Source organism: Notamacropus eugenii, chromosome 1, assembly GCF_028372415.1.
Source record: "Notamacropus eugenii isolate mMacEug1 chromosome 1, mMacEug1.pri_v2, whole genome shotgun sequence".
NCBI classification, from domain to species: Eukaryota; Metazoa; Chordata; class Mammalia; order Diprotodontia; family Macropodidae; genus Notamacropus; species Notamacropus eugenii.
In genome coordinates, this window is record NC_092872.1 from 71703815 (window position 1) to 71775903 (window position 72089).

Below are 72089 nucleotides of genomic sequence, written 5' to 3' on the forward strand. Positions count from 1 at the left end.
TGTCCAATGAGATCCTCTTTCTTCCCTCTTCTTACTAAGCAAGAGAGGGGATGTGAACCTAGGTATTCTTTGATTCCATTTCCACTGAGATTCTATTCCTTCACTTCTCCAGAAGGTTTTTGTTTTTTTATTCCACTGTTGATAACATGGTTTGGTGTTCTACCAGACTCCATGAAGACCTGGAGATGTTTATCTTCTCTAAATATTGTGTCTATGTGATTGCCTAACATGGTGTTCTGCCCACATGGGGGCAGCTAGGTGGTGCAGTAGATAGAGCACCAGTGCAGAAGTCAGGAGGACCTGAGTTCAAATCTCACCTCAGACACTTGACATTCACTAGCTGTGTGACCTTGGGCAAGTCACTTAACCCCAATTACCTCATCCTGGGCCATCTCCAGTCATCCTGATGAATATCTGGTCACTGGATTCAGATGGCTTGGGAGGAAAAGTGAGGCTGGTGACCTTGCACAGCTCTCCCTCACTCAAAACAAAGTCAAGTGCAAGTCATGTCATCATTTCTCTGATGGCATGGTCTTCTTCAGCAAAGAAGGACGAACACACACACATACTTAACAGATTGATTAATAATTCAAACTTATGGAATTAATGTTCCACAAAATCTTTGAATGGAGCTTTGCACCAGTAGGGCAGCTTAGAGTTTACTCAGAATTCAGAAGAGTAGAGCATAGAAAAGAGCCGATTTCAGTGGAAACTTCAAAACTTGAATTACTACTACCTGATGCTTAGAAGAACTGACTAAAAGAAGAAAGATTTTTACCTGTCATCATACCTGCTGCCTAAGAGAAAGAAACCATAGCTTTTCCAATAAGGTCAGGGTGAAGCAAGGATGTCCATTACCATTAAAATTACTGAATATTGTAGTGTAAATGCCAGTTATAGCAATAAGACAAGAAAAAGAAATTGAAGGAATAAAAATAGGCAACGAGGAAATCAAACCATCACTCTTTGTAGATGATATAAGAACCCTAGGGAATCTGCTAAAAAAATTGCTGAAATAATTAACAACTTCTGCAAAGTTGTAGGATATAAAATAAACTCACATAAATTACAAGAATTTCTATATGCTCCCAACAAAGCCCAGCAGCAAGTGATAGAAAGGGCAATTTCATTTCAAATAATTACAGACCATATAAAATACTTGGGAGTCTATCTGCCAAGACAAACCTCAGACTATATAAACACAATTACAAAAACACTTTTCACACAAAGACAGAGCTAAACAATTGGGGAAATATTAATTGCTCTTGTGTAAGCTGAGCTAACATAATAAAAATGACAGTTCTACCTAAGTTAATTTACTTATTTAGTGCCATACCAATCAAACTACAAAGAATTATTTTATAGAGTTATCAAAATAATAATAAAATTCATCTGAGAACAAAAGTTCCAGAATATCAAGAGAATCAATGAGAAAAATATATGAAGGAAGGTGGCCTAGAAGCTTCAGATTTCAAACTTTATTACAAAGCAGTAATCATCCAAAAATCTAGTACTGACTAAGAAACAAAGGGCTGGATCAATGGACTAGATTAGGTATACAATACATAGAAGTTCAAGACCATAGTACTCTAGTGTATGATAAACCTAAAGATTTAAGCTTTGGGGATAAGAACTCACCATTTGGCAAAAATTGCTGGGAAAACTGGAAAGCAGTTTTGTATGGATTTAGACTTAAAGGGGGGTTACTAGAAGTAAATTAGGTGAGTGTAGAAAAATGTACCTGTCAAATCTATAGATAAGGGAAAAATTTATGACCAAACAAGAGACAGAGGGGAGCATGGGAAGTAAAATGGATAATCCTGATTACATGAAATTAAGAACTTTTCACACAAACAAAACTAATGCAGCCAAAATTAGAAGGAAAATAGTAAACTCAGGAAAGATTACAGCAAGTTTCTCTGATAAAGGCCTCATTTTTTTCAGATATATAAGAAACTAAGCTAAATTTATAAAAATAAGAGCCATTCCTCAGTTGATTGATAGTGTCTCATTTTCCTTTTCTGTCACGTTGGCCAATGATTGCTGTACTTGTCCTTTGTTTTCAAAGAGGACCAAAATGACACCATCATGTTGGAGTCAAGGTTTATGATATGGATATGAACAGGCAATTTTCAGAAGAAATCCATGCTAGCAATAGTCACATGAAAAAGTGTTCTAAACCACTGCTGACTGGAGAAATGCAAATGAAAACAACTCTGAGATACCACATCACATCTCTCGTATTGGCTGACTAACTATTTTATGGGGAACTCATACAAGGCAGGTACTCACCGTGGTGGTCAGAAGAAGCAATACAAGGCCACTTTCAAGGTTTCTGAAGAACTTTGGAATCAATTACATTATATGGGAGACTCTGGCAAAGGACTTCCCAGCATGGCATATCCACATCAAAGAAAGCTCTATGTTCTAGGAGCAAAGCAGAATTGCAGTAGTTCAAAAGAAACGTGACATTTAGAGACATTTCTATTCCAAATGTTTGTGTGGATTATTTGTGCCTAAGCTGTGGGAGAACCTTCCAGGTTCATATTGGTCTGATCAGTCACAGTTGGACACACAGTACCTTGACTCCAACATGATGTGCCCACTTTCTTCCCCCACAAATGCTATGTACATTTGTGGAAAAATGTTTCCCTAGTTCCCTGGTAGAACTTTTATAATTATTATTGCTTTGTCTTATATTTAGTAAATGTTTCTAATTAAGAGGTAGTGTTCATTTTGGCTGACTTGTTAAATGAGAAGAACATTAACAAGGCACAGGAGCTAAAACATACAGTGGTAAGAACTGCACAGTAGATAGAGGTTCTAGAGGCAGGAAGACTCATCTTCATGAGTTAAAATTTGGCCTCAAACACTTACTAGCTGTGTGACCCTGGGCAAGTCATTTAACCCTGTTTGCCTCATTTGCCTCATCTGTAAAATGAGCTGGAGAAGGAAATGGCAATCCACTCCAGTATCTTTGCCAAGAAAACCCTAAATGAAGTCATGAAGAGTCAGACACAGCTGAAATAACTGAAATAACAAAATCACCATGGTTACCCCTAGAAATCCGAAAGAAAGAGTTATATCAGTGGTTGTGCCCCATTTGGGAGCCTGCCGCCTATCAGAATTTGAGTGCAGGTAGGAATAATGAACTAGCTCAGGGAGACTAAAAGGGATTAGGTCCATATCCTTACTACAAAAGGAATTAATTTCTAAGGTTTCTTCCATCTTTAACTGTCAGAGAGTAACAATATCAATGTGACTAGCGCCTTCCTAAAAAAATTACTTCATATTTACTTTGTGTATAATACATATATGTACATATTTTCTTTCAGAGAGAATTTAACTCCTTATAGGGAGGCACGGATTCATTTCTGTCTTGGAACTTAGTATCTTACATGTAGTATCTTACATGTAGTAGGTATCTCACAAACACTTGTCAATTAATTTATTGATCTCAATTCAATTCAGAAAGTATTTTTAAATTGTTTACTATGTATAATGCAGGGTAGTTAGGTGACATAGTGATTAGAGCGCTGGACTTGAAGTCAGGAAGATTTATCTTCCTTAGTTCAAATATGACCTCAAACATTTACTAGCTGTGTGATCCTAGGCAAGTTACTTAATCATGTTTGCCTCAGTTTTCTCATCTGTAAAATGAAGTGGAGAAAAAAATGGCAAACCATTTCAATATCTTTATCAAGAAAGTCTCAAAAGGGGTCATGAAGAGTCATACACAATTGAAACAACTCAACAGCATGTATAATGTATTGTGCTATGTGCTAGAGATACAAATTCAAAAATGAAATAATCTCTACCCCTATGCCTTAACATTCTAATAGAGAGATTCAGTATATACCAAATACACACACACACACACACACATATATATATATGCCATTATCATCATTATAGATATTTCTTCCTATCAGGCAGATCAGGTCCTTGTGTATATCAGGCCCACCCAACATACAGTCACTTGCTGTCCACCCAAGGATTTCAGGTAACCTGAGAAAAATGTAGAGGATGCAAAAGAAAGTAAAGATGGAATGAGTGCTTTTTCCATGCCCCACTTAACCCACCTTCCACTAGTCACTATCGTGCCTGTCATGTAACTTGGCAGGTGGATTGCTACTGTGAACTCTCTCCTGTTTGCCACATGACCTATGACAAGCAAACATCTGAAGTCTGTCTTTAATTTGAGAGGAATGAGAGTCACAGCTTTCCACTGTAGTTTCAGTTATTAATGATATTGAACAGGAGCAAAGAGAGAGCAGCAGCCACACACCAAAGCAGTTGAAGCCCACTATGTGAAGGACAGCAACAACGCAAGGGCTTCTTCTCCTCCCTCACTGCATGACTGTCTTCCAAGTTACATGAGTGTCTGGTGATCTCTCCAATGTCAGATACTCAGAGTCCAGTATTTCTTTATATGTGAGCAATTGCTGTGAGATTTTTTTGGTTCTAACATTAAAATTTTGAGGGTGACTTGGTAAAATGGGTGATAAAAAGGAAGAGAAAATCAAATCAGAATACAGAGTACTTAATCCAGAGTGGACAAATAGGTATTTGTTTACTTACACAAGAGACAAAATAATGTACCTTGTGTGTCAAGAAGTGATAGCTGTTCTGAAGGAATACAATCTTCGTCGCCATTTCAAATCATCCTAACTAAAGCAAATTAGACACCAATAAAAAAAGTAAAGCGTCCAAGTCATTGAAAAATCTCAGTGGAAAACAACAGTTTTTCAAGAAAATAAACTCAGAAAATAAGATGGCTACTAAGGTGAGTTTTCAGATTTCTAAAGAAATTGTTGCTGCTGGGAAGCCTTCATAAAGAAGTATTTGCTGATTGTACTTTTTAGTTTACATCCTGATTGGGGGGAAAGTGTCTTTGAGAAGTAGTTTAATTATCAATTATATCTTTGCTTGGAATGTGAGCCACTAAAAATCTATCTGCAGTCTGAAGAAGTCAAGCCTATTTTAACTTTGGCCCCTACCTACTGCCAAGCTGTGCAGATCTGACAAATCCCCATCTTGTGCTTCTCCCATCCATAAGTCATCCTTTGGCAGACACAATACTCTCAGCATATCAGAAACAGTCCTTATGCTCTCTTGACTTTGCAAAGATATAAACATAGCACATAGATGATTCATCACTTCTCTTTCATTTTTATCATATGACTGACCCCATCACTAATCTATGACTACCTTATTTGTTTTTTCACTCACAACATTTTTGATGTGGCACTTTATAATACTTTTCCTTTGTAATTATTTGCTTATAACGTGTTGTTACATATTCATACCTACTTTCTAACTCTTCATTCCCTTTTGGGTGATTCTTCATTTCTTCAGAAATTGTAGTGTTCCATGATGGACAGTCATATGGCATCTACAGAAAAATAGTCCAGGCCTGCGATTTTGTTGATGTTTTAAAAAAAAAAAATTGGCTTTTAGTTCAGAAGAAGTTTGGGGGTCATCAAAGAAACTTTAAAACTTCCCAAAGGCTATCTATCCTTGTCTCCTACTCCTATTCAGTTTGAAGACCAGCTCACCCATTGGTAGTACCAGAGATCTACATTGTTGAACACTTCATAAATTATTTGACCAAATGCCTCCATTCATAACTATTCTTCACCTATTTACCTTTTCCTGTGAGAATGGTTAAGCCAAAATCTGGCATTCAATTATAGGTCTCACTTAGGAAGCTGTGTTATTTTCTAGGGCTTCCTACAATCAAGCAAAATGTAATCAAGAAGTAAGAACAATGGGAGGACCTGTATGTCTATCAGGAATCTCTCTTTGCCTTGAGATTGGCACTGGATTTTCTCTAGGTTAGTGGCAAACACCTTTGGAGAGCACGTGTTCACTATTATTATTACAGAGTGCCATTGTCAGTCCTGTGTTTCAATAATATCAGTTTGGCAGTTATGTGGAATATGAGTTAGACAGTAGAGAAACCTGAGGCAAGGAGATCAACTAGAAGTCTTTCACAATAGTCAGGGGTAAAGGTGATGAGTGCTTGAACAAGGACAGTGGTTTTGTGAAAGGAAGGAAGAAGATATACGTGACAGATGTAACAGAAGTAGAATCAAAAAGATTTATTTGACAACTGGTTGGTCATGTTTGGTGCTGGAAAGGGAGGAGCTGGGGATGATTACAAGGTTGCAAACCTAAGTGATGTGAAAGATCATGGTATTTTTAAAAGATATAGAAAAAGTTAGGATAAGGGGCAGCTTAAGAGTAATCAGGCATTTCTTGTCTGTTAAAATACAATAATTTCATTTTTCTTTGTTTGATGCTTATGATATCCACTGCATTCTCATTTTTTCAAGAGAATATTCATAACATCTAGGTACGAGACTTCTGGGTAGTCTACATGTCTTAGACTGCTCTCATTTCTTACTCCTGAGCCCTGCTTTACTGTTTACTGAATTCCTAGAATTTGTCTTCATCTTTGTCTTTTGCCGCATATACTGAGACATAAGTTGCAATAATTTTCAAGGTGATCATTTTTTCCAAATACATATGAGCAATATAATGTAATATAATATAATAATATCATATAATCAAATGTCTCATGAAATGGTATTTCTTCTTCCCTTTGTACTCATGATAAAACAAATTCTGCCACCTCCTTTATTTCCTCCTCCAAGAATAGCCTGTGAGTCATTATGTCATTCAGTTGCAATGGTTCTCTGTTTTCTGGATGGTTTCTGTTTCTGAATCATATCAGTGTCAAGAATTATATGATTCAGCTGTTCTAATAGTATGCCCACTTAACCATTGGACAAAGATGTCACACTTAGGTACCAACAGCTAAATATGTCTCTGTGTATGTATACATATATATATATACATACGTGTGTATATGCATGTATATACATACACACGTGTGTATATGTCTGTATACGTGTGTACACATGCACATAAATATACACATACAAGGATGACCACTGCAGTCTCTTTAAGCTTCCCATCTATGAACCTATAGGGCAATTTCTTGGTCCTTTCCTACCACCACCACCCCTAGCCTAAATCCATCCTACATGTCTACTGCCAGAAATACAAATTCCTCAGACCTTTGGGAGTTCCTATCTCTGTGTCTTTGTTGGTTGGCTCCAACAGAGGGCATGATAGGGAATATTTAAGAATACCCCCAAAAAATAACATACTTTTAAGTTTAATTTTCATAATTAATATTTTCCCCATCCCTTTCTTAAGTTCAGAAAATGAACAAAATAAATCAAGCCCTGATTTATAGCATTTGCCGGTTTCTTAGATGCAAATGTTCACCCTGAAAATTTGCCAGTCAGCTAGCCTAAGCCAGTTAGCATCAAATCCTACATTATCACCAACTTGTTTTTTCAGGGTTGTTATATACATTACTTTCCTTTATATTCTCTGTTGTCCACTCAAACCAACCTCAAGCTGTCTTTCACACATGAAATTCTGCTTTCCATTTCCGTGTTTTTGCCGAGTCCGTTCCACTTTCCTGAAATATACCCTTCTTTACCTTTGCCTCTTAGAATGCCTCGTTTCCCTCAAACCCTCCGCTTCTTCCTGTATAAAGGGGTTCATGATCTCCCAGCTGCCAGTGCCTCCTTAACAAAATTACCTTTTATTTCTTTCATATATATACTTAAATGTGTGTGTGTGATGTCTCCTCTGATAGACTATAAGTTTCTTGGTGGCAGGGATTGTTTCATTTTTGTCTTTGTAGTCCCAGAACCTAGCACAACACCTGGCACATGGTAGGCGCTTAATAAATGCTTGTGGATTGACCAATTTGTAGTTTTGGTTATTTTCATTCCTCCAGCCTGGGATACCTTTTCTCTCTGCCTATCTTAATCTTATCCATCCTTAAAATCCCAGTCTCCACTGTGTAATCCTCTCTGACCACAACAGCTGGAAATGATCTCTCTTTTCTAAATTCCTCTGGCTGTTATTGTCTGCCCTGATCCTTTAGCACCTGTCACTTACTGCCTAGTACTGTTAAGTTATCTTTACATGTGTTTATATTTTCTCTCCTGAACTAACATAAACTCCTAGAGAGCCAGGTCTGTTTCTAAGAGCAAGGCTGTTCCCCAAAGTAAGCTTACCAAGTTAAATACCAGTGCATTGTATGAAATACAATCATCCTGTTAAGAAGCGAACCCTTTGTTAGGCATGTGTGGTAGCCCTGGGAAGTGGATTAGCTCTAACTCTCTGTAGGTTGGTGCACACTTAAAGAAAAATGGCTGCCTATTTTGATACATGTTTCCCGGACAAAATATGTTCTGTGATTTGATTTTTAGACATAAATAAAAATACTTCCATTGCAGAAATGCATTGTTGACTTGCTGAAGACTATGGAGAGAATTTTTCAGTTGCTATCGTATATAAAAGTGATATGATATGTACTAAGGTGTTACCTTAGAAGTGCCGAGGCAAATATGAATCTGGTAAATCATGACCTTCGAGGCTGTCTAATCAAAACTCGTCATTTTACAATTGAGCAAACTGGGACCCAAAACTTTAAGTGGCTTGTCTAAAGTCAGGCAAGTGCTAAGTGGAAGAGCCAAGATTTTAACCCACAGCTAGAAAATTATCACTCTTTCCACTGCCAGTCCCTACGTTTCACTTAGTTGGTTAAGACAAATGTTTGACTCTTTCTTAACAAATGTTTATGTAGAAAAGTAATAAAAAGTTGTTTAAATACCAGCATTAATGACTTTCCTAACTAATAAAAATCATTTCCTTCAGAACACCTTGTAAACTTGCCTTTTGATCACACCTAGGACAGTCCTTCTTTGTAAGCAGCTCAGCTTCCAATATAGAACCTTATACATAGCAGAAGCACCATAAATACTTGATTAATAATTGACATCTGCTTCGTTTTGATTACAGAGACACTGTTTTGACCAACAACAAATCTTCATTTCCTCCTAGTTTATATGTTCAACGTCTCTCCCTCTCTAATACATAAAATCATATCATGAAAATAAGCAATTAAAACATGGGAAAATCCATTTAACCAATGGGCTGTTTCTCTACATGACGCCAAACTGGTTTGGCTGACTTTTTTCATGGACTTGATTGATAGGGCCTAAATGGTTTGTTTTGATACCATGTTAACATAGAGTCTAGCTCTTATTGTGAATGTATCATAAGCCTAAAAGGATTTTCATTTATTCATCTACCCCCTTCTTGTGAATATTCCTAAATATCTAGAAGCATAATGCTGTATATACAGTTCAGCTTATTCTAACTTCCTATAAATACACCAAGTGCTGGTGAATACCAGCATTAATGACTGCTTTGAACCACTAAATGTTATCAAAATACTAAACCAAAGCCCAAACATATCCTTCCTCAAACACAACTACTGAGAATGAGATTTATATATACACTCAATGCTCTCAGAAAGATAAAATTTCCTTCACCATCACAATAGACATCCTTAAAAGTAAATTTTAGAATACACACAAAACACTGATATTGAAAAATCACCAATACCTTGAGGAAGGTAAACAGAAAAGAAAAATTCTCCATACACTGAACTATTTACAGCAGCCCTTTTTGTAGTAGCAAAGAATTGGAAACAGATTAGAAATCCATCTATTGGGGAAAAAATGGCTAAACAAATTGTAAACACTGAAAGAAATGGAACATAATTACAGCGTAAGAAAGAACAGATATATAGAATACATAGAAGCATGGGAAAATTTATATGAACTGATATAAAGTAAAAGAAGCAAAATTAGGAAAATAATATTCCCCCAGCAACTAGAACAACGTAAATGGAAAGGACATAATAGCAACATCAAAACTAAGTGCTATGTAAATATGGCCACAGGTAGCCTCAAAAAATATTGATAAAAGACACTTGCTTCCTTTTTTTTCAGAAGTAGGAGTCTACGGGTATGGGTACAGGACACTCCATTTAATGTCATGTTGGCTGCACTGGTTAGTCTTATTGAACTCTTTTTCTTTTTTATTGTTTCTTATACAGGATGGCCTTAATAGAAGTGGTATAAAAATAAAAGCTGTTATTTAAAAAAGAAAAGAAAAGAAAATCACTGAAGCCATAATATCAGTTTGAGTCGACAGCTGATTACCCTGTGATATATCCTAGACCCATGTCTCACTGGGCAGTGCCCAGTGTGGAGGACTAAATTTGATGATTGGGCTGATATAGTCTTTCCAAAGAGTAGTTTCCTAACAGAAAAGACTGCCTCTAAAATTATAGCCTTCACTTAGCACTTAATTAAAATTTAAATTAATAAACATTTGTTTTCTTTCTCTCTCTCACCCCAACTCCAATGAAAAAAGAAAACCCTGGTAATGAATACTTATAGTCAAACAAAACAAATCCTCACATTAGCCACATTCAAAAACATGTTTTAGTCTGTACACTGAGTGCGTTATCTCTCTGTCGGGAAGCGAATTGTATTCCTCATCATCATTCCTCTGGTGAAGAGGATGGGAATGTTTCTACCACTATTTCTTCTGTTATTTATGATTGTCAATTTGCATTTTAAGCTGCTTTCTTCTCCTTACAGAACATTTTCACACCGACATCATTTCTATCTTCACATCAACTACATGTAGTGGACATATAACCTTAATTCCAGTGTTACCATGGCCATTTTACTGATGGAAAATTCTCCTGACTTCTTGTCTTGTCCTCCTGCGATCCTCTTTTTCATAGGTTTAATTAGCTTTTTAAAATGATTCAAGTATAGGTCTTCTTTTGTAAAATACCATAAATTCATAAGTTATATTCTTTGGTCTTAGAAACAGGCAGATGGAACAATGGATAGGAGCACTGGAATTGGAGTCTGGAAAATCCGGGTTCAAATCTCACCTCAGAGACTTAGCAGTTGTGTGACCCTGGTCAAGACACTTAAATTCTGTCTATCTCAGTTTCCTCATCTGTAAAATTGTGATAAAAATAATACTTCCATTACAGGATTATTTTGAGAACCAAATGGGAAAGCATATAGAAAGTGTTTTGCAAACCTAAAAGTGCCATATAAAATATGAGCCATTTTCGTTAAGAAGAAGGGTAGTGAGTTTGGACAACTATACAAAAAAACACAAAAACAAAGACTTGGAACAAAGTAAGTTAGATGTTAACACGAGGATAAATGCATACTCTGATGTATAGGAATATATCACTGTAAGTTGGTGGTCAGTTACTTCTGACATGAGGAAATCAATTAACCAATGAGGAGGGGCAGGGGAGAAACATGATGAACATGTGAATAAGAATCAATAAAGGGAGACATGAAAGGAGTATATAGGGATTATAGTGTAGAGTATAGGACAGGAGTATAGGAAGATCATACAACCAGAAGGAGAAAATAGACAATCAGCTCAGGAAGCAAGTCACATGTACTTGACAAACAAGCATGATACAGTAGCAACTAAGGACATCAATCATTGAGATGCCTGTTGGAATTGATTTCTCTTAATGATAATTTGATCTTCAAAATATAGAGGGAAAAAAACCCCAGCTTTTCTGTACCTAGTTCTGGAAAATGGGGAGTGATTAGTTGGCAAATTTGGAATAATGAGAAGTGAATAGTTTCCACTTTTATTGTCATATGCAAAGTGATTTGTTGTTTACCACTCATTCTCTTCTCTAAGACCAGTAAAAGATGACATGACTATATCTATATCTATATCTATCTATATCTAGGATATAGATAGATATAGATATAGATATACACAAACAAGAAAAAAGACAAGGAAAAAAGCAAAGGTAGGAGCAGGAATAGGGTAAAGAAATAAGAGGAAGAAGATGCCCTCAAATTTGAGAGGGGAGATTTCAGAGGGTTCAGAAAAAGGGCAAATAAGGGTACCTTGCCCTAACATTCTTCAGTGGAAATCGTCTCTGAAAGGATATTAGTGTATTCTAGAGAAAAAAATTCTGAGTAAAAAAATAAAGTATTACATTGAGAAAAAAAGGGGAAAACTGTCTAGAGATCACTGTGGAGACAGTAAAAATCAGTAAACTTAGATTTAAGTCATTTTTTTATTACCAAAATTTTGTTTGGTATCTACCTGCCTTCCAACTCCTACAGAGTCATCCAATATAACAAATAATGTTTTTTTTTTAAAAAGATGAAGACCCAGAAAAAAATCTAGCAAAATTGATTAATATATGAAAATAACTGAAAATATAATGCAGTGTTTCACATCCATGGGTCTATAACTTCTACAAAGGATTGTCATTGTCTTATCATTATTGCATCTTTGGAACCATATTTGTTCTTGGAAAGTGACAATATTCATTTTTAATATATTTTATTGATTTCATTATATATACTATGTTATGTATGCCTGCATGGATTAGTTGTCTTAATATATTCAATACCAAATCTTTATCTAAGAAATATAAAGATTTTTTCCCATTCAACTACTTCCCTTCTTATCCTAGATACATTAATTTTGTTTGTACAGAAACTTTTCAATTTCATGTGATCAACATTGTCTAATTTATGTTTTATAATTGCCTCTGTCTCTTCTTAAAGAGACATCCTGGGGATGTGGAAAAAAGGCAAGGAGCTGAGGATGAATACAAAAGAGTAGCATGGTCCTCTAAGAAGTGTCATGAGTGATAAAGTCCCAAAGAAGTCAGTGCTGGAGACATGCCAAGAACAACAAAGAGGACTTTCCAGAGCTATATTAGGGGCAAGAAGAAAGCCAAAGAAGGGAATAGAACCACTGCTTAGGGTGGTTGGGATGGTAATTGACAATAGAGGGAAGGTAGAACTACTCAACTTTTATGTTGCTTCAGTTCTCTTAACCAGGGAAAATTATCTCCAGCCTGAGAAATATGGTACAAAAATAGTTAACAGAGAGCTAGAGCTCAAAATAAGGAGACAGATGGCAAAACAGTTCCCTATTATTAGGTCCTGATGAACAACATCTGAGTACCAAAAGAACTTATAGGTGTGATTTACTGAGGCACAATTAACGATCTCTGAAAAATCACAAATAACAGGAAAAGTTCTAGAGTATTGGACAAAAAAAAAATAGTACTTCACATTATGAACCAATGAGCTTAAGACACCAACTCACAAAACTCTGGAATATATTATTAAAGAAATGGTTTGTGAGTATTTAGAAAATGAACCACTCATTACTAAAAAGCCAACATGAACTCAAAAAACGAAAACTGATATTTCATATATTAGAAGGGTTATCGAGCCCTTTGTAAAGAAATGCTACAGATATAATATATTTGTGTTAACAAAAAGTCTTTTGAAAGTTTCTCATGACTTACTTTATAAGCTAAAGAGATTTAAGCTAGATAACAATGCTTACTGACATTTAAGGCAGTTTATAAATTTTAAGATAGTTATGCGCCTTGATAACTTTTTGAATTATCCAAAAACAGAGTATTGATTATTGGATTGATGTCAGCCTGGAGAAGGGTCTCTAGTGGAGTACTCTAGGAATTTGTCCTTACCCCTGTTTTGTTCATTATTTTTAGCAGTTATCTACATGAGTCTTAGGTAGTGTGTTTATCAAATTTGCATATGACACTAGATATAATTAATAGCTAAAGTGTTGCATGTGACAGCTTTGGGATCCATATCTTTCCAGGCTAGATTGAAGTATTCAATATAACTTAATAAAATATAATAAGTCAAAACTACTAAATGAGGATTCAAAAAACTCAACTGCACAAGTATAGACTGGGAGAGAAAAGGTTAAATAAGAGCTTAAACCAAAAAAGGGTTTTAAGTGACCATACATTCAAAGTAAAACAACAGTGTGATATGGTTGCCAAAAAAAGTTAATTCAGTCTGAGACTTCATTAACAGTAAACTAGTGACTAGTAGAAGAAACAAGATAAGGTCACTACACTCAGTCATGATCAGATTATATCTAAAATATTGCATTATGTTCTAAGAATCACATTTTGCAAAAATAATGACAAATTGTAGTGTATTCAAATAGAGAGAACTAAATGACAAGATAAGTAGAAATCATGTCATAGGATGATCATTTTTAAGAAATTGGGGATGTCTAACCCAGAGAAGAAAGAGAGCTCATGGTAGCTCTCTTCAAGTAATTGAAGAACATTCCAGTAGAGGAGGATTAGACTTACTTTGCTTGACTCCAAAGAACGAGCTGGAATCACTGCTGCAAAGAAGCAGATATTGACTGTACATAAGGAAAATACCCTACTTAGAGCTTATCTGAAAGTACAATAGGTTCTTTTGGTAAGTAGAGAGGCTCTGGGTCACCAGAAGCTTTCAAGACTGGATGAACACTTACTAGAGATATTGTACAAGGGATTCCTGTTCAAGTACAAGATGGTCTATATGACCTCTGAAGTTCCTTTCAATTCTAACATTCTGTGATACATAATTTAACAGGTAAGAATCCATACTTTTTGCTCTATGTGATCTCAGAAAGTACAACCTCTTGAATATTTTAATGGTTCTTTTACTATCTTGATTCCTCTCTTTTGGGAAAAGACTAAATTTAAAAAACCAAACAAACACTGTTTCAAAAATCAATTGAGTTAAGTAGACAGGTTTGTTTTTTTCTTGACAGGGTATTTGTCAGATTTCAAAACATTCCCATAACTACAGTAAAGACTGAAAAGAGATGTGTTTGCTAGAATATATGATCTATCTTTTAGATTTAAACTATATCTAAATAAAAGGCCACAGTTATCCTGTGAAGTACATGTACTACAGAACTTTAGTATGCTCAGACCCATTTTTTAGGAAAACAAGGAATAATTTCCAGCTACACAAATGTTTTACATATAGTTCCAGCTCTGCTATTGTCTTCCTTCAAGATACCAACCCAAGGAATTATTCTCTGGGGTTTCCCATCTGTACTCATCTGTATAATGGTAATGAAAAGAATGCAGGGAGTCCTAAAAATCTTAGTGCACTTTATTAAAACTTAAAACTGCACCAAGATTTTAGGATACCTGGTACTATGTTTATAAAGAGAATTATAAATTCGAGCTAGTGAAATGCCATACTCTTAGACTAGAGTAAGTATCACCTGGAAACAGACCCCTGTTCAGTGATATAATCAATTACCACTTATATATACAAGTGACTCCCAAAACTATCTTTCCTCCATCAACATTTGCCCCAAAACTACAATCCACATTCCTAACTGAGCCACAGACTATTAAAGCTCAAATGGAGTTTCAGAATAATTTAACCCAAACTCTTCATTTTATAGATGAGGAAACTAAGGTCCACAGAAAAGTGATTTTCATAAGGTCACTCAGCTAGTCTAGTAGCAGAACTAGTTTAGAAATAATCAAATCTCCCGGTTTTAAAATTAGTGATCTTTCCACCATATAACACATACTCATAACAACTTCCAGGTGGACATCTCCACTTCAATATCTCCAATTCACATTCTAATTAATTCCCACCAAATTCTTCTATGCACCAAAATTTCTATTTCTGATGATGACAGTACAATTATCCCAGCCACCCAGTCTTGGAGTCATTGAAAACCTCAAAGTTATTTTTCCCCCTCCTTCACCTTACATGTCCAAGCACTTGTCAATACTTCCAGTTCTTTTCCACTATCTCTCCCATCTGAATTCTCCTTTCTACTTCCCTATTTCAGATTATCATTATCTCCTCCTACGTGGTATGATAGATAGAGTGCTGGCCTTGGAGTCAGGAAGACCTGAGTTCAAATTCACCCTCAGGAACTTGTGTGACTCTGTCACTTAACCTCTATTAATAACAATTCATTGTCTATGATGACTTTTAACAAAATTTAATTTTCCTGATTATCTCTTTTAATTAGATCTATTTTTGCTTTGCTCTGTCTGAGATCATGTTTGCTATACAGGTCTTTTTTACTTTGACTGAAGCAAAATAGATTCTGCTCCAGTCCCTTATTTTATCTCTTTCTTATAACTTTGTTTCAAATGTGTTTCCTATAAGCAATACAATGTTGAATTCTGGTTTCTAATCCAGTCTGCTTTCCTCTTCCATTTTATGGGCAAGTTCATTCCATTAACATTCACAGTTATGATTACTAACTGCATATTTCCCACTATGCTATTCTCTTATACTTCTCCATCTCTTTTTTTACCCTGTCCCCTCCTCAAGAGTCTACTTTGCTTCTGACTACTACCTCCTTTAAGTTACACTCCTGCCTCTCATCCTCTTTCCCTCTCTCTTGACTCCTTTTCTCTCCTAATTCTTTGTTGGATAAGTTGAGTTTTTGTACTCAACTATGTGTGTATGTATAATTTTCCCTTCTTGATAAAATTTAGTTGAGAAAGAGGTTCAAGTACTACCTGTTCTTCCCCTCATTACTTCTCCATTGTATAAACTCTTCCTTACTTGCCCCATTTATATAAGATAATTTTCCCTTCTCCCTTCTTCCAGAACATTTTTCTTCCTCACCCTTCTGTTCTTCTTTTGAGATAATCCCTACATAATAGAATCACACTTTTGTTGTTTTTTAACTGTGTCTAATATTTTGTGATTCTATTTAGGGTTTTCTTGGCAAAGATACTAGAGTCATTTGCTATATCTTTCTCCAGCTCATTTGCAGATGAGGAAACTAAGGTAAACATGGTTAAGTGAGTTGCCAGGATCACATAACTAGTAAGTGTCTAAGGTCCAAATTGAACTCAGCACTTTATCACCTGCACCACTTAGCTACCCTAAGCAGACTCGCTCTAACAGACATAACAATGATAAAGTTCTGAAGGGTTACACATATCATCTTTCCATAAAGGAATGTAAACAGTCTAACCTTGTTCAGTACCTTATATTTCTCTTTCATATTTACCTTTGTATTCTTCTCTTGAATCTTATGTTTGAATATCAAATTTTCTATTCAGCTGTTGTCTTTTCATCAAAAATACTTGTCCTCTATTTCATCAAATACCCATTTTCCCCTGTAGAATAAAAGTTTTACTGGGAAGGTTACTTTAGTTGTGATCCTAACTCCTTTGTCTTCTAGAACATCATATTCCAAGCCCTATGTTTCTTTATAGAGGTACCTGCTAAATCTTGTGTATATGTTGAATTGTGTGTGACTCCACAGTATTTTAATTATTTCTTTCTTGCTACTTTTAGTTGTTTTCTCCTTGACCTGGGAGTTCTGAATTCAGGATATAATATTCTTGGGAATTTTCATTTTGGTATTTCTTTTGGGAGGTAACTAGTAAATTCTTTCAATATGCCCTATGGCTTTAAGATATCTGGGAAGTTTTCCTTATGATTTCTTGAAATACAGTGTCTAGGCTCCTTTTTTGTTGTTGTTCATGTATTTCATGTAGTCCAGTGATTGTTGAAATATATCCATCTATTTTCCAGATCAATTGTTTTTCCTATGAAGATATTTCACATTTTCTTCTTTTGTTTTAGTCTTTTGACTTTGATTTGTTGATTCTTGATGTTTCATATAACCATTAGCATAAACAATTCTAATTTTTAAGTTGTTATTTTCTTCAGTATTTTTGGTACCTCTTTTACCAAGCTATTGATTCTCTGTTCATAATTTTCTGGCATAACTTTCATTTCTTTTTCTCATTTTTTTCTTTCAAAGTTGTTTTTCTCTATAATGTTGTTATCATCATATAAAATGTTCTCCTAGTTCTGCTCACTTTGCTCTGCATGAGTGCAAAAAGGTCTTCCCAATTTATTCTGAAATTGTCCATTTCATCATTTCTTATGGCACAATAATATTTGGTTACATTCATATACAACAATTTGCTTAGCCATTCTCCAATAATTCACCCCCTTTTTTCCAGTTCAGGACTATTATTCATTCATTCATACCAAACTAGCCGGATAACTTGTTATGATCATAGTACTTAATGGTTGGGACTTCTGATACAGATGGAAGGCAGATAAATTCTGTAGCATTGGTCACTGTACAAGTAGGAACATACCTAGATAGGATTCCATAGTTGTCAGAATTTAGTCCCTGTGCAATGGGAATAGATAGATGGGGATGGGGGAAATGCAGCACAATGAAAGGACAGACTGATGCACAATGAAAATAGCCTCTGCTTCATAGTTGGTCTAAGACTGACCCTATCTGACTTGATGACATTTCTGCCAATAACACTAGGTATGCGAATTCAGGAAATTACTGATCCATTACAGTCAGTGGTACACACTAAAGTAGTCTGGTAGATTTAACGAACCTCCAAAAATGCCTCACAGACTTGGAAGCAGTTTACTTGCCCACCTGGTTCTAGTCCATTAATTTATATCTAATGCCAGTGGTTTTGCCAGTAAGTTAATGTCTGTATCAAGCAGTAACCTGGCACATTAGCCAAGTCTCAGACTCCTAGTTCTTGCAGAGCAGTGGTTCTTAAGCTGATGGTCATTAATAGGACAAAGGTTCTTAGGCTTTATCTATCCCATATATTCCCTCTTAGCATGTGGTAGGAAGGCATTTCCCCCCCCCCACCTCCAGATTTTGAATCAATATATTTATTAAGGACTTACTATGTGCAAGCTACTGGGAATACACAGATTTTAAAAAATAAGTCCATGTCCTCAAATAATAGGGAAATCTATAATTCTGTCATCAAAAAATTGAATTAAAAACATAAAGTACAGTAAGAAAAGTTGGAAGTGGAAGAGAAACACTTAGCTGGGAGCAGTGCTTGAGCTGGTCATTAAAGAAGTAAAGACATTCTTGTATCTTCATCGTTTCATGACACAAAGAGAAGGGAAGGGAAAAGTGAGATGGAATTACACATGCTTGTGGGTTCTTGAGGAACTCCTTTCCTGATTTCCAACCCCATTACAACCAGTGTATTGTGATCAAGACCATCACTTCTTGCCCTATTCATGTTACCTACCTAATTGGTCTTCTTGACTCAAACCTCTTTCTTCTCCAATCCAGGCTTCACAAAGCTGCCAAAGTAATCTTTCTCACTTACAGATATAGCCAAGTTACTTCCTTCTCAAAAACCTTTTGGTCAGATTCCCCTTTGCCTACCATACTAAAATACAATATAGGTCCATGCTACTTTTCAAGGTTCTCCTGTTTACGTATTCTACATTGTAGTAAAACTGAAATAGTCCCTGATCTTCCCCCCCTCTCCTAATCTCTTTGCCTTTGATTTTCTCATTACATATTCCTGGACCAGATTTCCCCCAGCCTTCAATTCTGCCTGCTGAAATCTGTCTCCTCCTTCAAGGTCTAGCTAAGATGCTAAACATTTATTAAGTACTCACTATGGGCCAGACACTATACTAAGGACTGGAAATACAAAAGTAAACAAAAAGATAGTCCCTGCCCTCTAATAGACAAAGAAAACACATAAAAAGGCAGCTGTAGGGGGAAGGGGGGAAGTACAGGAATGATGAGACTCAGTAAACAAAATTGGCCTTGGTTCTGAGAAGAGCCATTCCACCAGAAGGACAGGCTGTAGAGGCCAAGGGCTTTCACTGCGTGAAATCCAGGGCTAAAGTTTGTTTGGAGGAGGAGGAGGTTTGGGGGGCTGGTAGAGAAAATCCTCAGTATAGCTTGGAGAGGAATGAGGTCTTCCATCTGCCTTCTCTGATCACCTCAGCTAGAAACAGAAAACCCTTCTGTCCTTAAATTTTCAGTCCATTCTGTTTGACTTCTTTTATGAACTTAATTATATTCTAACTTTTACTCTAGGTTACTGGGGAACATGCCTCATCTCCCTACTAGGGTGTAAACTCCTTAATGTCAAAACCCAGGCCATTTTTCATGCTTCTAACACCCAGCATTTAGCATAGTGCTTGAGATATACAGAGTAGGCACCTAATACATGTTTTGTTTTGTTTCCAATTCAATGGAATTGAATTCTGTGGTTTAATGAAAAGAACAATGAATTTGGACTCCAAAGACTGGAGTTTCTGCTACTTACTATCTGTTTGACCTTGGCTGAGTTCACTTGATCTCTGTGGGCCCCAGCTACCATATCTGTAAAATGAGGAGCCTAGACTGGATGATGTCCAAGTGCCCTTTCAGTTTTAAACTCTAAGGTCTTAATTGAAGCATATATAGACCACACTTGAAGAATCTCTGCTTTCGAGCACCATAAGGGGAGCCCAGTTAAAATCAGATTGTATGCCCATCTGTGGTTTAGCTAGCTGCCTTCAACCCCTTAGTTATTCAGACAGTAACTGGTCACTTGAACACTCAGCTGTCATTATGGTAATCCTTCAGATGGCCATCTGTTCTGCTCATGTGGGAGAGCTAGCCCAAGGGAGAAGTACTCAGCTGCCCTGCAACCTCAAATCAGGTCAATTACACCACTGTGCTTTAATTGCTCATGATGGCTAGGCTATTGTATTTGAGCCATCAGTAATTTCCAGTCCATTGTCACTAAAGATTTCAGGGTAATGAAAGTGCCAACCTGTTCCTAGGGGGTTCCTGGCACCACACAGTTTGTGGACCAGCCTGCAAGTGTACATTTCACACCCTATCAGCCCCTGATTTTCAAGCCATCACGTAGGTTAAAGTAAAGCCAGGCCACAAAGTACAGGCAGGGCTGAAGGAAACCTTGTTCAAAGACAGCAATTCATTTTCAAAGAAAAGGAGCAGGGGACGGCTATTTCCTAACAATGGATCTAATCTTCCTCAGCTACAGGCAGCATCCTGTGGCTCTGGGCATAACTCTTATTTTTTTTTTTTTTCCAGCTGAAGGCTAACCATTCCCTCATGTGTTTGGGGTGACTGTTTTACAGAGACAAATTTCAAAAGTGATTTTGAAAAATTCCAGGAAACTGACATTCCTATTTCCTAGACCTTAGGTTTCAGAGACCCTCTGAAGATTATTTCTCATCTCACACAGCTATAAATGAATAATCTTCTGAATCATTATTACTGCTTTGAAGAGAATTTGGTGCTTTTTGTAAGATAAAGGAGAATGAAAAAAAAGGATAGTTGATGGAAATATCCCAGATGGCACATAGGAAGATGTTGTATTTATCGCATAATCCAAACATTGGGGACTTTCAACAAGACTCAAAGGTTTCAAAAACATGCACATGGCCCCAGATTTGCAATAACTGTCCATGTGAACTTCAACAAGTCATTTAACCTCTCAGAGACTCAGTTTGCTCATCTGTTAAAAAAGAAGGGCAGCTAGGTGGCACAGTAGATAGAGCACTGGCCCTAGAGTCAGGAGGATTTGAGTTCAAATGTGACCTAGGACACTTACTAGCTGTGTGACCTTAGGCAAGTCACAACCCTAATTGCCTCAAAAAAAAAAAGTCAAGATTAGATGATCTTTGAGGTCTCTTCCAGTTCTAATTCTATGATACTATTACTGAATAACTTAGATTCCTTCCTGCTCAAAATCCTATAATATTATAATGATATGTTTTTATAATAATATATGTGTTTTATAATGATATACATATGTTTTATAATGATATATAAGCATATATATTGAAACCAATAAGTTTCTTTGAACAGTATGCTCCTGGAGTGTAGGTAATATGTTATTAATAGTATTATATAGGCCAAGTGTTACTGAGCAAGTTACTTAACCTCTCAGTGCTCCAGGCCAGAGGCATCAAACACAAAGTTCTTGGGCTCTGTTTCACCCTCAATACTCCCCAGTACAACCAGAACCATATTAAAATATAATTGGGAAATATTTAAGAAAATAAATAGCAACTGGAAATTAAGCTATGCAGGCAATGGAGTATAGAAATCTATTTTGCCCTACAGGAAAATAGAGGGGAAGGGGGATGGAAGAAGGGTGGGTAATAGAAGGAAGGACAGACTGCAGGAAGAGGTGGATGAGGTGCATGCTGTCCTAGGGTGGGGGTGGGGAGAAATGGGGAGAAAATTTTGAATTCAAATTCTTGTGGAAGTGAATGTTGAGAACTGAAAAATAAACTATATATTAGAAAATTCACTAAATAAATAAATAAAAATTCAATAGAACATAGATGATGTTAATATGTGATTTTCTAAGTAAGTATGTGGCAGGTAGGGATCCTTCTATATGATTTAGTGGCCCCCAGTTTTTATTTGATACTACCGCTCTATGTAACTTTCTAAAACTATAAGAAACAGAGAAAGTATCAGCCTACATTAGTAGAGAAAGTTCCCTATACCTATAAAACCATAGATCCAGTCCCTATAGCTATCCCCATATTTGGTGGCATGGTGGATGGAAGACTGGCCTTAGAATAGTGGAGCCCTGGGTTCAAGTCCTGACGGTGACATATGCTGGCTAGGTGACCATTGGCAAATTGCTTAGTCCCTCAAGAGCCTACATAACTATCTAAAACTATAATTTACAGAAAAATTGCCTAAATGCATCAATAGAGGAAGAGATTTTTCCATACCTGGAGCTCCCTACACAAATGAAATCATGTGTCCAGGTTGCCATTCTTCTCCCTCCCTCCAAGAAGAGAAAATTGTATCTCAGGTATTATGGAATCCCTATTAACTAAATACCCTAAATTTCATATATAATAGTTACAGTTTCATGTACAATCATCTTTTTTTTATTCTACTATGTAATAGAAATGTTTATTTTATTTCTTAAGTTCAGCATGAAATAAATATTTTTTCCTAAAAGAAACATAAGTTTACTTTCAAACTCAAATATGTCTTTTTGCTTCCTATAGCACAACTGAATCCTGTCCCTAAAGGCAAAAGGCTAGGTTTGTTTCTACTTTAACTGTTTTAAAGATGCATCAAAGTCAGGAATTTTAGACTGAATGTTCTCTTTCAGAATCAGAGATTGTTAAATCTGTAAGGAAACCTGTAAATCCTTTATTCCAAGCCCCTCCCTTGACAGATAAGGAAAATGAGACTCAACAGGGCTAAGTACACTGCCAGAGCTGAGACCTGAACATAGTTCTCCTGGCAGTCTAAGACTCCTCCCATGCTACATTCTCCATTTTGTCTTGGTTGTTGCTCCCTAACACATACAAGTGCTTGACTGACATCTGGAAATTCTATAATTCAGTGAAATTATATCTGTGGGATCAGATAATCAAATGGGAGTCATCCTTCCAAATAGCTCATTTCCTCTCATCTCCTGAAGATACACTTGAGCCTTATAATGGAGCACTTTCAGCATTTAGTGGGTTTAGGAGACTTCTTTTCCTATGTTTCCATATAATATGTACATTCCAATGATGCAATATATTCATTTGCATGGATATGTTTTGGTATGTTTGTTTAAAAATAGTACTCGGAAAGAAGACTGGACTTGGAATCAGGAGAAACCTCAAATACTTACTGATTATATGTGTGTGGAAAAGCCATTTAACTCTCTGATCCTCAGTTTCCTCATCTGTAAAATGAGGGAAAGTATAGTAAAAGTAGCTATAGTATCTGCCTCACAGGGCTGTTGTGAGATCAGTGTTAGAAAGTGTTTCACAAACCATAAAAATCTATATAAACATGATAAAGAAGATGGAGGATTAGACGTTTTCTCTGATTCCACTTGACGTTTCATACCTCTGCAAAACAGAAATTATGCACTAAAGATAAATCATGTTTCCTTGATTCAGGACATCTGGAATCCAAAAGAAGGTTAAAAAAAAACTATGAAATGGCATCTAAACAAAGCTTATTCAGCAACCCTCCTCTCCCTCTCCCACAAAAACCCACCCTTCTGAAATGAGGCTGCAACAAAACCCATCCCTATACCGTAGTCTCTCTTTCCAGTGATGTGGAAATCCCAGTTCTCTAGGGCTACATAGCCAGCACCACAACAGGCATTATTCTGTGCCACAAAAGGTCTCTTCTGCAGAGTCAGGATTGGTGGGAAGGGACAGGACGTGTGTCTGAACTTTTAACAGAGCTCAAAGCTACATCCCACTCCATCTTCCTCCCAGCACCTTGGAGATCCAACCTACAAAAATCAGCTCCACAGCATCAATATAGCAGATTACTGAACTGCTAGGGGCAGGTCAGAGAACTGGGGAACAAAGGGAGAAAGATAGGACACTGGGACAGGACATGGTATATGGGAGCAATGTTGTACTCCAAAAAGCCTGAGAGGGAAAGAACTCAGTATTGAGTTGGGACTAGTTCTGTTCATTCAAAAGTCATTTGGGTCACAGACCAAGGTTGATGAATGGTGAATTGTCAAGTGGAGGAGGAGGTCAAAATATTGAGATTCCATTCCCAAGGGAAACACCATCAGAGGGAAGCAAGTAGAGAGTCATCGACAGAGAAAATAAGACGAAAATAGACTAAAATTATCAAGGTTCTCAAGAAGAAAATTCAAAGACCTTGAACATAAGCAGATAAATCCACAAGGAAAACATTAACAGGAGAAAGAAATATGGCCTCCAGATCTAATGTGTTCAGACATCCATGAATAAATATTGCAAAACAAACAAAGAAAAATGATCCAACACTTGATGAGACAGATCTTATGGAATTTGAGGAGGACATGGAAACACAATACAGTTAGTAAGTGGTTTAAAAGAGAAATGAGAATGATGAGAGCAGAATTTATGTCCTGCACAGGAAAAATAATGAGCACAACAGGAACATTGTCATCTGCAATGACAAATTTCACCAAAGAAACAAAGGAGAGAACAATAAACTGGGAATACAAATACACATAAGGGAAGGATAAACTAGAAAAAGATAACTGAAATTATAATATTAATAACATTAATAGAAAATGCACTTACTATACTAGCAAAAAACAGTCCTGAAGACAGGATACATAGAGACAACCTAAAGATCATAGGTTCCCCAGAAAAACAGGGGAAGATAAAAATCTTAACACAAGGCAGGTAATTATATAAGAGAAATGCCTAGAACTTCTGAACAAATGAAATACAATAGAAAACATTCATAGATCACCTCTAGAAAGGATTCCCATAGAAGGCTTCTTAGAAGCCTCTCAAGGCTTCAGCATCCAAGACACATAGTAGCTAAATTTAATAATTCACTTCAGAAAAACCTATGCTAATGTCTTCATATCACTATTATTTTTAACTAAAGTTTACAAAGAACTATCTTCATAGTAACTGACCTCACTGTTATTTTACTATACACAAAGAGAGACAGACAAGGAAAGACACACAGAGGAAATAGTTTTCCATTTGTCTTTAGAGATAACTTTTCATTTTGCATATTAAGGGTGCTACATGTATCTAAGATGGGGGACCATCAGGTCTTGCCATCTTCCCTGAAATTACATCCTACATACCCTCAGGCATTATCATCTGATATGCTAATTCCCCTTAACAACTCCTGGCTCTTGTCATCAACCCTGAAGTTGGATCCTCCCATATGGGTTGTCTTCACCAATTAGAATGTGAGCATCTTACAAATAGTGACTGTACCAATATTTTATTTGCATTGCCAATAATTTGCCTACTCTTGGTACATAGTGTTTCATAAATGTGTTTTCATTCATTATTCCATCCTTTCACCCAGAAATTGCAGTGTGCATAGCTAAGGACACATACTAAAAATCACTCCCTTTTTAAAAAGTACTTTGGAAGTCTGTAAGTTTCTGTTCTCAAAGAGTCTTTGCCTCAGTTTCCTCTCCAAAGAAAATAAAATTTTGCATGTAACATCTCACATTAGCAAAATAATGTGATAAGATTACACTAGAAATGGAAGGGATCTCAGAAGGCTCATTTACAGATGAGAAAAATGAGGCTCAGAGACATTAAGTGTCTACCCAAGGTCATCCAAGTAAGTAAAGGTCGGAAGTCAAATTTTAGACGTGAACATGAGTTGCTTTGTTTTCTTCTAACCAGAAGAAATATATGTTGCATTTCTTAATCCTCAAAGAAGGTGTTTTAGGAATGTAGTTCAAGAATCAAAAGGTATTAGAAATGCCTCAAGTAGGTATAAAGGAAAACTACTACCCCAGTCATTGCTTCATGTAGGCAAAGAGAATAGCTATGAATGACTCAAATCAAAGTTCTACCAAGCTTGATTTACTCAGCCACTCCATCTACAAGGGGTCCTTTCAAATCAAATTAGTACTTGCAGTACCCTACCACCAGTGTCAGCCAGGGTTTTCATTGGTTAGGTGATGGAATTTCTGACTCCAGCTAGAATAAGGCATACCAGGGAAGGGGTTCTTATCATTTTTGCATGTCACAGACCCCTTTAGGAGACTGATTAGGCCCATGGATCCCTTCTCAGAAGATCGTGTTTAAATGTATAAGATGAAATACGTAGGATCATGAAGGAAGCCAAGGATATTTCAACTCATTTCTCAAAAATTTGTAAAGAAGTTCACAGACCTTAGATTAAGAGCATCTATTATCTAAAGTAACTGAATTGAACCAGCAAGAACTTTTGGCTCTGGTTTTATTTGGTTATTGATAAACGCACACACACACACACACACACACACACAGAAACACACACACATACACATCCATCTGCATTATTGTAGGATAAAGAAAAATAAAGACAGTCTGCAAAGAGGATAGTACTGTAAGCATCTAACATGGATTGTGTGCCATATTATACTCAGTGATAGAGTCCAATTCTTGTTGAATTTATTGCTTGTAATACTAGATTTCCTCTTAAGATACTCTGAAAAAAAACCTGTATTCTTAACGGCAGTGGGTTTAAATTATCAAAAGTATGTGTGTGAATGTGTGTGTGTGTGTGTTTTCATCAAAAGTCAGAACTACGACCAAACTTGACCTGTTTTCCTAACCACCAAGCTCTATTCCAGATAAAATAGGGTCCCAGTCCAAACCATTTCTGAGGTCGTGCTCCTAAAGCCATGGAGGCAGAGTTAATAGAGTTATCACTTGTTTTTATCTGTTAACAAAGGATGATAGATGACTGCTTCCTAAATGTGCTTGATTTCTGCCCAGAAGACCTTTCCTTCTTAGCCTACATAAAGAGCAGTTAGATTTCCAGTAGATGAAAGGTTCAGTTCAATTCAATGCATTCTTTATCTCACTGTGACCTCCACTTACTTCTTCCTCTTTGTTATCTCTTAGGCCATCACTCATGGTCTGGCTTCCCTTTCCTTTCTCTCCATCTTGACTTTATAGTTAACTGGTTCAAATAAACACACTATCCTTTATCCTTAAATACTTTATCTCCATATTCTATTACATGTTCTTTCCAAACTCCTAATGTTGGATTATCCTCACCATCTGCTTTCTGTATTCTTATTCACATGGAGCCAAATGGTGTTGAAGGAAATCATACAACCACGTGGACTTTACATATCTACATTACAAAGTTATGCTATCTGATCTCAACTGAGCCCTCATAGCCTTAGGACAATTCTTTTACTCTTCCTTAATTTTCAGTCTTTCCTTTCCTATTACCTCTTTCCCTGTTGCCTTCAAACGTGCCCAAGTCTCTCCCACCTTAAAAATTTAAAAATATGTCATTCACATGACCTGATCGTTCCCTCAATATATCCTTCTAAACCTCTCCTCTCTTTTTCAGAGAAACTCCTAGGAAGAAAAAAAAAAAGAACCTATTTTCTGTCTGCCTCTACTTACTTTCCTCTCACTCATTTTTTCAATCTTTCATAATCTGGCTTCTGATTTCATCACTCAATTAAAACTGCTCTTTCCAAGATTACTAGGGATCTCTTAATTGCCAAATCAAATGACTTCTCTTAGTCCTTATCCTTCTTGACCTCTCTTCAGCATTTGGCATTATTGAGCACCTCCTTCTTCTAGATGTTATCTCCTGTCTGGAGATTTGTGACATAATTCTCCTCCTCCCTATTTGGCCACTCCTTCTCAGTCTCATCTGCGTACTATCCCTTACTGTGAGTTTCCCCTCAGGCTCTATTCTGGGCCCTATCCTTTTGTCTCCTAGCTCTACTCTCTTTTGAGTGATCAGCTAACATGGGTTCAACTATTCTCTCTGTGCAGGTGACTCTCAGATTCATATGTCCAGTCCCAGAGCCTTTCCTGAGCTCCACTGACACAGCACCAATGGATGTCTACCAAGCACATCCAACCCAACATGTCCTATATGGATTATAATTTTCTTTCTCTAAAACTTCCCTCTTTTCCTAATTTCTTCAGAATTATTCTCAACTTTTCCCTTCCTCTAACTGCCTCCATGCCATGATCCAATCAGTTGCCAAGTCTTAGAAATCTCACATCCAATCTGTCTCATCCATCTCCCTCTCTCCACTCCCAGGTCATCACCCTAGAATAGGCCTTCATCACCTATTGCCCAAAGTATTGCAGTAGTCTTCTAGTCTTCTCCAGCACCTCTCGAATCCATCCTCCCCACAGCTCCCAAATCGAAAATCCTAGAACATGGGCCTAACCATGACACTTCTGTTCAAGAAGCTCCTTTGGTTTCTTATTGTCTTTCCAATCGCTATAAGCTTTGTCATTTGGCATTTAAAGTCTTTAATAATGACTCTAAACTACCTTCCAAGCATATTACCCATTAGTCCTCTTTCACATACTCCACATTCTAGTCAGACTAGACTACTTACTATCCCCCTATATTTCATCTTCTGATTCTATGCTTACGCCCAAAGTCTTTCCCATGTCTGAAATGCACTATTTCTTTATCTATATCTCATCAAATCTGTAGCTTCCTTCAAAGTTCGGTTCAGTTCCAACTCCTAGAAGAGATACAAAAAAAAGTCTATTATTATCTCTCTAGTCATTCATGCCCTCCCCCAAATTATGCTGATTTAGATATATTTTGCTTTATTTATCTGTGTACATATTATTTCTCCCCACCAGAACTCAAACCAAACAGAATATAAGTTTAGTGAAGATAGTCACTCTTCATTTTTATCTTTGAATCTTCCTGAACCTAATACCAGTGTCTGGTCCTTAACAAATATTAACTGAATGAATAAAAGCATTTATTAAACACCTACTGTGTTGTGGCCCTAATGGAGATAGAAAGAAGAGTAAGATAGTATCCTTGACTTCAAGAAACTTATGATCTAACAGAAGAAACAAGACAAGTATGCCAATAAAAAACATCTTAAGTGTTTCACTGGCTTTGCAGTCTCACAGATATGGATTATGGCTATGGCAGTAATCTGAACACTCGATGGTTTGCCTCTTCTCAAACATGACATTCTATCTCCTAACTCCATGCATTCATACTGGTAATACCTGTAATACCTCTATACCTATAATGCTCTTCCTTACCTGACTTAGCTTCACTAGCTTCCTTCAATACTCAGCTTAAATCAGACCTTTCCCAGGCTGTTCCTTCAACCCCATTCCAATCCCTTCTATCTGCCATTATTGTCCATTTATACTGTTTATATCTTGAACAAGCACAGTGATCTTTACATGTTGTCCCCTCTATTAGAATGTGAGCTTCTTAAGGACAGAACCATATTTTTGCCTCTCTTTATATCTTAGCACAAGGTCTGCAAGTGCTTAAAAAATGCTTACTGATTGATTCCTTCCATTACTCATTTCCTACCCACATCTTTTATACTTAGGAACTACTATCTACATTCTCTTGTAGATCTACTACAGAGCATCTACCAAAACTAATGAAGATCTGTCTTCAGATCTTCTAATACTTCGTGCATACCAGTGAGGCACTCAAGATTATGCATACTAATACTTCGTGCATACCAGTGAGGCACTCTATTGTCCCTTGCTCTTACTATAGAACTGTATAACTGACTTAGCAACTTTTCTGCACGTAAAATTTCTCAATGGCATCCTTTATGCCACTTAATGTTTGTTGGATTAGATTTTTTTTTTAATATAGCTCAATACTGGAAATATACTGCTGTCTATTTGTATCTATCATATGTCCAGTCCAGGCTTTTTTTTTTTTTTTACAGAGGGAACCAATTATTTTGAAACACATTTATCAAAATAACAGAACCCATGTTCAGAACCCTGACCCCAGGAAAACTTGGGGTTTGAATTCCATCTTCTGGAGTCTCCACCTGTGAGACCACAGACAACCTCTTTTTTATTATTATTAAGCTATTTATTTATTTTAAGTTTTCAACATTCATTTCCACAAAATTTTGAGTTCTAAATTTTCTCCCCATCTCTCCCCTCCCCCACCCCAAAATGTTCAGCATTCTGATTACTCCTTCCACTGATCTGCCCTTCCTTCTAGCAATACCTCCCTTCCCTTATCCCCATCTTCTCTTTTATCCTGTAGGGCAAGATAAATTTCTATACCCCATTACCTGCATTTCTTATTTCTCAGTTGTATGCAGGAACAATACTCAACATTTGTTCCTAAAACTTTGAGTTCCAACTTCTCTTCCTTCCTCCCTCCCCATCCATGCCCACTGAGAAGGTAAGCACTTCAATATAGGCTATATATGTGTAGTTTTGCAAATGATTTCCATAATAGTCATATTGTATAACACTAACTATATTTCCCTGCATCCTATCCTGCCCCTCATTTCTCCTATTCTCTCTTTTGACCTTGTCCCTCCCCAAGAGTGTTTACTTCTAATTTCTCCCTCCTCCCATTTGCCCTCCTTTCCATCATCCCCCCTCACTCTGCTTATCCCCTTCTTCCCTACTTTCCCGTATTGTAAGTTAAGTTTTCATACCAAATTGAGTGTGCATGTTGTTCCTTCCTTGAGCCAAATGTGATGAGAGTAAACTTCACTTTTTCCCTCTCACTTCCTCCCTTTTCCCTCCACTGAAAAGGCTTTTTCTTGCCTCTTTTATAAAAGATAATTTGCCTTATTCCATTTCTCTATTTCTCCTCCCAATATATTCCTCTCTCACCCCTTAATTTTAGTTTTTTAGATATGATCCCTTCCTATTCAACTCACCCTGTGCTCTCGCTCTCTCTCTCTCTCTCTTTCTCTCTCTCTCTCTCTCTGTCTCTCTCTCTCTGTCTATCTCTGTCTCTCTCTCTCTCTCTCTCTCTCTCTCTCTCTCTCTCTCTCTCTCTCTCTCTATATATATATATATATATATATATATATATATATATGTATGTATGTGTGTGTGTGTGTATGTGTGTGTATAATCCCACCAACTACCCAGATACTGAGAAAAGTTTCAAGAGCTACAAATATTATCTTTCCATGTAGGAATGTAAATAGTTCAACTTTAATAAGTCCTTTATGATTTCTCTTTCCTGTTTATCTTTTCATGCTTCTCTTGATTCTTGTGTTTGAAAGTCAAATTTTCTTTTAAGCTCTGGTCTTTTCATCAAGAAGCTTGAAAGTCCTCTATTTCATTGAAAGGCCATTTTTTCCCCTGAAGTATTATACTCAGTTTTGCTGGGTAGGTAATTCTTGGTTTTAATCCTAGTTCATTTGACTTCTGGAATATTGTATTCCAAGCCCTTTGATCCCTTAATGTAAAAGATTCTAGAACTTGTGTTATCCTGATTGTACTTCCACAATACTCAAATTGTCTCTTTCTAGCTGCTTGCAATGTTTTCTCCTTGACCTAGGAACTCTAGAATTTGGCTACAATGTTCCTACAAGTTTCTCTTTTTGGATTTCTTTCAGGAGGTGATCAATGGAATCTTTCAATATTTATTTTGCACTCTGGTTCTAGAATATCGGGGTAGTTTTCCTTGATAATTTCATGAAAGATAATGTCTAGGCTCTTTTTTTGATCACGTAGTTCCATAATTTTTAAATTGTCTCTTCCAGATCTATTTTCCAGGTCAGTTGTTTTTCCAGTGAGGTATTTCACATTATTTTCCATTTTTTCATTCTTTTGGTTTTGTTTTGTCCTTCACTTCTCTTACTTGGTTTTCAAAATCCTTTTTGAGCTCTTCCATGGTCTGAGATCATTGAATATTCATTTTGGATGTTTGGGATACAGAAACCTTGACTTTTATGTCTCTCCCTGATGGTAAGCATTGTTCTTCCTTATCCAAAAGGATGGGAGAAGATACCTGTTCACCAAGAAAGTAACCTTCTATAGTCTTATTTTTTTTCCCTTTTTTGGGCATTTTCCCAACCAATTACTTGACTTTTGGGTTCTTTGTCAAGAGTAGGGTATACTCTGGGGACCTGTAAGATCTTATTTCCTTCTGAGAGCAACCAGAAATTTTTGTGCCCCGAGTCTACGAGTAGTAGAATTTCCTCTCCACAATAACCTCATCTCCAGTTCCCCCATGGCAGCACTCAGGACTGAGGTTCAGATCAGCTGCTCAATTCCCCCAGGGGTTTTATTATGAGGCCTCCAACAATGGATGTCAGCTGCTCTCTGCTGTGGAAGGTGCTGCCACCCACTGAGCCCTCTGCCACTGCTGCCTGGGGTAAGGACTATGGGGGGACCCTGATCCCTTCTCCATCAGCTGAAAAAGCCCTCTCACTGACCTTCAGCACCTGTGGGTTGAGGGATCTGCAAACCTGCTGTTGCTGCTGCCACTGGGGATTCCACCCCCAAGGCCTGCTCCAGTCCTCCTCCTTGCACAGCAGCATGCTCAAGGGTGGGGTGGGCTCCACTTTGGGTCTGATGTGACAGACCTTTCCTGTTGGCCTTCCAGGTCACCATGAGCTGGAAGTCTCCTCCACTCCATTGTTCTGTGGCTTCTGCTGCTCCAGAATTTGTTGAGAGTCATACTTTGCAGGTATTTTATGAGCTGTGGGGGAAGAGCTAGGGTTTAAGGGTAGTTCTACTCTGCCATCTTGGCTCCACCCCCCAGTCCAGGAATTTTCCAGACTTTCAGGTATTTTAACTAACTGTTCTCCATGCCTAGAATATTCTCTTTCCTCATGCTCTTGATTTTTCTGGTTTCCTTCAAATCCCATCTTAAATCCCCATTTTCTATAAGAAGATTCTCTTAATGTCAGTGCCTTCTTTCTGTTGATTATCTCCAATTTATCACAGATGTAGATGCAAATACAGATACAATTTTCACATATTTCTTGTTTCCCTATTGGACTATGAGCTCCTTGAGAGCAGGGATTATCTTTTGTCTTTTTTGTTTTTTTGTATCCCCAGTGCTTAGCACAATGCCAGGAACGTAGCACTTTTAAAAATGTATTGTCTTAACTCAGGGACTATATGGAGACAATCACAAAACAATTTTCGCACAAATAAAGTCTGATCTAAGTCACTGGAAAAACATAATTTGCTCATGGGTAGGTCAAGCTAATATAATAAAAATGACAATTCTACCAAAATTAATTTATTCAGTGCCATACCAATCAAACTACCAGAAAATTATTTTCTACAGCTAGAAAAAATATCAAAATTCATCTGGAAGAACAAAATGTCCAGAATATCAAGGGAATTAATGAAAAGAAATGCTAGGGAAGGTGGCCTAGCCATACCAGATCTCAAATTGCGTTATAAAGCAGCAATCATCAAAACCACTGGATATTGGCTAAGAAATAGAGGGGTAGATCAGTGGAATAGGTTAGGTATTCAAGACACAATAGTCAATGAATATAGCAGTCTACTGTTTGATAAACCCAACAATCTCAGCTTCTGGGATAAGAACTCACTGTCTGACAAAAACTGTTGCAAAAACTGTATAACAGTGTGGCAGAAACTGGGCATAGACCAATGCCTGACACCACACACAAGAATAAATGGGTACACAATTGAGGTATAAAGGCTGATACTATAAACAAATTAGGGGAACAAGGGATAGGGTATTTGTCAGATTTATGGAGAATGGAGAAATTTGTGACCAAACAAGAGGTAGAGCACAGTATAAAATGCAAAATGAATAATTTTGATTACATGAAATTGAAAAGTTTTTGCACAAACAAAGCCAATACAACCAAGACTAGGAGGGAAATAGAAACCTGGGAGTTTTTACAACTAGTGTCCATGACAAAGGCCTCATTTCTAAAATACATAGGGAACTAATGTACAAGAATATGTCGTTCCCAAATTGATAAATGGTCAAAGGATATGAACAGGCACTTTTCAGAGGAAGAAATGAAAGATATCTATAGTCATATGAAAAAATGCTCTAAATCACTATTAATTAGAAAGATTCAAGTCAAAACAACTCTGCTGTACCACTTCATACCTATCAGATTGACTAACATGACAAAACATGAAGATGATAAATGTTTAAGAAGATATGGGAGAGTTAGAACACTGATTCATTGGTGGAGCTGTGAGCTGATCCAACCATTCTGGAGAGCAATTTGGAACTATGTCCAAGGGGCTATAAAAATGTGCATACCCTTTGACCCAGCAATATTGCTTCTATGGCTGTTATCCCAAAGAGATCATAAAAATGGGAAAAGGATCCACATGTACAAAATTAGAGCAACTCTTTTTGTGGTGACCAAGAAGTGGAAATTGAGGGAATGTCCATCAATTGCGGTATGGCTGTTGTGGTATATGAATGTAGTGGAATACTATTGTACTATAAGAAATGATGAACAGGTAGGCTTCAGAAAATCCTGGTAACATATAGGAACTGATGCTGAGTGAAAAGAACAGAACCAGGAAAACATTGTACACAGTAATAGCCACAGTGTGCGAGGACTGTTTCTAATAGACTTAGCCCTTCACAGCATGCAAGGACCTAAAATATTTCCAAAGGATTCTTGAGGCAAAATGCCATCTACATCTAGAGAAAGAACTATAGAAATGGAAAGCAGAATGAAGCAGACTAATTTCTCTTTTGCTGTGCTTTGTCTTGGTTTGTTTTTGCTCATGGTTTCTCCCGTTCATTTTAATTCTTCTATGCAACAGGACTAATGTGAAAATGTGTTTAATAAGAATGAATGTGTAGAAACTATATAAGATTGCATGCCATCTTGGGGAGGGAGGGGGGAGATAGAGGAAGAAAATTTAAAAGATATGATTGCTGGTAACTGAAAACAAATAAATTAATTTTTTAAAATGTATTGTCTTTTGGTTCAAAAGAATTTCTGATTTTTTCAAAGACTGTGATGTTCCAAAATTGGCAACCATACAACATCACCTGAAGAATATTTGTGTATGTGTATATGTGTGTATGTGTATGTATGTATACACACACAATTTGTTTGATGGGAACAAAGAGTGGGCTTACAGGTAGAGAGAAGTACCATGGAGTACTTTTGTAGTACCCAAATTCATGTCTATTTACAGTGTCTCTCCAAGATTTACTTAGTGATGAAATAAGCAAATGATATGGCTATTCAACATGTACCTTTGTCTGGATAAGAGGTATTTTTCATCCATTCAGTTTTTCCAGTACAAATTCATATTGAGTCCTAGATACATCCAGCAAACTTTCATTTGCAAAGAGAAGCATCTTGATAACCTCATATTCCTATAAGGAATCTTTTTGCATTTAGACCTTAGTTCTGATATGACTCCCACTTCCTTCACCTGTCATTTCCTATCTTAAGATATAGTTGTTTTCATTTTCTTTGATGCTATTTGGTAATTACAGTGTCTAGCACTTTCAAACTCTTCATTATACAGTAGAGTAAGGCTTCAGAATAGACTACAAGAATCTGGCCTTTTTTATGTCTTAAAAATGAATTGCATTTTCAAACATGTTTTTCTCCATCTTTCCCTTGCATACCTTTGCACTAAAGTCATAAGGTTTCAAAATATATTTTGACTCAGTTTTGATGAGTTTGTGATGTTTTTAAAGAGAATTCTTCTCCATCCTCACCCTCTGTAACAGATATTAGAGCATAGGATACAATTATCTTTGTGATGCCAATTTGCTTACATTTATCTTGAGCCCTGTTGGCAAAATGATCAAGTGGCCTATGGATATTTTTATTGTTGTTTTTTGGCATATGATTAAATCAATTCTACCAAATCCTTTGATTTTCCAAGGATTTTTCCCTTTAACTATAGCTTAATTATGCTTCCTGGTTTTATTTATCATGAGAATATTCATATTTATGAATTTCATATTTATTTATATTTAGGGGGCAGCTAGGTGGTACAGTGGATAGAGCACCAATACAGGAGTCAGGAGGACCTGAGTTCAAATCTCACCTCAGACACTTGACACTCACTAGCTGTGTGACCTTGGGCAAGACACTTAACCCCAATTGCCTCGTCCTGAGTCATCTCCAATCATCCTGATGAATATCTAGTCACTGGATTCAGATGGCTCTGGAGGAGAAGTGAGACTGATGACCTGCACGACCCTCCCTCACTCAAAAAACAAAGTCAAGTACAAGTCGTGTCATTATTTCTCTGATGGCATGGTCTTCGGCAACAAAGGACAAACACACACACATATTTATGTGATTCACTTCTTCTAAGAGTATATGATTTCATTGGTCACCAAATGTCTTGTATCTGGAATGCCAAGAATTAAGGATAAAGATGGTCTAAAATGGTCTATATGACTCCTAATACTTTATGCCCTCCTTTTCAACATTCTACTATCATCACTGTGGAAGTAGAAGGAGCTTCATAGAACCAAACCATGTCTTTCCTTCATATACTGTAGTTTTCCAAGAGGAAAAAATTCATCACTTAGAATCCAACCTACTAGTGATAGATACCTCTGAACTTATAAAAGCAGATCACAGAACTATAGAATTTTACACTTGAAAGGAACTTCAGTGATCATCTAGTTTAACTCAGACATTTCTACCCATTATTTGTGAATCCTTGACTCTCAGGACTGATTTTTCAAATGCTTGAAGACAGTTGGTATCACATCTCCCAGATATGTCCTAAAACAGTAAATATATTCAATTATTGGAATACTACTTGAAACCTTTCCAACATGGCAGAAACTGGTAGAACTTACTACTTGGCTGGTATTGTCTATAAGAACACAGTATGACTTTCCACATAAGATAAATATGCAGGACATTTACAAAAAAAATTGCTATGAGAAACCCAATTAAGAAAAGATTGTTTCCCTTATTTACAGGGAAGACTTCACAAAGGGGTACATTTCTTGCACTAGATCTTGGCATGTAAAGATGTACCTATTCCATGAGTGGTTTCAACAGATACCATGGGAGAAACCTGTGAACAGTTCATTCTAGGCATGGAAAATAGATGAGAGAAAGGGAGAAAAGTCACATGCTTCAGGGCCAGTCCTCTGAAGAGGGATTTTTAACCCAGGATCCATGAACTTTAAAAAAAATTGATAACTACATTTCAAAATAATTTGTTTCCTTTAACATCCTCTATTTTCTTATTCATTTAAAAATTATTCAAAGAAGGAGTTCATAGGCTTAATCAGAATGCCAAAGGGGTCCAAGACATAAACACAAAAAAGGTTAAGAATCCTTGCCATGGAAGATCTGTAGAAAGGATAGACCACATTGAAAAAGACAGAAATCATCAGTGGAATAGCAGAAAAAAAGCTTTAAAAGGACAAGGGAGCTGATGAGTAAGTTGACGAGCAAGTTGGTCAGTTGGTGAGAAGGGATTTGTGAAGTACTTAGTAGATGAGCTTTGGATAAGCATTTTAATTGAGGGATGGCCATCCAAACTAAACACAGATCCTGAAATCTTTGGAGACTCCCACATCATTAGCTTTTACATGGATTTCTGTGATGGTAACACTGCCTGCCTTTTATTTGGCCCCCCGGTATTCCAAGCAGCTAAGCAAGAATTATATAGCAGGGAAACAGAAATTTTTTTTTGAAAGTTGGAGCCTCACAAGTGAACAAGGGGAGCCTGGAAAATGTAAAACACTGAGCAAATCCATTGACCATTCATCAGGAAATAAAACCATAACTACCTGTGGTTTGGCTTGAGCAAAACCAAAAACTAACAATGAAGTGCAGACAAAATGAAAATCAACTCTTGATTTGCTCATTTAGAGTCTGTATTTTCTCAAGATATCATCATGGGACACACAGTGCTCTCAGCTCATTAACACAGTTGCACAGAGTGATTCCTTGCAGGTGTAACTCCACTGTACTGTGGAGATGAGCAATCTACCTTGCCTTGGTTCAGGAATACTCAGAGAAAATAAAATTGAGGAGAAATAATTAGTCCCCATACTAGGACCCTGATTCATTTCCAAGCACTGCAAACCATCCTCCATTAACTGAAGAAATGTGATTTATTGTTTTTTCCCTGTCATTGTTTGAATAAGAAATGGAGTTACAAAGAAATCCATTCAATCCAAGCATTTGTTCCTGTGTCTTCTAAATTGGCCACCCCCAAAACATTCTCTGAATGTAACCATGGACCTTCCCGGTTAACTAACAGGTGCTTACATAGACAGGAAACAGAATCCCAAGAGGAAAATCCCTGTCTTCCTTCAGAGCATTTACAGAAACACAATATCCTCTGCTAACATGGTAATCACTGCTGGATGTCCCACAAGGGGATGAAACTCTTCACCTTGTAATGTTTAACTGCTGAAGTTTCTGTATGGGGAAGATTGATTTACAACACAAGGTGCCTCTATTCCCCAGGGCTAGTGTCTTCAATTTAGCCATCAAGAATGCAGTTTCATACTCCTGGGTAATCTGCTGGGGTAAATAACCAAACCGGGCACCAGAATACAGGAACAGAGAAGCACTCAGCTTTTAGGCAGGACCTAATAGTGGGGATTGACTGGCAAGCACCTTGATTCACTATTGATGCTTTCTCCCTCTGCCCCATTTTTCTCACTCTCTTCTTCCTCTTCTTTCCCCCCTACCTTCACCTCTTTTCTCTCTCATCTCTTCTCCCCTCTCTCTTTCCTCCTTTCTTTCTCTCTTTCCCTTTATTCCTATGCTTTTCCTTGCTTTACCACGATCTTTCTTTACCCCTTTCCCTCTGTTCCCACTGTCTTCCTCTCCCTTCCTTTCCCCTCTCCCTTCCTCTCTTTCCTCTTCTCCCTCCTGTTCCCACCCTGTGCCCCTCCTTTTCTTTCCCCTTCTCTCTCTTTCTTTTTATGCTCTCCCCTACTTTCTCTCCATCTCTGAAAAGGCTTAACCCCTGGGTCAAGACTTCTTTGCCCAGACGGTTTATTTCTCTGCTTGTTTCCACAGTTGCTTAGAACTGCCTGTTTCTGTTTTCTTAGCAAAAACAACCTTCCCCTCGCACCACCCAAATATCTATACACTTTCTCCAAGGCATTTCTGAGTACTTTATAATGTTCATTTATTAAGCCTTATCCAGTGTGGTGAACAGGAGAGGAAAAGGGAAGCCTAGATGGAGCTAAAGTCATTCCTCCTCCGCCCACCCATCCCAATGATCGATAGCAGAAACCCAAATAAATGACATGTGGCATGCCTTCTGTCCTGAGGCCAGTGCCCTTTCTGCCTCACCACTCAGCTCCTCCTGCAGTCAGACCCATCTCTGCTTCTAATCATTCTGATTCCTGTTTATTAGAGATGCACAGGGTGACTGGGGAAATACTGATGCCAGAATTACCTCCAAATTACCCCGACACCTGGGCCCCAGCACAACTGTAAGCAGTCACTCTGGGATTTCGCCACTTTCCCAGCTGGTGTATTTTTAACTCTGGGTTGTTTTTCCTGTCTGATTTACAGCTGAAGGCCAAGACAAGGGAGTACATCCCTTCTTCAATACCTCCTAAGGCCTAAGTAAACTGTGGGTACTCCACAAATAATTACCATTAATAAGAATGTGTCAATTACTTTTCAACCCAGCATATTCCAGATGCATGAATCTGCCCTTTGGCAGAGGGAAAAGACCCATCTCACTGGCATCTTCTAGGTTCTCCCTGGATCATTCATTATCCACCAAAGGCTGAATGTTTGTTTCCTTGGCTTGTGAGACATACAGGATGGTATTTCTGACTGGTGGTTTGCAGAATCTATAGTATGCCACATTTCTCTTGGCAACTACCTATGCCAAATATTTCCAAGTCTGTTTGCCTTGCCTTTCATTATTCCCAGTAACACTTCAGGGCCACGAGCTTTGCCTAGATTCGGTTAGCTATGTCAGGCTTCAAAGGTAGGACGTGACAGAGTCATAGACAACAAGGAAGGAAGGAATTGGGAGGAGTGGAAGGGATTTACGGGGGAGGGGAGATAAAAAGTGGGGAGAGAGGCCTTGGTGGGAGAAGGGAGGGAGGAAGTATTGTTAATAACAAGACCACTGGGAGAACACTCAGCCATGGGAATGATTTCAGTTTAAGCAACAAAGAATGTTTTGTTTCCTGAGCTCACAACTGAGCAGCACTTGGCTGCAACCTAAGAAAGGGATCCCTGGGGGTCTGGGGTATTCAACTGGCTCCCTCATCACTATAGGCTGTCATCTTGTCAAGAGCCTATAAACCAAACAGGATTGGGCCTAGTCAGCACCAGGGAAAGAGGCCTCTAAGGAAAACTTAAGACTCTGCAGATGTGATGGCAGAATACAATGGAATACACCCCCCTCAAACCCCCCTTCCCTCTCAGTCTACAGTGATCCCTTTCTCTGCCCTGGGAACCACGCCCTCCCTGAGATGCTGCTGACTGGCCAGGGTGAGATGTAAAATTGAGCTTCTGACCACCTGTTACATTAAAGATTCTAGGAGCAATTTTCCAGAGGGATATTAACCACAGAACTCAAGCCAAGATCAGGGGAGGCTTGGGGGTATTTTTTCAAATGCCTTTTTAAAAAGCCATATTTTTGTTTCTGGTTTTTTTTCTCTTTCACCTCAAATTAGGCTTAAATTGTTAAGCAGTTTTCTTTGTTAAAAGGATCTGTATCTAATGCAAAAGGACTATTTTTTGATAGGAAAAGATGGAGTCCTCTGAGTAACCAATATAATAATTTAATTAACCTTAGTAACTTCTAAAAAATATGGAATTTGAAAGAAACAGATATCTTATTTTCAGACAGCTTTTTGCAAGCATGTTCCAATGTAATAATGTTCCAGTGTAATACATGAACACACATAGATGAACAACCTCTGTATTAGAACAAGAAAATTGGGCATTTGGTGATACTCTTTTAACTGGAAGAGGTATGAACCCATCGACAATTAGAAGTAGGATTTTTTTTTTAAAAACTTTTTTTAATCCAGTTTTTAAAAATACACAATGATATTACATGTATCAATTATAACTGTAGAGAATATGAACTGGGAGTAGCTGAAAAACCAATGATGTTTCCAGAGAAATGATAAAGAAATATCCCTCCTTTTTTTCAGGAGAATGGTAGGGGACTTATAAGAGAGCATTCTGCCAGATATAGTTATTGTACGGGGTATTTTAATTTTTTTAATTTTATTTTATTTTCAAAGATTACCTTGTTCTTCCCCTTCCTTCCCCATGAGAAAGAAAAACAAAACCTCTGTTACAAATATGTATAATCAAGCAAAACAAATTTTTACATTAGCTATTTCTAATAAAAATACTTCTCAGTCTGCACTTTGTACCCATTCCCTCTCTATCAGTAGATTGGCAGCATGTTTCATCATGGGTCCTCAGGAATTTTGTTGGTCATTGTGTGGATCAGATTTTCCAGGCTTCCTAATATATATTATATCATTATACATTAATATGTTGTGTATCATATAACCATGTCTCTATATTAACATATATTTCTATAAATATTTCTAGAACATATGATATAAGTATATAAGTATACATATATGTTTTGTTTTAATCAGCCAAGATCCACTCTTACCCTTCTACCCCAATCCCTGCCCTCATTGAGAACATATGAAAGCAAAACATTTTATGAACATACATAGTTAATTAAAATAAATTTCCAAATTGGCCATGTCCTAAAAAATGTCTCATTCTACTGAATCCTTCACCCCTCTATCAGGAGGTGGATAGCATGTTTCTTTGTTATTCCTATGGAATTCTGGTTGGTCATTATGTTAATAAGAATTTAGCACAATAGTATTTCATCATACTTATATACTATAAATTGTTTATCCACTCTCCACTGTACAAGCACACCTGCAGCTTCCCATTCTTTGCCAGCTCCAAAAAAACCCATTAATATCTTTACATTTTTATGATTTGTTTTGCTTAGAATTAATCCCTCCCTTAATCTATTTTCTCTCTCGTTTCCCTTTCTCGCCTTCTCACCTTTCCCTCCTATTTCCCCATTGAGTGAAATGTATTTCTGTACCCCAACTCTGTGTTCATGTGCTTATCCTTCCTTTGACCAGTTCAGATGAGAGAAAGTTTCAAGTGACAGTGTCTGTCCCTGCAACCTCATCTCCTTGTTTATATAGATATCTTTTTGTGTACCATGACGATGTGAGATAATTTCTCATTTTACTTTCCCTTACTCCCACATCTACATTTTTATTCTTATTCTCCTTTCTGAGTTTTTAAGATAATCAAAACAAAACAGAACCACTTTCAGACTTTGTCTAATTAGACTCTATCAACCCTGACCATTCTAGGGATCAGAAGGGACACATGTATTATCTCCCTATATTCGAATGAATATCCTTTTTTACTCCTTTATTGTTGTACATTTATGTTTACCTTTTTATGTTTCTCCTCACTCTCGTGTTTGAACCTGAAAGTTTCTCTACTGTCTTTTCTGTCTTTTCAGCAGAAATGCTTGAAAGTCCTCTATTTCATTAAAGGCACATTTTCCACCTTCCCCACTCCTACTCCCCACAGCATTATACTCAGATTTGCTAGATGTCATTCTTGGCCATAAGCCCATATCCTTTACCTTCTGGAATATCACATTCCAAGTTCTCCATTCCTGTGTAGTGATAGTTGCTAAATTATGTGTGATCCTGATTGTGGCTCCTTATTACTTGAAATCTTTCTTTCTGACTGCTGGTAGTATTTTTCTACTTGACTAAGAGGTTCTGGATATTGCCTATGTGTTCCTGGGAATTTTAATTTCAAAGTTTCTTTCTTGAAATAACCTATAGATTCTTTCCATTTCCACTTCGCCCTTAGTTCTAAAAGATCTGGGCAGTTTTCTTCTAAGATTTCTTGAATTATGATATCTAGACTCGATTTTTGGTCATGATGTTCAGATAGCTCAATGATTCTTAATTTTTTTTCTCCTCAATCTGTTTTCCACACAGTCATTTTTGCTAGGAGATAGCTTAAACATTTTTTCTATTTTTTTCAGCCCTTTGACTTAGTTTTAATAGTTCTTGTTGCCTTATGTAGTGTCTGGTTTCTATCTGATCCATTCTAATTTTCAGAGTGTGTTGCTTGGGTGAAGTTTTCTACCTCTTTTGCCAGAGTGTTCATTCCCTTTCCAATTCTTTCTTCCAAAGCTCTCATTACTTTTCCAATTTTTTCCTTAAATACTCCCATTTCACTTATAAAAACCTTTTTAATTATTTTTAAATTCTTGCTTCATCTCTTCTAGGAATTCTAGTTGAATTTGTGCCCAAGCTATGTTTTTCTCCGAGGTTTTGCTAGGTGGTTTTGGAATCATTCTCTTCTGAGTTTGGATTTAAGAGTCCCTGCTACCATAGTAGCTCATTATGGTGCACTTCTATTTGTTTGTTTTTGTTTGTCCATAGCTCCAGTCTACTTCCTGATTTCAGAGTGGATGTTAAACCTGACCTCTTCAGCATTTCTGAAGGGTCTGGGCCAATACTGTTGTTGCTTCCTTAGGGCATTGAACATTGTGTTATTCTAGGATCTCAGAGACAGGCTGGAGATTTGCAAGCTTTCAATGCTCCCCAAATGGTCTAATTCAGAGCAAAATCTGATGCCTGCCTTCCCGGTCTGAGCTCTACAAATTTCTGGCCTGGGTTTGAGTCTGTCTAAAAAAAAATACCAGTTGGACTCTGATTCTGTCAGATAGCAAGAAAGCTCTGGTAGGTTGGTGGCAGAATTGTGCGTTCCCGTTTGAATCTGGGATTCCTGTCCTGTTTATTCATTTGCAAACTGGGCTAAACTGGAAGTGGAACCCCATATCCCCTGGTATCACAAGTGCTACAGCTGCTGGCTTCTAAACTTCTTCCTTTCTCCCTACCCAGCCCACTCCCCTACACAGGTTCCCTTCTCAGTCCATTCTGAATCTTTGACCCACAACTCAGTAGTGGTCAACAGCTTATACCTGTTCCTGTCACAGTGCCCTGGCCTTTAAGTCTGGGAAGTCCTGTAGATATAGTACACAGCCTCAAGGGCTGCACAGGTAGTATGCTCCTGACCTGACCCATCCCCAGGATCCCCAGATCTTCCTATCTGTCCTATGCTGAGCTAGGCTGAATAAATTACCCAATGTGATATTTTCCCCTTCAGGATTAGATCTGGTGCATTTTTCTAAATCGGTTTAGAGGAATTTGCTGATGGGAGCTCATCACACTATTTCCTATCATTTTGCCATCTTGGTATCTCCCACCTGAAGTATTTGAATTTAATTGTTTTTCTTTATTATAAGGAAATGTTTCAATTGACAATCAAAAATAACTGCTGTTTTTGCATTCTCAGCCTTTAAAGAAATCACTTTTGAACATGGGATAAAGGCTTCAGTTACTGGACTTTCCAAAGCTAACAACACGAGTTGAATAGAAGTTTCCTTCTTTCCCCATCCTTTAAACCCCCAGAATACTAGTACATACCCTGAAATTAGATAGCATTCCCTTGGGTTTGAAACCTTGGCTCTTAACTATACTGACTGATAAATGCAAATTATGTTATTTTTTAAACTTCCGCAAATAAGAGAATGTGAACTTTATGGCGGGCAGGGAGAACTGATAGTGATACAAAACAAAAAGCATCAATGAAACTAACAATAAGGATGATATTAATGAACTTAAAATAATCCAACCCAATTAAAGCAAGCAAGTCCCCAGTTATAGAATTATCATATCCTCTGTTCAAATAAGTTACACAGTCTCTCTCAAAAGAAATTTAGTTCCCATCTTCCAATAGTTTGGGTTATCTTAATTAATCTTACAAATAGGTATTGACACTAGATAGTGTAGAGGACAAAGAGATGAATACACTTGATCCCTGGCCTCAAGGCCTTGAAGTATGGTTGGTTCAGGAAAAGTTAAGGCCATAACGGGAGCAAGTCCAAGAAACTAGCAGCAGACCCTGGCAGAGTCAGACTGCCGAGTGGGTGTCTTTGATCTCTTCTGCTTTCATGAACAAGAGCATGTAACCCCACCTCAGAAATGAGAGCTGACAGCCCCCACACACCCACTGCTGCTTCTCTGAAATCCCCATTTGCATGTGCATGGGAGAGTGAATTCACAGTTGCCCTCTCTGGTGTCTCATTTGTTACTGCTCCAAACAGGTTGGGACTTGCTTTCAAAAGGCAGCTGGGCTCTGGGACTATGTTTCACTTCTTGACACAATTAATTGGGTTATGAGTCAGACAAGCCCTAATGAAGACAAGTTTTGGTGTCTCTTAGAACTGTCCTGCGAGAGGCACACATGCAAGCTACAAAAGCCACAGAGCTGGGAGGATTCACATTGTTTATCAGGCCCACATGGTCACTAAATGAATGGTTGGGGCCAGGGGACTCCTCTGTGGACAGGCTTACAGTTTTTCTGCCCCTCCCAGAAGGCCTTGCATGTCTCCAAGATGCTCACAACGAGGTGCTCAATAATAACCACAGGAAATGGAAGAAGATAGGAATGAATTTTTAAAAAGCCAACTATTAGAAAGTGGTTAAAAGGTATAGATGCAGGACTCACTCTAACAGGCAAGCCTGTTTATCATACATTCAAGGCCTGCTATGAATTTCCTAAAAAAGAGGACTCATTAGTATTCCACTGGAAACACGCACAAGATAAGTGGAAACCTTTCAGTAGATCTGCCTCAAAGAGCAAACCTCCAAAAGTCTGATGCAGAATAAATGGCCCCTGAATTCTAGTGCTTCTCCATCTTGCCCGCAGTCTATTTTATAGTTTATAATGCATCTGGCCAGTTAGTGTGAATAAAAACATGTATCCTGGTGTGTCCAATCACTAACAACCATGTTAAAGTCTGGTTCTGTTTATAGGATTATTGGTTGCCCTAATACTGAAGAATATAGAATGCTTTCAGCCTTCATTCAGCCTCCCTTGCCTCTGGGGCTATATATTTGCAGCTCTAGTTGTTAATAGGGTTTGGATTTTTAATTCCCCTAGCCTGTTGTACCATTTACAACTGGAGTGAGACTTAGCCACAGACAGCCCTTTGGAGGGGATGCAGTGTTACATCATCTAAGGAAGTTACAAACAGGCATGTAGTCTGCTAGCTCTCCCTTAAGCCCTCTGTTCCAGCACAGCTCCATAAATCCCAAGGTCCTAGAAGCCAAACGTTACAAAAACATAATAAGCAGACCATGGAAAGACTAGTTTTCTGAAGTAAGGTCACTGAAATGCCTTTCTTTCCCAGAAGACGAAGGGGAAAAACTTAGTAGGACTTCTGTTATTGCTTCTTGAGGAAATAGGAAGGTCTATTGATCTTCATGCTAGAGTTGTTTAGTCTTTTTTCAGTCATGTTAGACTCTTCATGACCCCATTTGGGGTTTTCTTGGCAAAGATGGTTTTCCATTTCCTTCTCCAACTCTAAATTTACAGTTTAGAAAACTGAGGCAAAGAGGATTAAGCAACTTGCCCATGGTCACACAGCCAGATTTGAACTCAGGAAGAGAAGTCTTCCTAACCTCAGGCCTGGCACTCTGTCTACTGTACCATCTAGACCAGGGGTAGGGAACCTGCAGCCTCAAGTGCACCCCTTTGACTGCATCCAAACTCCACCAAACAAATTACCTTCATAAAAGGATTTGTTCTATAGAACTTGGACTCAGTTAAAAGGTCACACCCAAGAAGCAAGAAAGCCACATGTGGCCTCCAGGCTACATGCAGGTTCCCCATCCTTGATCTTCAATGTCCCTGAGTGAACTGGAAAAGCAAGCAGGACAAGTAGGAAGAGTAAGTGGACTTTATACTACTCCAAAATTTCTAATTCCTTGAATTCTATTTGTAAAAATATTACCAATAATTGCCCTGCAGAACAAATATTGAAACATCAATGGATCAACAAGTATTTACTGAGTACCTAAGATGTTGTGTCTCTTGGCAGAGAAATAGTAGACTAAGACAGAATGTTGCTTACTTGGATACAGCCACAGTGTCCAATGTCTTTACTTACCTGTTTTTCCTTTATTTACTCTTTAAGAATCAATGGGTTCTGCTCTTGAATGATTTACCTACATATTATTGATTGAGACAACAAAAAAACCTGAGTATGTAGTTGGAGTTAAAAATTACCGTCGTCTTTATATTCCCGGACCTTAGAGGAGTCATGGAATGAAAACTTCAAGTATTACATTTTCCAAAGTTAACAATACCAAATGAGCAGAAGTCACCCCTGCCATAGACACCACCTCCCGAACACTGGTATCAACTCTGAAATTAGATTATCCTTGAGCTTGACACTTGGCCTCTTATTGACATCGACTCTGATAAGTCCCAGCCATGTCACCTCTCAACTTGAACAAACAGGAGAATGTGAACTTTGAGTGAATTAACACAAACCAGTTAAAGAGAACTCCCTCTCTCTAGAGTCAGACAATTTTCTTAATATCATCTTAGTTCTAAAATCAATCAGTCAAGAAGTATTTCTTAAGTGTATGTGCCAGGCAGTGGGCTAAGTACTAGGGAATGTAATGATACAATGTGAATCCATCCCCTGCCCTCAGAAAGCTTACATGCAAATAGAGGTGATTGTACACACACATGCTTTAGAGGTTAGTTGGGAAGGAAGTGTGATACAGTAGCAGAAAACCCAAGGACGGGGTTTGAGGGAGAAGGATTGGGAGTCTAGTCCTGGCTCTAGCTTAGTAGCTGTGTTATCCTGGGCGAATCCCCTCAATTTCCCTGAGACTCAGCTTTCCCAACTCTAAAAAAATCCGGGTAATGCTATTAGGCCCTGCCTTCCTGGAAAGGATGTTGTAGAAATCAAACGTATTATTACTTAAGGTACTTTGTCACTGTTATACTTTTGATAAATATGTATTATGATTTTTATTCCTATTACCTTCAATGGTAATCAAACCTCTCATCTTGAACTCTGTAATCAAGTTATGAAGTTATTTATCTCAGCAAGTATGTCCTAGTTCATTAAATGACATGAAACTAAGATTTCACTTCTCTAAGTAATTCAAGGGTAAGACTTGAGCCAATAATGACTGCTCAGGTAGAACCCCTATATAATATCACGGTCCAGTCCCTGAAGCCTGCATTTGAGTGGTCACTTAGAGACTGTTGTCAGAAAATGTCATTTTAAAGTGTTAATGGGGTTTTAGTCTAACTTGTTCAGAACTGAGTATTTCTGGGCTCAGTACCTCTAGCAGACAACCACAGTGTTTCCACATTGAGATTAATACTCTTTGACACAGCACACAATACAGGTATAACATTTAGGAAGAAGGAAAAAAAAAGAAAAGAAAAGAAACTTGAACATGAAGGAATCTGAAAAGGCATAATTATCCAAGGCAAACTGTTTTGTGCATTCAGTGATTACAGTGGTTTTAAAGGCTTATAATTTATCACAGTTCAGAACAATTTAAATCTCAGTTGTGTGTGTTTTTAAGAAGCTGGGGCACTTCTATTTCTTCCCCCCCTCTCTCTACCAGACAATTTTCTTAATATCATCTTAGTTCTAAAATCAAGTACTTGAGGATGTAATGATAAAAAGTGGAACTGTCCCCTGCCCTCAAAAAGCTTATATGCTAATGAGGGTGAATGTATAAACATGTGCATGTGGGTATGTCTACAGTATACGTGCAAAACAAATGCACGTGTATTGTGTGCATACAGTATATATGCAAAAAAAGAATGCATGTGTATAGTATATACACAAAAAAGAATGTGTGTGTATATGTGTGTGTGTATGTGTGTGTGTGTGTGTGTGTGTGTGTGTGTGTGTGTGTGTACAGTATATATGCAAAACGAATACAAGGTAGCTTGGGAAGGCAATGGCCTAGGATCTGGCAAAGACCAAGAGAGATTTCATGAAGAAAGTGGTGCTTGACCTGTCTTGAAAAAAGTTAGGGATTTCATGAGGAAAAGGTGATAAGAGAGTATATTCCAACCATGATGGACAGCGAACACAAAGTCCTGGAGAAGAGAGAAAGCATAGTGTATTCAGAATAGTGAGTGGGTCAGTATGGCTGGAATGAACATTAGAAGAACACTAGAGTAGTAGGATCAGCCAGATGTCAGAGATCGTATCCGATCCTAGAGGTAACAGGGAGCCACTGGAGTTTATTGAGGGGGAAGAGGAAAAGCACGCCACGAATAAATGGCATAGCCCTTCCATCACATACAAAAAACCATTGATCCTAGCACATGCTTGCCTTTGCACAGACAGGCAAGTAGTAAAACATTTCCAAAAGTGTGTCTTTTCCTTTCAGGTTCAAGTATCAGTTGCTTGTTTGGTTGCTGCTAATCACCTCTTAAACAAACAATTGCTTTATCTATGTACTGTGCCTCATTTCACTTTCAAATTATGTGTGTGTTTTGCTCCTAACAGCTTATTATGATCTATAATTAACAATTTTGCTGAAAGCAGAGTCTTGCATTGAAAAGAGCCCACATGCTATCTGGAAAGTGCTTGAAATAGGAGGTCTCTGTTTTAGTCATATCCAGCAGGTACTGTCCCTCTTTCCCTGGCACTGGCTTCTTCAAAAGTCCACCTGTTTATTAACATCTGAGTGTGGGAGGAAAATGTCTAGATTGCAGAAGAACTGAAGTTTGATACCTTTAAATTTAATAGAATATCCAGTCTACCCCAGAGGAATGCATACAAAGGAAGTCACATTAAGAATCAAAAGCTCAAAATGTACCAGACCTCACATTCCAAATAGACTATATGTTCTTGGAAGTATTCAAAGATTAGGTGACCTTTTGTCAGAGATGCTATAAAAGGACATTAGACCAGATGACCTTCAAGGTCTCTTCCACTTTGAGATTTTATGACTGAAGTCTTGTGGTATATTCCAAATCAAATAAATAGGTACAAGTGTAGACCGGAGGCTTTTTAATGTTTTGGGTTTTTTTTTTTTATTCTGCCATGGATGGTACCATGAAACCTATGAACTCCTTTGCAGAATGTTTGTAAATGCATAAAGTAAAACACATAGGAATAAAGGAAACCAATTGTGATTTAAAAATAAAAAACAGTTGTCAATTTTTAATTTTTAATTTTTTTTTTTTTAAAAACAAGATCACAGACCACAGATTAAGAATCCCAGGTACAAGACACTTTCTATTCAACACCTCGCAATTGTTATCACAGATTAGTAGCTGGAAGGGGTGTTAAAAGTCATTTAGTCTAATCTCTTCATTTTACAGATAAGAAAATTGAGCCCAGGATGGTTAAGTAACTGATCCTCAAGTTCACATAGGTAGTAAGAGACTCTTCTCTGTGATTCAGGACCCAGATTCCAAACCCAGATCCTTCGACTATAAAGCTGGTGCTCTTATTACTGTACAATGATTTCCCATCAACATGTTGTTGTTCAGTCATTTCAGTTGTGTCCAATTCTTAGCCACCCCATGTGGGGTTTTCTTGGTAGAGATCCTGGAGTGGTTAGCCATTTCCTTCTCCAGCTCATTTTACAAATGAGGAAACTGAGGCAAATAGGATTAAATGACTTGCCCAGGGTCACACAGCTAGTGTCTGAGACCAGATTTGAACTTGGGTCTTCCTGACTCCAGATACTGCACCATCTACCTGCCCTGTCTAATCAACACAGATACCTACAAATATCATCCCTGGCAGCATTTCTTTAAGACAGTGTTTATAGTAGCAGAGAAATGAATAAAAAGTAGTTTGAGGACATGTTTCCTGGTAGTATTCTGGAATATTTTACTTTAGATTCATTTGCTTTGTGATTATCTCTTTCAGGTATGACAACATACAATTAATTCCTATCAGGTGTAAAAATCACCTGTGAAAATAACAAAATCTCACTTTCTGACTGTGCCCCTTGAAAAATAATCTGTTCATCTGATCAATGCAATGAACAAAGATTCTAGAGGAGGAAAGATGAACCATGCTGCCCACACTGCCACAGAGGTGATGGACTTAAAATGCAGAATGAAATGAGACATAGCCAAAGAGGGAATTTCTTTTGATAGGAGCATTTTCCTTTCCTTATTTTATTCAATGGTAGGGGAGAATTTAAATTTTAAAAATGGGGTTAGGATATGAGGAAAGCAATACCTTCATTCCTTTAAATCTGGGGAACTAGAAGGAATTTCACCATTAAGCCAAAGTGCTCTAATAAGTCTGGAAATGAATCTGAGCTAGTCAGGATTTATCAGTCAGATAAAAAGGATTTCAAGAACAAACTCATTCATACAAGAAGGGTTCTAGGAGACATAAGTATTATGTTCCACGGCCTCCTGATGGGTTCCGAGCTTTCTAACCTCAGCAGAATGAAACTGCTTGCTTGCTGCCCCACAAAAAGTCACTCCTTTCAGATAGAGTACTTCCACTAGATGGCATGTAGAAGTTAGGGGCTAGCCAAGGAGAAAATAATAATAATGTGAAGGTGATGGAAACCAGGAGCTGTGGCGATCAGAGAAGGCTTCTTGTGGCAGGTGGTACTTGCACTGAGTTTTGAAGAAAAATAGCGATTCGGAAAGGTAAAGATGAGGGAGGGGGAGAATGCATTCCAGGATTGAGAAACACAAACACATGGAAATGTAAGATGGGAATATTGCGTGTAATTTTTGAAGTTGTAAAACATAGTTTGGTTGGACCATAGAGTAAGTGAAGAGGAGTGATATAATATAAGACTGGAAAGGTAGACCAAAGCAGACAAAAGCAGCTTAGCCTTCCTACAAATATACCTATCGAGTGGGCCACATAAAGTTAAATGTAGATCTTTGTGGTGCCAGGCCTAGAGGCCTGTGGGCTACCCGAGTCTTACCTTACCTCTATCGGAGGTCTTCGGCTGGCCAAACCGGATGCTCGTATGAGAGAAAGGACGTTCCAGAGTCGAACAAGGGTTGAGCTTTATTTCAGGGTCTGGTTACAAGTGCAGGGGAAATTCTTCCTTAGGAGGGAGAGAGAAAGATCTCCCAAGGAGGCAAAGATCTTACAATAAGAGATTGGAAGTAGAAGTGTAAGTGGGGAGAGAGGGGGAGGGGAGAGAGGAGAGAGGAAAAGTGGAGCCTTGTGTCCTCACACGTGGCCCCTCTGCCCAAGAGAGCTTTCAGGCTTTCCTGATCCTACTTACGCTCTCCCGTCGCGTAGTTTACACGTCAATACCGAGCCTGTTAGGTAACTAGGTGTGCCCAGATCTGGGACAGCCTCGAGGGCGGGGAGAGCTCTCTCCCATCACGTTTCTCACGGGAAGAGGCGGAAATACACGAGATAGCTCGGTTCACCTCGATTCCCAGTCGTTTCCTGGGGGTCCTCGTGAGAACTCTAAGATTTAGAAGTTCCCACCTTTACCCGCCCGAGACCGCCCACACGGAATTGAGCTTCCATCCCCAGCATCGTGGGATTCCTTTAGATTCAGGCATTTCAAACACGGATATTCATCAGTCATTCTAGTTCCCAGTCTACCAATCCCCCCCAGCTTTGGATGAAGGGACCAATCTAACTAACTTTGTAAAACAGATCAATAATTGGTCAATTGATCAATAAGCATTTATTGTTATTGCTATTATTATCAATAATAATAATAGCTAACAATTACTATTTCATTTGATATTTAAAATAACTTTGGGAGGTAGGTGTTATTATGATCTCCATTTTACAAATGAGGAAACTGAGGCAAATAGAGGTTACTTCCTTAGGGTCACATAGTCAGTAAGTGTCTGGGGCTGAATTCAAAATCAGATCTTACAAGCATTTCCCATGTTCCAGATATAGGCTAGGTGTTCAGGATACAAAACCAAAAAGAAGGAAAGAAGGAAGGAAGGAAGGAAAGAAAGAGGAAGGAAGGAAGGAAGGAAGGAAGGAAGGAAGGAAGGAAGGAAGGAAGGAAGGAAGGAAGGAAGGAAGGAAAAGAAATAATTGTGGCCTTCGAGGAGGACAAAACCTGTACAATTGAAAAAGAAAAGAAAAAGAAATATAAAATAATTGGGAGAAAGAAGAATAAAGGTAGTAGGACTCCTAGAAATCAAAAGTATCAAGTCAAATTTGTCTTTTATCTCCTCATTTTTAAGCTGCTTCCTCATTTGGGCCTCCCCACTCCCCAGTACCTATTCCAGGTGGCCCACAGACTATACTTGTAACATCACTCCATATATCATTATCTTTCACCAGTACTCAGTTCCTGGATACCTCTCCTTTTTTCCCTGCTTTGGACTCACTTTTCCTAAGTCCTCATCCTTTCAGAGTTCATTGTGTTCCTAGTAGGATAAATTAATCCTTTCCCTGAGTTAAAGGAAGAAAGCTAGAAGGTCCAGGTAACATGTGAATTTTTAACAAACACCTCCCTCCCACACTCATTTTGCTACCTAACCCACCAGGAAATGTCAAGCTAGTTTTGGAAAGTGGGGGCTGAGCCATGACAGACTGGTGGGGGAGATATTTATAGGCAGGTGGGGCCTTCTGGTACTCCTCAAATCACATCTTGTAGATTTTACCTACCAGCTGCCCAGGCATGGCAGGTGTCTGGGACTCAGCTTCAACAGTACATAACCTGGGGTCCACAATCTGTCATCATGAGGATTTGAATAGTGCCAAGGGCTATCAGGAGACCTTGGACCATACTTAACTTCCTCATTAGCTTATGCCTACCCTAAATACCACACATGAAAAAACACAGTCCATATTACAGAGTTTTGTCCATTGCCAGGGAATCTTAAAATTAGTCTGCCCTAAAGAAAATGGGGGACAGGTGGGAATGAAGAGACAAGCAAAGAGGAAAGATAGGTGTTTTCCTGCATAGACTTCACTACAGCTTCTAGAACTCATTTTGGAGGGTCAACTCAAGGGCCACCACTTACAGGAAGCCTTTCCCAATCTAACTCCCTATCCCCATGTTATTAGTACACTTCTCCCTTTCCCCCTGAAAAGATTTCATGAAGAAAGTGGTGCTTGATCTAAATCTTGAAGGAATCCAGGGATTCCATGAGACAAGGTGATATATTTTGTACTTATGTATATACATGTCATTTCCTTTCAAATGTAAGATCCTTGAGGACAGGGACTTTTTTCGTTTTGTCTTTGAATTCTCAGAAGTTGACAGAAAGTATGGACTTAAATGTGTATTGAATTAATGAATGAACAAGAAAAGAAACCTTAATTTTGAAAAACCTATTTTCTAGAAAAACCAGTCAATTTTTAAAAGAATGTATTCATTGTGGAAAGAGGAGGTGGGAAGGGTTAGAGTGAAGCCTGAAGCTTTTTCCTTACAAGAATTTAAAGGGACAATTCAGAAATCTTCTGAATCATCCCACATTTGTCGCTTTATTACAGAGAGAACTCCTAAGAAAAAACACATTGCAAGGCAAGAAATATTGTGACTTAAATCGCATTCATAAGATTCTCTGATAAAAAAAATCAATTTGTCAGATCAATTTTTCTTAAACAAGTTCATCATTCTCTCAAGCAATGAGCCAATCAATAGGGAATGTTTTTCAGCCGCTTTGCAGCCATCCCGTTTCAGTAATTGCTAGAATTTCATATCGACAGGTGATAGGATGCTTTGAAGGCTGAATTGATCTGTTAGCCCGTAGTGCTACAAGGCTGTGCCACAACAATAAAATTCTATCCCCAGAGGGTCTGGGGTTGGAAATCAAACAGGAGTAAGCAGTTACATTATGCATTTGACCCTGGAGTAATTCAAAAGTGCAAGGTTCCTTGTTCTATGGAAAGCCCTAGAAAGGAGGAAGGGAAAAAATAAAGTGGAAAGAAAGAAAAGGAGAAGGAGAGAAAAGCATCAAAGGAAGATGAGAAAGGATGGGGGTAAAACCTACACAAGAATTTTGAATAATCCTCATGGAAGAAGAAGCAACTATGTGGGCTACTGTGACCACATATGTAGAGCAACTGCACCCAAACCAAAAGAAACTGGCTATGTATCCAAAAGAAAGAACTAAATGACGCTCATCAGTATCAGTCTGGTGCTTCATCTTGGCTAATGGCTCCTGTTTTAGAAGGAATGTAATTACTCAATGCTAGAGGCAAGGTAAAAGGGGAAAGGTAGTGAGTCAGTCCAAGAAGCAGAGGGATACAAAGAAGAAAGGGGATAAAGGGTTCAAAACAAAAAAAACCCTTATCTATTGACGAGTTAAAATTATTCACCTTGTAATCATTCTTGGACAGCTGCATTGTACATTTATACAACCCACTAGCTCAGCAGGTTAACTTAACATGGATTACAATACAAAGGATTCTAAGTGAAATCAAGGCTTGATTCACCATAAGGAGGACTTTCCACAGGTGGTCAGGTCACATTGCCAGTCAGGAAGCAGATTTGAGCATTAGTGCCTGGGGAAAAAATAATCTGAAACTTACATTATAATATAGCAGGAGGCACTGATTTACCCCTTACAGAGTCTCTGGTTATCCATTAACCAGAGAATTGTTCATTATGGATATACTCTCTCTAGTTGCAGCTTTCTCATAAACTTGTTGAAAAGTAATGCCTATTGAATGCAAATTTGCACATGACATAGATCAGTTTAACCTTCAAATTTTATGCAGAAATTAGGTATGCCTTTAAGAAAATAGAGTCAAGTGTCTTACTGCATTCAAATACAAGCATATGTAGGCATGCTCATTTATATTCAGCAGTATATGGGTATTTCTAAATGCTACATTGGTATACTTAGATAAAGCATGTCAAAACCCTACAAAGCATAAACTGTAGGAAAATAACCTGTCTTAAATGATCTCATTTCTCAGGCTGACTATGGGTATCCTGCAGGTTTCAGGTCAGCTTGATGACACAGACATAAATACATGAAATATCCCTATGGATATATATGTAGGAAGAACCTTTCTCATCCCCTTTCTGAGATAGGTAAAATATAGGTAACATACACTAACCCCTACAAAAGATAAAACACCCAGGAGCCTCCAAATCATGAGAGCTGAGCTGCCTTATTGCAATGGGAGTCTGACTTGGCTCTTTTCTACATCTTGTTCATCCTAAGTCATTCTGCGCCTTCAAGAATAGAAATGGTTGCATTGCTTCTGTCGGCTTACATATTATAGCTAAACCAGCATAGTATAATGTTATGATGGAAAGCTAGGAAGATTTAGAGTCAAAGATCTTGAGCTAAAATCCCGCCTCAGATGCATACTGGCTGTGTGGCTCTGAAGAGTCACTTAAACTCTCTTGACTTTAATTTCTTCATTTGTAAAATGAAGGGATTGGGCTAAATGATCCCTGAGGTCCTTTTCAGCTCTAAATCTATGATCCTATAGATACAGGACAGAAAAAACAATATACTTTGATTGTCCAGTGGTATTGTTACTTCTTCACTGCCTACTGCATACATACACACACATACACACACACACACACACACACACACACATACACATAGGTGCATAGAGTTGAATTGCTTTGCCTTCACTGTTGTGCTAACAGTCAACCCATCCTACAGAGTTATCTGGCATATACCCTCTCACAAATGTTCTTACATGACATTCCCTTTTGGTTGTGAATAAAACCCCAAAAGATGGAGCTTCCAAGTATTAATAATCAACTTATTAATTAGGCTAGCAAATAATCAATAAGTTAATGATCTGTGGTTTTTCTCAGTAATCAAAGGCTCCAAGAGAGACTCCTAAAATACCTTCTGACAGGTAAACTACTTCACTGACAAGTGAAAATCAACCCTGATTAGTGAACATTTAATGAGGAGGTGGGTTAAAAGTCTTCAACTCCTGCTGAAATCTTGGCTTGATCACTAGACTCTGACAGCCATCAGCAATCTGGGCAGGGAAAGCCATTTCTATATGGATTTCTCTGGCTAGTTTTTTATTTCATGAGCTGAGTAGCCCTAAACTCTAATGAAGGGATCAAGAAAAAGAAGACTGCCTGGGGTAAAAGACCTAGCTGAGGCTGGCTTTTGTTTATAAGGTAAACAAAAAGTAAATGTCCCTGCCTAGGTCTTTGCCCAGATAGATGCCTTAGGACTGGGAGAAGATTATCTTACTCAATTATACCCTTGGAGAGTAACTGACATCTTCAGGACTGGGATCTTAACAAAAATAAGAGGAAAAAGATGGATCACAAATTAATAATTAGTTATTAACATAGCAGTATAGTATTAATTTCTCTCATTTTTGCATATACAAGACATTGTCCCAAATGAAAATTTTTACTTTTTATTTTTCAGGTTCTCCAGAAGCACTCTCCTTAGTGACCTGTTAAGGAAATTTGACCTGTTTCATAAATGTTATCTAGCCCTAACTGAACACAAAGCTAAGGAACATATGTCACCTACGATACTGCTCATTATACAAAAATAAATTTTAACTATTCCAACAGAAACAGATTGGTTAATTCATCACCTTGTTTTCTGAATACCTGGCTTTTCTTCTTCATACAATTCTTCCTTTACCTAATTATATTTATTTGTACCATCATGCTTCATGATCTACTTACTTGAGACCGAAAATAGATGAGGATCAACTATTTGATTTGCCATAAGCGAAATTAACAGTTGTTTAAGAAGTTTTCAAGAGAGATGCAAATCAAAACAACTCTGAGGTACCACATCACACCTATCATATTGAATAACATGACAAAACAGGAAGATGATGAATGCTGCAGAAGATATTGGAGAGTTGGAACACTAATTCATTGTTGATGGAGCTGTGAGCTGATCCAACCATTCTGGAAAGCAATTTGAAACTATGCCCAAGAGGCTACAAAAATGTGCATACCCTTTGACCCAGCAATATTGCTTCTAGGACTGTATCCCAAAAAGATCATAAAAATGGGAAAGGGTCCCACATGTACAAAAATATTTATAGCAGCTTTCTTTGTTGGTGGCCAAGAACTGGAAATCAAAAGGATGCCCATCAACTGGGGAATGACTGAACAAATTGTGGTACATGAATGTAATGGAATACAATTGTTCTATAAGAAATGATGAACAGGAAGACTTCAGAGAGACCCAGAAGGACTTATATAACTGATGCTGAGTGAAAGAAGCAGAACTAGGAGAACTTTGTACATAGCAAGAACCACAGTGTGCAAGGACTTAGTCCTTCACAGCAATTCAAGGACCTAAAACATTCCCAATGGACTCTTGAGGCAAAATGCCTTCCACATCCAGAGAAAGAACTATGAAATTGGGTGGCAGAATGAAGCAAACTATTTTCTCTTGTGTTATGTTACATTTTGTTTTGTTTTATGGTTTCTCCCATTCGTTCTAATTCTTCTACACAACATGACGAAGGTGAAAATGTAGTTAATAAGAATGTACATGTAGAACCTATAAAAGACTGCATGCCATCTTGGGGAGGGAGGAGGAAGGGAGAGGGGAAGATGGGGAAGGCAGGGGGAAAAATCTAAGATACGTAGAAAACTGAAAACAAAAAAAATATTTTTTTAAAAAGAAGTTTTCAAATAGGAATATGACAACATTGTTTTCAACAACAAATTTGTATCATGTTACCCAAACAGTCAGTCATTTACCTGTCTAGAATTTATATAGCCTTAGAGAGCTGTCTAGGGCTCAGAGAGATTAAATGACCTGTCTATGGTTATATAGATAGTAAGTGTCAGAGGTAGAATTTAAACTCAGGTCTTCCTCGTCCTGAACAACACACAATCCATCACTCCACACTGTCTCTCTATATCTAGTGCTTTTATCTAAAGAAAAGACTCAGTGTTATAAAGTCTTTCATCTTAATTTTGGTAGATAATAACATAGACAGTTAATATAGGATTGGGGAGTGTATTAGGAATATCTTTAGATTTGAAGGCCAGAAGGTAGGAAGAGCTACCAGCACAGAGAAGCACCTCACCTCACCTCCCCTTATACTCCCCCCACATCCACCCTTCCCTAGTCCCTTATCATCCAAGAACCCTTCAGAGAAGGCAAGGCTTGAAGAAGAACTGCCAATGTTGGGGGCAACCTCACCCCCTCTCCCTGGCTACTTGCCTGCTCCCGGGGCTTAGATGAGATGGAAGTCAACTCTTCGATTCTCCTGACAAGATGGAATACCACCAGGTCTTACCATCTGCCCTGCTACTGTATCTTAAGATCCTCCAAGCTTAACCATCTGTCCTGTCTCTATGTTCTACAGTCCCCCAGCTGTCATCTTAACTACTTATGTAACTGAAGGGCTTTTGGGCCATGCCATCAATCTCACTGGGGTACCCTTGGGGGTTCTTGAACTTTCCATCTGCCCAGAAGCTGACCTTTCATTTGTACATTGTCTCCTGTCTCCTTTTTTTTTTCATTTGTATTCCCAGAGCTTAGCATATAGTAAGTGCTTAATAAGTGTATTTTCAGCCTTTCATTATTCTCCAAAATATCTCCCACATGGGCCTGGAGTGGAGAGACTTGAGGCAAGGAGTCTATTGGAATAGTCTAGGCTTGAGGTGATGAGGGTCTGCAGCAGTGTGGTGGTAATGTCAGGGGAAAGAAGGGGGTTTATAGGAACAGTGTTGTAAAGGGAGAAGCTCAAGATTTGGCATATATACATGCTTGCATACATATACATAGATACAAGTATGTATATATGTGCGTGTATATACATGCACACAAATGTGTATGTATATATATGCACACACAAACATACCTGTATACACCTATACATGTGTATATATGTGTGTACATATGTGTGTATATACATGCACACACATGTGGGGGTGTATGCACCTATAGGTGTGCATATATGCACATGTGTATATTTGTATGTGTGTATACACATGCATATAGATCTATATCTATATAAATATACACACGTGTGTGTGTAATATAGAGGATGAGAGTTAGGAGTTGAGAACGACACCTACGTTGTAAACCTGGGTGACAAAGGATGATGGTACCCTGAAGCAACTGTACAACAGCAGCAATGACAAACAGTCTAAAGCCAGGGGGGCTCTCAGAAGCTCTCTAGTTATCAAAGTCATCAAACATGGAGTCCATTTCTGAGTACTGAACCAGATTAAAATGTAACTGGGAAATATTAACCAAATAAATAAAAATGTAATAAAACACAGATAATGTTAATATGTGGTTTTCTCAATTCAATAGGCTGTCTGTGGGAATTCTTATGTCTATTTAGGTAGCCCCATTTCTATTTGAGTTTGACACAAGTGATCTCGTCTAACCACCTCATTAGACAGATGAAGAGACTCAAAGACATTACATGACTTATCTAACATCCTATCTCCTACTAGACTTCAAGTTCTACAAGGGCAAGGACTAGATCTTAGGTCAATTTTTATCTGTCATTCCCTAGCATAGTATATAAGTGTTTATTGTACTGAATAGAACTGAAGGATAGCAGGTATAATTGTGCGGTTAGAGAGATTTTGTTAGGGTAGAACAAGGGAAGAGGCAGTTAAAATCCATAGGAATGCCAGGGTAGCCAGGTTGGAAGTTGGGGAGAACTAGGTACATAAACATATATTTTCTTCACATGTGATTCTGTGCTTTCCTGATTAATTTCCCTTTGGGTAAGATGTAAAGGGAGTTGCATTATCTCTCCCTGAGGTAGCGTGTGCATTTATGACCACACTTTCCACTGCTTGGGATTGCGGAATATTTGGTCTTGGAGAGAGTAACAAGCATGCCTATGGTTGGTGGAAGCTCATTCCCAGCAACTGTTCTTTGTGAGCCCCAAGACATGCCTATGCCGGTGTTCATGGCCCATGGCGGTCAGACGGTAAGGGACCCTGACACATTGCACTTCTCATATTTTACTTTATATGATGTTAGTGTCCTAACCTCTTAAAATACCGCTACTCACCAAACACCAGAATCTGTTGGTAATTTTAAGAGTGTAGAGGAAAAAAGATTCCATTCTGAAAAGGTCTAAGATCCAAACTAATAACTCACAAGCCCTCCTGAGCCTTAAGTCATAAATCCACAGAGACAACAGATCTACAAGACTAGACAAAAACAGAATGGTAATCCAGTCCTGAGGGCCAAAGTTTCAAAACCTGTTTGTGGTTAATGGAGGTGACCACAGTGGAGGGAGTGACAATAAGGAAGAAATGGCCTCACAAGAATCCATAAAAGGGAAGGTTAAGGGGAAGAAACAGAACACTGATATAACATTTTTTAAAAATACACAAGAGAAAACAAATACAGAAGCCAACTGGACAATTTTGTTACTAACTTTCAAAATTTTATATGCACTTTAAAAAACAAACTATACTTGCTCTTTTTCATAAATATGTTTTTTGTTCTTTGTGTTTAAATATTTATTTTTGTGGTAAATTGTGAAGTCCATAATTGAAAAAAAACAATATTTAAATTTTTTAAAATAACAGGAAGGAGGGCGTTGAAACTCTATCAGATTGTCCATTTGCCTCATTCAAGGAATAAGGTCCTAGCTGTGGGTTCAGTGAATATACTCATTTGTCATATTTCTTTTTCTTTTTTTTGTTTTTTGCTCTATACTAGACCAAAAGCTCTTGGAAGGCAAAGACTTTATGGTTTTTTTAGGAATCCAGGTGGTCCAAATAAATAGAACATGGGTGTTAGAGTCTACACCTACAACATTTAACTAACTGTGTCACCCTGGGTAAGTAATTTAATCTCTGTATACCTCATTTCCTATAAAATGGGAATAAATAATATCTACCTGCCAAGGTTGCTGTGAGAGTGCTATGAGGATGAAGCATTTTGCAAACCATGAAGCAGTACATAAGTACTAACTTATTTCATCTTTATATACTCAGCTCCTAGCCATAACACCCCACATATGGGAAGCACTTAATACATATTTACTGAATTGACCTTAGGAAGGGATTATGTTAGCTAAGCTAGAAGCCAGAACTTCCAAAAAGGAACATAGAACAGGAACCTAAGGGAGAGTACTACTTCACAAAGAGGAAAGAAAACTGAAAGGAGAGAGAGCAAAGAGCTATCAAGATAAATTTCATTTCTGTCACAGTTTTGTCTAGGTTGGATTACCTGTCTCAGCAGGTAGATTTAGTGCCAACCATAGGACAAAAGATCCCAAGTGAAAGGAAGACTTAATTCACCGTAAGAGGCACAAAGCTTGGAAATGATGACCACTCTGTTGTAAACTTTAGATTTCCACATATTTAAATAGCAGTGAACCTTGGTTAAGGACTAGAAAATGAAGGACAAAACTGAGAATTACTTTGTTGGCAGAATGATTCTGTCAGGAAGATACACCCAAGATGAAATCTACGCCTAGGAGACATCATCAAATAGAAAGTTGGTCTTCTGAGCCTCCAAGAAGGAGGAAATCAGGTAGAGAATAAAACCAGACAGTTCCCATAGCAACTTGCATCAATTCAGAGGAGACTTAACCTGCTGTCTATTAACTAACTTCCACCCAGCAGAGAAGAATTGAAGCCTGCTCCAATGTTTCATAACATTTCCTTCCTTCTCTGAGTCCTTAACATGGAGCTAGTTAATGCTGAGAAAATTATTGGTGTGTCAATGATTTTGAACTAAATAATCATCTTCTAAATAAAAATCAGGATAGTTCTTTGACTTCAGTATCCAAAATAAAACAAGATCAAAAAACCTGTGGAGGAACAAGTTGATAATTATAATAAAGGCATTTATATAGCACTTTAAGGTTTACAAGAGTTTTATTTTTTTTAAAAGTATCCCATTTTATCCTCACAATAATCCTGTTAGGTGTGACTGTTATCTCCACTTTATAGATGAGGAAACTGAGGCAGAAGTTAAATGACTTGCCAAGGGTCACGCAGCTAGTGTCTGAGACAGAATTTGAACTAATTTCTTTCTAACTCCAAATCCCTGGTCCTACCTACTGAACTATCTGGTTGATTAAAAAAAAAAAGCAATTAAATTGCCTTTTATGAAAACTCATATTTACCTTGTCTACGTAAAGTTCCCTTGAGATTTCTAGGAAGCGTGCACATGAGACATAAAAGATTTTACTTCTTAGATACTGGTTCAAAACTGGGTCAGGGTAGTTAACAAAAGCTGGTGCTGTGACATCTGGAGGCTTTTTAGTTTTGAGATGAACCCATAGCTTCTTGATAGTACCCATAGGTATAGTCTTTGTAACCACAATAACTCCAGTAGCCTTGTTACCACTGGTCAAGTACAGATTTGGTACAAAATGTGGTTTTTCTTTGATAAAATAAAGTGCTTCTCTTTAAAAACAAAACAAAACTTAGGATATTTGTTGGGAAGCTTGTGAATAATTGGAATAAGGAAGACAAGTTCAAATCCAAGTTAGATTCTTAGTAGCTTGGTGACCCTGGGAAATTCATTTCATTTCTCTGGGTCTTGGTTTCCTCATCTGTAAAATGAGGGGGTTGAACTCAATAGCCTCCAAGATCCTTTCAGGCTCTAAATCTATTCTGCTATGGCCTCTGATGAAATCCATGTGATAAAATTCTCACAAATGTCAATCAGCTTTAGGTGATAATGAGGATTTCAGAGCTCACAGTTGCAGTTTTTAAACCTATAGTTAATTTTTTTCTACCTGAGTAAATAAAATAGCTGAGTGCAGGTTACAGTGAAAAGGACAATTTCTCTATGGATTCACAGAGAAGAGGTGCCAACTAAAGTGCCAACCATAATGCCCAGCACTTATCCATATTAGAATTGGGATGATGGAAGGTGGACTCAGTCAATCAATCATTAAGTGTTTATTAAGCACTTTATTCTATGTCAAGCCCTCAAGGAGCTTAGAGTCTGGGGAGGTTTGAAGGAAAGGAGAAAAACATACATGTACTTGTATAAGTATATAGAAAACAGAAGCAAGTAACTTTCTATAGTGTACCATGATACCAAGACTTAATAATGGCTATAGGCAGAAGCCCAAGGCAGGCCTAAGAGTGATGGGCAAGACATAAAAACTCTAAAGGAGTAAACTTTCTCACCACACCACCATCTGTAACTTCAGTTGCTTCTGCCTCTTTGACTAGAAGGCTGGAGGGCAGAGCAAAAGTTTCTCCCTTAACCTCTCTTCACAGAGGGCACAAAATGCCAGTCATGTCTTCATTTGCCACCAGCTTCTTTGCTTGGTTTCCATGCTACCATCATCTTCATCATGGTACCCCAGGTATCCCAAGGCATTCCCCAACCATTCCCAATGCCTTTTTGGTTTCCACTTGTGCGATGTCCACTCCCACTAGAATATGCCTTCCTTGAGAGCAGAGATTGTCTTTTTGGGTTTTTTGCTTATTGTATCCCTAGCATTCAGCACAGTACCTGGTACATAGAGGGAGGTTAATATGCATTTTTTTATCATTTCGTATCCCCAAATGTCAGCACCATGGGACCAAGCCTCATTCATCTGCTAGCTAGGGCTAAGCCAACAGGATTCTCTACTAAAGCTAAATTCATTAAAACTTTAAAAACAAATATGGCCATTAACATCTAGTTAACATCATTTTTTTTAAGATTCAATCAAATATCTTAAGCAGTTTACAGGTACTGCGACACTTGGCAAGAAAATTGTATCCTCCCCTCTCCCTTTTACAGCCCAGATCACAGAGGACAACAATTGCATCCAATGTCTATGTTCAGACATATGTCTAGTTTGTGCAACGTTCATTCCTCAAACATGCTTCTTGCAGCTAATGAAAAACTGCCACAGCCACATGTCTGGTTCACCTCAGCAGGCTACATCACCGAGAAGGCTTCTTCCATCAGAAGGCTGTCTTTAAAATATTGTTTCTAAGTCCTGGGAGCTAATTAAGCACAGCTGGGGCTACATCAGCACAGCTCAAGTGTGACGATTAAGCCAGAAAGAAGGAATCAATCATCATTAATCACTAAATCTATTTAGTGACTTTTAAAAGTGCTAAATGAGTTCAGCCTGGTGGTAGTTTCAATTCTACACTGAACTTCCAAATAGTTCAAAGAATGAGTATGTCTTTCACTTGTAACCTGGGTGGCAAGAGTCCCCCGTCCACATGTTCATGCGAAGAATAATAAAAACCAAGGCAAAGAAAGGGGAAAAGGAGTTTATGATCCCTACTGACAATACCCTACCCAATTACATTACCCAGTTTCAACGCCATTTGTGTTAGAAAAACCACTACCTAATGCTCTAATCTAATGCAATTTGAATGAGACCTTTGTTAACACTTCTTAAAGGCATCTCTGTTACATCCAACATATTTGCTTAGGAAAGTTTGCTCATTGAGCAGATTTTTTTCTTTTATGGAGCTATCTTTCACATTTTGCCTTATGGCATGCCAAAAGTTTATGAGTTTTATTCCCCCCAGATAGATTCCTTCCTGAAATGTTTATTGGGAAGCAAAGATGGCATACTGCAATTCAGTTGAATGGAATGTTTGCAATTCCCAAAAGGTAGGTATCCCTTTAAAGAGGCAGTAGTACCAACTATGTAAACCATATCTCCATATGGTGAACAATTAGCATTGATCTTATTACAATTTTGGTGTCCATGTGTTTTTCAGAGGTCAAATATGCAGGCTCAAGATGCTGTGCATCTAGACATTGTGCATTCAGACTGAGAATCACTTCAAAAGTGTGCCCAGTTTCTCATGTCATCAGGAGATACAAGCTTGCAAGACATTTCTTCCGGGCCCTGAGGCAGAGAATACAGTAGAGATATGCCAGTTTCCAAAACATGGCAGGGTCTGGTGCCTCTTCAAGTGTTAAATGATTTCACAGATTGCTAACACAGCCGCAACCTTCTCTCCCCACTGTCCTCCCCCTTCACTTCCTAAAACAATTGACAAAATAATGAATATATTTGCAGGCCTGTCAGAACAAGAATAAAAGTTTCTTTAAAAAAAATCTTAAAAAAAATGTATCACCTTGAACAGGTGATATAAAATCTACCTTTTGCCTTGTCAGTATCCCATTGATATTGCCTATACTTTTTTTATCATAAGCACTGCTCCTAAAATGACATTTCTTCCAGGAAGTGAATTGGTATTATAGACAGATCACTGAACATGGAAAAAGGAAGATCTAAGTTCAAATCCCGCCTCAGACATTTTCAAGCTGTGTGATGCTAAGCAACTCATTTAACTTCTCTCTCTCAGTTTCCCCCCCTATAAAATAAGAATAAAAATTGTTCCTACTTCAAAAAGTTGTTGTGAGGATTAAATGAGGTAACAAGTAAAATACTTCTTTATAAACTTAAAAATGTTATGTAAATGCTAGCTAGTACCTATATTCTCCAAAGCTCTATCCTGGACCTTCTCCTCTTTTCCTTCCATGATTTTTCTTTGTCTTTTCTTTAAGTTTATCTATTCCCCTTGACTTAATGATCACTTCTTTGAAGGTAATTCCTATACCTAAAATTAGGGCAGCAAAATACCTCTACTTTGGTCCTTGATGTTAGCGAGGGATAATACATGTCCAGTGGAATGGAAGATGACTGTCCAGTGGCTTCAGTGACACTACAAACCTGAGAGGGAATGTTCATGACCTTGGAGGAAAGCTAGGCATTTACCAGAATGTCAGAATATTGCCCTATTAGTAACCACAAATTCAATTCCCTACTCAGTGGAGGCCATATGCTTCTGTGAGTGCTTTCTGTATTTTCTAGATCTGCTTATGGACGGGTTGCACCTTCTGTGTTTTTTATGGGGTAAAACAAAGGCTGTCTTATATTTGATATGCATTGTTACCTTTAGTGTTTGCACAAGAACATGCTTTTGAGAACCAAGACATGGCCTATAAAAGAGAATTTTCCAGAGTAAACTCTGGGTCGAAGTGCCAAGCCAAAGAGAAGGATGACCCTCTAGATTTGTTATTGTTGCCCATTTGTTTCATTTGTCTGATTTTTCGTGACCCCATTTGGAGCTTTCTTGGCAAAGATACTGGGGAGGTCTGCCATTTCTTTCTCCAGCTCATTTTACAGATGAGGAAACAGAGGCAAACAGAGCTAAGTGACTAACCCAGGATCACACAGCTCCTAAGTATCTGAGGCCAGATTTGAACTCAGGAAGATGAATTTTCCTGACTCCAGGTCCAGCACTCTTTCTACTCTCATCTAGCTGCCCAGTTTCTAGGGTTAGCCCCCTAGTTTTGGTGCTGATTTACATGAGCTCCATAACTGAGCCACAGGTCATCTTCCTTCAAGCATAGATCAAATCATATTCCTCTACTATACAAAACACATTATAGCTCACCATTACCCAACCAATTAATTTAGAACTTTAGGCCTTCTACAATCTGGCACCACTCTGCTTTTCCAACTTTATTGCAAATAGCTCCACTCCAAGGACTCTGTTGCAACCAAACTGACATGTTCTCCTCTATCTGCAGGATAGATCCTCTGTTTTCCCACCTCCATGCTTTTACATGCAATTCCTATAACCATAATGGACTCTCTCCCTTCACATTTTTAGATCTGAGTATATTTTAAAATATAATTCAAACCTCATCCCCTCCAAGAAGGTTTTCATGACATAGAACTTAATTTTGCAATTCTCTAACGTATTTATCAGGGCGGGAAGCACGTCTTATCATAAAAACATCTAGTACAATGTTCTACACACAATAGGAACATAATTGGTTTTTGTTGAATGAATGTCTTTGATCAAGGGGTCCTCTGTTCTTGAAGACTTCATCATCACTATCTCAAAGCCAATGTACCTCTCTCCACCCCTTCTAGAACCTCCCAACAGACTCTTTTTTTTATTTATGCACAATATGTATTTTATATTTGTGGGGGGGTTTATTTTCATTTAATTTAATTAACTTTTTAATTTCTTATCACCAGAGATATAACTAACATGAGACAACGGGCCTTGGTCTTAGGGCATCAACGTCTTGGGAATAGTGGGGGGTGAGGGGAGGGAGCAAAAGAATAAACTTCCACCCCAATGACTAACAGCTGATGATCAGTATTCCCATGCTCCACCAAGGGCCTAAGCACTGGGTCCATCACCATGGTGCCCTTCTCCTTGTCTCTCCTTTGTCTTCCCCACTGCAACCACAACAGCTAACACTTATATAGACCTTACTATGTACCAGGCATTATGATTAGCACTTTCCAATTATTATCTCATTTGTTTTTTTGCAACATCTTGGGAGGTAAGCGCTATAATTGTCCTCATTTACAGATGAGAAAACTGAAACACAAAGAAATTTAGTGACTTCCCTAGGATCACACAGTCAGCAAGTATTTGAACTCAGGTCTTCATGACTCCAGACCTACTGCTGTATCTACTGTGCCACTTACCTATCCAATGAAGGCTAGACAATCTACATGTGAGTGGGGGGTGGGGGGAGTTTGTGGGGCAAGGCGGGAAAGAATGAACATGGAGGAGGCAGAGTCAGACATACCCATCTCCTGGTATCACGACATCTTCTACTCCACCTCCCCCAACATCCCAAAACATTTTGCCCATAGGTGAACAAATATTTACTTACAGCTCTACTTATGGTATATTATAGGCTCGAATATAGAAGTTTCTTAATTCTACGTCTGCCTCAGAACATCTATAAAGTAGATACAGAATGAATGAATGAATGAATGAAGTATCCCCTATTTTAAACTCCCTCAGGATTTTTTTTTTTTTTTTTGCTATTGAATGAATCTAGAAGAATCTAGACACAGTCCAATGCTCAGTTTATCAGTTCAATTACTTTCTTCCTTTGGTAGTAGAGTGACTATCAAAGAGAGGGAGCAAAAAATAAATGATCTTGCTTTCAGGACCTCTCTACTTGTCCCTTTTATAACTGAGATTATGGAAGAACAGAAATGAGATGAAGCAAGGGGTTGGTGGTAGGAGGCACAATGAAATGGAGGAGAACCAATTATGGGAATAAAGGGAAATGAGACAAAGTTAAAAAAAGAAGAAGCAATGAGAGGAAAAAGCACAGAGTAAAGGATAAAAAACACTGGCCCGTTGCCTCTCCAGACCTCCACAGAGAAATTGTCTTCTTCCCTGACATCCCCACTCAGCTATTTTTGGCACATGTAGAAAAAAATTTTAGTTAAAGCCCTATATACTGGCATATGAACTCTGAAATCCTCATTATCTCCTCAACGTGGTTGACATTTTTGAGAGGTTTTCTGTAGAGATTTCATCACTAGATCATAGCAAAACAAATTCAGAGCTGGAAGAGACATTTTTATATTTTATTTTGTTCATTTACATGTAAAAACAATTTTTAACATTTTTTCAAATTTTAAGTTACAAATTCTCTCCATCCCTCCTACCCACTACCCACCCTTTTCCCCTCATTTAGAAGGGAAGCAATTTGATATAGATTATATATGTGCAGTCAAGCAAAATAGATTTCCATTACTAGTCATCTTGTAAAGGAAAACACAGAAACTCCACCTCCCCAAAAAATACTAAAAATAAGGTAAAAAATCGTTTGCTTTGATTTGCATTTAGATTGTACCAGTTCTTTCTCTGGAGGTGGATAGCATTTTTCATCATAAATCTTTTGCATTTATCTTGGATTTTGTATAGCTGAGAATAGCTAAGTCATTCACAGTAGATCATCATACAATATTACTGGTTTTACTGGTTCTCCTGGTTCTGCACACTTCACTTTGCATCATTTTATGTAAGTATTTCCAAGTTTTCTGAAACCTTCCTAGTCATCATTTCTTTTGGCACAATCATATGCAACAAGCATTCAACCATTCTCCAGTTGATGGACATCATCTCAATTTCTAATTCTTTGTCACCCTCAAAAAAACTACTGTAAATACTTTGTATCTGTAGGTCCTTTTTCTTTTATTTTTTTAAATCTCTTTGGAATACAGTCCTAGTAGCAGTATTGCTTGGTCAAAGGTCATGCACAGTTTTATAGCCCTTTGGGCATAGTTTCAAATTGCTCTCCAGAATGCTTGGATCAGTTCACAATTCTACCAACAGTGTATTAATGTTCCAATTTTGCCATATCCACTCCAACATTTGTCATTTTCCTCTTCTGCTAAATTAGCCAATTTGATAAGTGGGAGGTGGTACCTCAAAGTTGTTTTAATTTGCATTTCTCTAATCAAAAGTGATTAGATCACTTCTTCACATGACTATAGAAAACTTTGATTTCTTCATCTAAAAACTGCTTGTTCATATCCTTTGACCATTTGTCAATCAAGGAATGATTCATATTCTCATAAATTTGAATCAGTTTTCTATATATTTGAGAAGTGAGGCCCTTATCAGAGACACTTGCTATACAACTTTTTTTCCCAGTTTTCTGCTTTCCTTCCAATCTTGGCTACATTGGTCCTTCATCTATTTTTTTGTCTGTGTAAAACTTTTAACTTAAAGTAATCAAAATTATCCATTTTATATCCAACAATGCTCTCCTTATCCATAAATCTGACAGGTAAACTATTTCATGCTCCCCTTAATTTGCATATGATATCATGCTTTATGTCAAAATCATATACCCATTTTGATCTTATTCTGATATACAATGTGGTCTCTGTATGATACTATGCCAGTATCTGCCAAACTACTTTCTAGTTTTCCCAACGTAGTATGTTCTTGTCCCAAAATCTGGGATCTTTGGATTTATTAGATACATTGTTACTATGATCATTATGTACTGTGTATTATGTACTCAATTTATTCCACTGATTCACTACTCTATTTCTTAACCAGTACCAGACTGTTGTCATGATTACATGATTTATAATACAGTTTGAGATCTGGTACAGCGAGGCCACCTTCCTTCACATTATTTTCATTAATCCCCATGGTAATCTTGATATTTTATTCTTCCAGATGAATTCTGTTTTTATCTTTTCCAGATCTATAAAATATTTTTGGTAGTTTGATTGGTATGGCACTGAATAAGCAAGTTAATTTAGGTAGAATTGTCATTTTTATTATATTGGCTCAGCCTACCCATGAAAAACTATTTTTCTAATTGTTCAGATATGACTTTATTTATGTGAAAAGTGTTTTATAATTGTGTTCATATAATCCCTGGCAGGTAGACTCCCTAGTATTTTATATTAAAATGGAAATTCTCTTTATATCTCTTGCTATTGGGATTTTATTGGTGATATATAAAACTCTAATGATTTATAAGTTTATTTTATACCCTACAACTTCACTAATGTTGCTATTTCAACTAGATTTTTAGTTGATTCTCCAAGTATATCATCATATTATCAGTTTTGCTCCCTCATTGCCTCTTCTTAGATTTCTTTTTCTCCTCTTATTGATAGAGTTAACATTTCAAGTAAAATATTAAATAATAGTAGTAACAATGGTAATCCTTGCTTCATCCCTGATCTTATGGGAAAGTTTCTAGCTTATTTCCATTACAGATAATGTTTGCTGATGGTTTTAGTAGAAAAGCTCCATTTATTACTATATTTTCCAGCCTTTTTAATGAGTGTTATGTTTTGTCAAAAGCTTTTTCTGTATGTATTGAGATAATCATGATTTTTGTTGGTTTCGTTGTTGACATGGTCAATTGCTTTCCTAATATTACACCAGTCCTGCACTTCTTGTATAAATCCCACTTTATCATAGCGTAGAATCCTTGTGCCATATTGCTGTGATCATCTTGTCAGTATCTTATTTAAAATTTTTGCATCAGTATTCATTAGGGAAATTGGTCTATAGTTTTCACTGTCTTTTTTTTCTCTCTTCTTGGCTTAGGTATCAGCAACATATTTGTAAAAGGAATTTGGCAGGACTCCTATTTTTCTGAATAGTTTATATAGTGTTGGAATTAATTGTCCTTTAAGTATTTGGCAGAATTAATTTGTGAACTCATCTGGTGCTGGGGACTTTTTCTAAGGAAACTCACTGGGGGCTTGTTAAGTTTCCTTTTTCTAAGATGGGGTTATTTAAGTATTCCATTTCCTCTTCTATTAATCTGGGCAATTTATATTTTCTTGTAAATATTCATCCATCTCACTTATATTGTCAGATTTATTAGCATACAATTGGGCAAAATAACTCCAAATAATTGCTTGACATTCCTCTTTATTAGTAGTAAAGTCACCCTTTTTATTTCTGATGCTGGTCATTTGAGGTTTCTTTGTTTAATGAATTAATCAATGATTTATCTATTTTATTCTTTTTTCATAACACCATCTCTTGGTTTTATTTATTAGTTTAATGGTTTTCTTATTTTCAATTTTATTACTCTCTCCTTTGATTTTCAGGATTTCCAATATGATGTTTAATTTGGAGTTTTTAATTTGTTCATTTTCTATTGGTTTTTTTTAGTTGTATGCCCAATTCATTGACCTGCCCTTTCTCTATTTTATTGATATAAGTATTTAAAGATATAAATTTTCTCCTAAGTACTGCTTTGGCTACATCCCATAAATTTTAGCGTTTGTCTCATTTTTCTTGTTCTCTTTAGTGAAATTAACTGTTACTATGATTTGTTCTTTGACTTATTCTTTAGGATTAGA